We start from the raw sequence: 72,089 nt of genomic DNA on the forward strand, positions 1-72,089 counted from the left end.
TCCAAGGTCTGTTTGACTCAATGCCCAGGCGTATCCAGGTCGTTATTACGGCCAGAGATGGTTGTTCTGGGTACTGATTTCTCAGGATCTATGCACCCCAATTGCATGAAAATATAATCACATGTCAGTTCTAGTATAATATATTTGTCCAATGAATACTCGTTCATCATCTGCATTTATTCTTGGTGTGGCAATTTTAATGGCCAGTAGTGTACTTGGCAGTGACACACCATGCGAAAGCTATTTTCGTTCTTAGGCTTTACACAGTAGTGGAGTAGGATCTACAACAGCAATGTAGAACAAGTTCCAGGCTCTAATCTAAGTACGGCTGATATTGTGTTCTCGTTCCGTTGCAGCTGCTTTGGAACCCGATAACAATAAACTGGGTACGAGAGATCGCTGGGCGCGGAAGGGGGCACGGCAGCGAGCGCTGCAAACAGTACTTTGAGCAGCCAGCCGTCAGGCGCACGCGCGGGGCCATCGGCAGCGAGAAAATGTAGTGCCCGGCGCTAAGTGGCGGCGTTTACGGGCCGAAATTGCGCCGGCGCGTCGCCGCTGAAGGATGCTTTGTCTCACCGGCGGCGGCAATCAGCTTTGTGTGGCCAGCCGATCGTCCGGGGAGCCTCTAGAAGCCGTGCGGGCGGGCGGACAGGACCCTCCGCCTGCACGCGGAGCAAAGCCGCCTCTGCGACCCGGCACAAGAGTTCGCCTCTCTCTCTCTCTCTCTCTCTCTCTCTCTGACTCACACACACACACACACACACACACACACACACACACACACACATATATATGGTCGTTTTCGTCCATCTCGTACTCCTATCTCTCCGACGTCTTCTCTGTTCTGTAAGGCAGTGTCATGAAAGCGCAACTTTTGTCGTGGTCTCCCTTGAACTTCAAAACGTTCATCCTAATGTTAATGCGAACTAATTCAAAACCTTAGGGTTGTTAGGTGGTTCAGGGAGAGGTCCATGATGGAAATTCCTAGGAGTGTTTGGAAAAAATAAATGGATCAAAGTACGAACTGAAGAAGTTCGTAATTTACGTTGAGAATGAAAATTAAATGGAAGGGGAGGAGTACAGCTGAAGGTTTACCGTCCCGTCGATAAAGATGTCATTTGGGGTGTAACATGAACTCTGACTGGGATAAAATTCTCATGCATTCCCCTTAAATTGTCTAGGGACACATAAATGTCGATCACATGGGTGCAATCTGGATGGGTAGGCGCGGATTTGGCCTGGGGTCCTTCTGAATATAAGTGCAAAGCAACCACTGAGACTCCGTGTTCACTGAAAATGAAATAAAAGTGGGTGGAATATGGGGCCTGGCGAATGGACGTTAAATGGTCTAAGGATGTATAGGTTTGTTCGGAAATAAATGGTTCAAATGGCTCTGAGCACTATGCGATTTAATTTCTGAGGTCATCAGTCTCCTATAACTTAGAACTAATTAAACCTAACTAACCTAAGGACATCACACACATCCACACACGATGCAGGATTCGAACCTGCGATCGTGGCGGTCGCTCGGTTCTAGACTGCAGCGCCTAGAACCGCACGGCCACGCCGGCCGGCTGTTCGAAAATACCTCTGGCGTTTCAGAATATGACTGCGCAAATGCTACAAGACATTCAGGAAATAGACACATATCGCTGTATAGTGCATGTCTCAAAGTTTTTAACTCGCATTGTAATTGCTCAAGGTAAGAACTGTTTGCGGAAACGGAAATAAGTGCATGCACTGTATAGAATTCGGTGACACTGTAAGTTAGTAAGATCACAGGGTGTGCATGGAGTGTTCATAGCCCGTCATCTGTGGCGATGTTCTGGCCGGAACACTTTCCGTCGGCCGCAGGTTGGTTCATTAAACAAGTTTTTTCTCAAAAGAGACGTTTATAGACTGGCAGCCAGTTCTCCCACGAGTTACTCCTCTAAATGAGGGAGACTTTTGAAAAGGGACCTGATCATGCTCGAGGACGGAAAATTTCATAAACTAGAAGTAATCAGCGCAGTGAGTGATATGGTCTAATAAAGAAAAAAGGACAGGTGGAAGGAGTCAGACGCCTCGAGTAGCAAACAATAAAAAATATTGTTTTGCTATAAGGGAAAGAGGCCTGGCTTGTGGTGGGGGATGTGGTGATCGGCTATTGCCTCAGTTTTAAATGAGATAATTGGAGCCAATACGGACGTAAGCTTGCTAAAAACCGTGAGATAGGACCTCACTATTAGTTGTCTCTAGAGAGACGACAGAGGTGACCCCGAGCAACGGCTCAATTATGGCTGAGTAATATGTTGAATAGAATATCGATGGCACTCACGGTGGAGTAACTAGGCTTAGCTATATATTTGTAGGATGTTTTAGCCACAATAGATATCTAGTTACAGGAGTATCATGAACCTTCAGTGGGTGTTATCTGCTGCTGAAGTACTAAGTAAGCACCGTGTTAATTATTAACCAATGTGCCCATCGGGCTATAACTACCGTAGCAATAATGCCTCTGATCACGATGGGACTTAACTGCTGAGGTCATCAGTCCCCTAGAACTTAGAACTACTTAAACCTAACTAACCTAAGGACAGCACACACATCCATGCCCGAGGCAGGATTCGAACCTACGACCGTAGCAGTCGCGCGGTTCCAGACTGAAACGCCTAGAACTGCTCGTCCACACCGACCGGCCTACCGTAGCAATAAATAAACAGGAGTGCAGTTTCGGATTTTGAACTGGAACATTAAAGACATCCGAATTTCGACTCATTTCTTCTAGGTGATAAATCCTTGAGGCGACCCTTCGCGCAATACTTTATTTCTTTATATTATATTCCAGTATCACCAGGTTGCTTGTAACAGGGACATAGACAATTCTCACGCTGGCAGGTTGTGGGGCAGAATGGGTGGGAAGTAAAGGACCTCGGGGGAAAAGGACCAAAGAAATTCAAGTAACCCGGAACGACGCTGCAGCAGCACTCTTTGCAAGTATGTTCATTACGTTGCTTACTTGCAGATCGTATTATGTAGTTACAGGTCGTGTTCTGTATTTACATGCTCTCATATTTGTGCACCGTAGTGCAATCACGCCACGTTAAGAATCGAAACTTGCGAACACTCTCTGGGTACTGATATTTTGTCATTTTTCTGTATTTCTTCTAGTTATCGCGCATTCGTTGTGTGAAACACTGGAGATGCTTACGAATATCTATTTATTTCCTTGCGATATAAGAGATACAAAAGACAAGACCACGTTGCAATGGAAGTTGGGTGGATGACAGGAAACGTCTTGTAAAAACACTGATATATATATGGCTGGTGACCATAAAATGTGGCAAATTGTAGAGGACCACTTTATTCAACAGTGGATGCCAACTGGTTCGTCCTTTCTGGACCATAGAAATTCTCGATCCTCGGTGTAAATGGTTCTTATTTTAACGGTTTCGTAAAACGAATCTTTGCATATATCAAGGACTTTAGATAAGTTACAAAATTAGTTGCGAATGTTCAGATACCCTCAGATGAATTCGGCCTGTGTTCAGACACTTAAACTTGGATTAGAGCAACAGCTCGGTCCCTTCCCTTTTCATATAGCAGGATGGGCTACGGTGGCCGCGTCAATTGGAAACACTCTGGAAGATGGTGGATGTGCTGAAGGGCGCCCGGCTCGACACCCAATCGATCAAGCTGTCGAGGCCCATTCCATCGGCGACCGCCGAGGCAGCTTCAAATGAAAGCCCGCTCCTCTGACTGGGGCGAAAAGGCGGCGCTCTGTGGCTGGGGCAGAGAATGGCAGGGCCCCCACTGTGCGGCTCGGACGCACACGGTCTCAACCGTGGGAGGCGCTGCCTGCATCCGTTCTGGGCGCCGGAAAACGTGACCGAAATGGGAATTCGCTCGCTACTCATCACTGTGCCCCTTTGCTCTCGAATCAAATGTTTGATATGTGAAAACAATGAAAGGACGAGTGAGCTGTTGTGAGTCTTTCGCGACGTCGCCTTTGTATAAAATACTGGTATTGTTTATATTCTTACCGCGTCGAATATGACTTAAATATTGAGCTGTCGAAGAAGTCCACCATCCCAATCGCCAGGATCTACTGAACGCTGTGACTGATAGCACTAATTTCCTCTCACAGGTGATGCACTTGTATTTGCCGACGTACGTCACATGCTATGTACACTCTTTGACATAAAACTTGACCGGCGGCCGGCCGCTTCAGAGGCTAAGTCCGCGCCGATCGCGACATGGGACAAAAAAACTGGCCAACTCGCTAATTCTCTAAGTCCGGTTATCTGCACAATCTGGCAACACTGTAGACTGCGGCACTTCCTGGAGGAAAACTTGTCCCATGATAGAGAAACTCTAGGCTGATTACGCCTGTGGTCTAGCGGTAGCGTGCGTTGTTTCTATTCATAATGTCAGTGGATCGAGAGCAGCTGGCATAAAATATTTTTATAGCCTCTTCTGTCTGAATGCTGAAGACGTGAATGTAATGGTAGCGCAGATTCAATCTATTTCCCTTTGTGACACACCGATATCAAAATTTTATCCAGTAACGATTTTGCGGCAGATTTCCTGCAGACTGTCCTCCTCTGGACGCCGTATGCGGCAAAGCTCCGGGATCCATTTGCTGGCTACTGGCAGCGGCCGTGGCGACAGCAGCGGCGCTGCACTCCCCCGTTCTTTATCGAAAGCGCCTGCTACCGCTCATCGCTTTTGATGATTTAAAACGCTTTATTATTAAATGTTGCTCCACAGAAAATTTCTACAATTTCCATTCACGCTCAAAAGCAACGGAGACAGACGCCCTGATTAGTAGGCGGGTATTATATTACATTAATCGGCAAGAGCTGAGTATGGCCCGAAATTAATTTTATAGACTGGGACGAAATGAAACCACCTCACTACATTCGATAAATTTATAAATGCTTCATACCTCGTTTCTTTTCCTTTCAAACTCAATTATTTGTGCAACTTTTGGTCAATGTTTGGATGTTTTCGTCAAGCCAGAGTGAGCGTCTGTGGTGTAAAGTGTATTACAGTTCTTGTTTCATTCCTTATGGTAAGTCTATGCGATAAACTGTGTGAATACCTTGCAATGCATGCTCTGTAGCAGTGCAGGAACACTGCACATTTGGAGTTCATGAAGTATTTATTGTTGATCGGAAGTGATAGTTAAGGTCATCAGATTTAAACCAGAAAAATTTGTCGTTTTCAAGGTTTCAGAGAACGGAAAGGAATTGCTAACGCCGGTGTTAGAAAACGTCTACAGTTAAATGCTATTGCAAAAATTTAGAAGAAGGGAACTATATTAATGAACATGTGCACTTCATAAACAACCTTCTGACATGTTAGACCTATATGACGAACAAAGCTCAAATTTGTATCGTTTACAGTCAGTTTGAATCTTTTCAGGGTCTATTTTACAGTGAAGCACCTTGGAATTTGCAAAGCAGAAATCCATGATATTAACTTAATTTACTAAGTCGAAACCGGACGAAGATTGATGTTTAAAGGCATTCTTCAGATTTCGCATAAGAAATTTTTACTAGCAGTTTGCAACTCCATTAATTAAAATGGAAAATAAAAGGTTGTAGTCAGCGGCTTCTACCGTGATTCGAACTGCTATGTCTTATAGTACAAGCACTGCAACGCACAAGGGAACCTCTGAGCTAACGACACACTGGCTGCCAGAGGCGGAATATAGTCACTGCGATGTTGCCTGAGCCTCAAAACGCAACCTTAAACACACGAACAGAGGAGGTGGAGATTACTGTTTTAACGTCCCGTCGACAACGATGTCATTAGAGACGGAGCACATGCACATGCTCGGATTAGGGAAGGATGGAGAAAGAAATCGGCCGTGCCCTACCTAAGGAACCATCCCGGCATTTGCCTGAAGCGATTTAGGGAAATCATTGAAAACCTAAATCAGGATGGCCGGGAGCGGGATTGCACCGTCGTCCTCCCGAATGCACACACAAACAGGTGTTACTTATGTAAAGAACGCCGTTCTTGGAGTCCAGAAATTAAATATACTTTCTAATTGTGTCATCTTGCAGTGGATTATATCGTACGAGTCTTCGATGTGGAAAACGAATGTCAAGTGAATTTAGCGAGGTAACGCCGACCTACACCCGGAAGTAAATGCACTATGAGAATGTTGACAAATACTTGCTACGACGCTGCCATTTCTAGGTTCTCTGACGAGGCAGCTCTTCAGCGAAATGCTTGCCGTGATTCTCCGATACGGTTCTTCAGAGTGGAGACGCGCGCGCACGTTTGGATTTTATGCGGCGTTCTCCGCTGATGGTTTCTGACGTCGCCTTGTGGGCTATGTATACATATGAGACATTCAATTATCATTAATCCAGAATCATACAAGTTTCAGCTTCCGGCGTGGAAGAAGGCTGTTGACGCCGACATTATATCATTTCAACGTAGGGAAAGCAAAACGGATCATTCAATGTTTCTCATTCAACATAAAGCATGTGAGATAATTTTCCGTAACGTTCATAATCATCTAAAAATACAAACGAAGTAAAAATACACCGGAAACTTATTCGAATTGAATATAACGCTTTGCACCTCGATGTCGAATTTGTCCACTTGCAATCTTTTGCAGCATACACATAGAATGTCATGATTACCACGAGAATGAAGAAATATGTTGGTAAGGATGGAAGCAAGAAGAGACGCAGTCAACAAATATTCTATTCCTCATGGCATTCATTTCATTTGACACGTAAGAAGAGGTAAAGCGGGAATTTACTTTCGTTAACACGAAAGATATGCCGCACATATTGATAACGAGGAAGTCTGCGTCTTCATACGTTTCCTCCTTGAAATCTGTATGCTCTATTATATACTAAGTAGCCCGATCATTGTTTCAGTAATGTTACCCTCTTGTTTGACCCCGTAACGATGAACAGATTCCAAATGCATGTCTCCCTTCCTGGGTTGTTTTTTGTGTTTTATTGCTTGGAATTCCTGAAGCAGACCACTGTGCCTTCCCCCCTCGTGGGTTAGGTCTCAAAACTAAACCGCTTTGTATCCAATGGCATAATTTATTCAGACAGCATCAGCATAAGACTATCAAACAAGACCTTCCATTTACAGTTGCAGCACTCTAACCAGCACTGACCAAAGTGTAATCCACGGTCATGGTCCTAAATTATCAGCTGTCTGCTACTGTGGCAAAGTCCGTACTACACTTTCGATTCCGCAGCACCATTTTATCTGGTAACACTGTGTAGTTGCACAGTTGTGCTACCAGGTCTCTCCTCACACTGTCAACTTTATGTATCTCACTTCTCCTATAGCGTAGATCACGAGGAGCCGAAGTAAATGAGTGTATTCTGCATGACGTAACATTCAGTATTCCCTTCTTTCATAGCCACTCTTCATGTGCATCGATACCAAATAGGAATGCGAAAACTCTTGCGAGTGAGAGAATGACAATAACAATCGTAACAAGAACAAGCAAATAATGAATGATGTTTATTCCAACGCAGAATGAGAATGGCTTTAAATATAAAAATCTGTATCTATATCTATATCCATATCTATTGATCTTTGAGTTGGCACAATGCAAATATATTCTTAGCATTTAGTTACTGAATTTAGTTCTGGGTGTTTGCAGAGAAAAGGAAAAGTCGGTACTTCTCGCTAGTGTAATATAATATGAACCAGCAACTACCCTTTCCTTAAAACACGACTCAAGCAGGTCCTCAAGTAGGTAGCAAGGCACTGCTGCATTCTGTTCCCTGACATTGCTCTGATGACGGTTAATGCAGATAGTTCCGATTATGAAATACAAAACGTATTGCAGGTTAGTTCCTAGGATAGTAACATTAAATTTGCGTTGTAGACGGCACATGAACGTGACGACTATCCATATTACTCATCAATATAAAAAGACAATATTTTGGGAATTTAGCAGGATTACTCAAAATGAATTCTGAAATTGGGTGACTGACTGCACAGGTGCTAAACGTCGTCAAGAGTATACGATGTCCTAATCGCATTAGGAATATGAAGATCGTCTTCGACAGCTCGCAACTTTCACATTGCTATCTCCACCCTACTCCAGACAGCCCTCGGTGGAGTTGCACTACGTTGCCGATGTTATGGAAGGCCTTCAAACCGACAACAGACCACATATTGAAAAATACAAGCGAATTCTCTTGCAGCGTAAGCTTATTGTAACTAATCTAAAAATTATTGGAGAGGAACATTGTCCTATTCAAAAAAAGTAAAATGTTACACACTGTTGACGTCAAACGGACATTATTTATGTCCTGTCTTGTGTCCTACTCATCTATAATATCAAGTGTACTATGAAAATGATTATATATAATGGATGATAGGGTAATGCATTGATACCAGATGGTGGGGGCCGGCCGGTGTGGCCGTGCGGTTCTAGGCGCTTCAGTCTGGAACCGCGTGACCGCTACGGTCGCAGGTTCGAATCCTGCCTCGGGCATGGATGTGAGTGATGTCCTTAGGTTAGTTAGGTTTAAGTAGTTCTAAGTTCTAGGGGACTGATGACCTTAGAAATTAAGTCCCATAGTGCTCAGAGCCATTTGAACCATTTGAACTATTTAACACAAAATGACATTAAAAATTAAAGTTATTCACGAGCAGCTAGTTGAGAATATGTATGAACATTAAATGACACGACGAACTGAAATAATATGACGAAGAGTTCAGCGCTCACTGGGAATAGAGCCCCACACATATCGTTGTTGACTACACACAAAGAGACGTCAGCTACCGAATTTTTCTCCACCAGCTGCTCAGAATAGCATCTTGAACTTACAGTCATCTCGCAAAATAGTTCTGTGTCTCACTGGGAGTTAAAAACGTCAGATATCGTTAGTGTTGACAACGAATGAAAATACATTAAAAATCAAAATTATTATCCACCAGCAGATAGGTGTTCTCCTGATAGAGCTTGATAACACATAATTAAATCTTTAGTGCCGGGCCAGGATTCGATCCCATTCACGCGTAATATGTGAAGGTGTTGAGGAATCTGCAGTTTTGAACAAACAACAAATTGTAGCCGAACTGTATTGCCACGAAGGGATCAAATTCCGCGTTAAGGGCGGTCTGAGTTGCATTCCCAGTTTAGAACCAATTTTATCGACATACAGAAGCTCAAATAAAAGATGGAATAAGTGTCCTGTGACCATACATAGCGTTTGTGTCGTCACTTGAAATAAATAACTAGTATAAGAAAGGTCACTGGTGATAGAGTTTCTAGATGTCGCCACTCCAGACTTTATTGTGGTTCAACCCACCGTCTACGTGGTAAAGAAGGAATATCATCTTTAATGTGAATTTTCAGACCACGCAGCCATTATATCTCCTTCACTTGGTGTAGCCAGGAGAGAATGGAATCTGTCTCTCCCTATCTAAAATCATTGACGGAAGTGGGAATCGAACCCAGACAATAGGTACAACAACCTACCATCCGTCCAACAGACCACGAAATCCTCTTCTCTGCGAGTCATTTTTCTATCGTAACGCAGTTGCGCCACACTGGATGAGAATTCTGACACACTGACTCCCTGTAGTAATTTGCAGCATGTTCAGTAAATTCATTTACTTGGTTGACCGAATCACCATGAACTAGCTGCCTCGGCTACCCAGTGCATACATTCGACTATTTTGTAATCACAGAAATTAAATCACGTAACTGCCACCTACACACAACTGCCAACAGTGTAAGATGCAGAAGTTTAAATAGGAAGTGTTCCTTTCCACTTGAGCTATTCTATTGCGCTATCTGTTACTAGAAAACGTCGTTCAGTCCAAAAGAAAAGCTGTAACTGTTTGTCTCTCAGAAGTCAAGACCTGGCCATATGCTTAATCTCACAGTGCTGTGGAAACCAAAAGGTCAGGAGGAATAGTTGCCGAGCTCTGGAGCATGTAGCTACGTGTCAGCTTGTAGTATAGATAAGATGTCGCGAGTTCGAATACATTCAGTGCTACATTTTTTAAAACGCAATTCTGCTCTCTGCTGAAGGTATCAATCTAATGGAACTTTGAACATAATTCCCTTCACTTCTCAACCCAAAGTAGTCGCATGTGGAAAAAGGGCTAACTACTGTGACATTTTGTTCTATTCAGGTTTAATAGACAGCAGGCAGCAGATGCATCTCGAAGATGTGCAGGGAGAGCGCATCGTGCCATAATATGTCAGAAAAGTATTTTCTACATTAGCCGTCGTGTGGTAGTGATATTTTATTCTTCTTCAAACTTTGGTTGACAGCTTTAACTCAGAACAAGTTTTCTACATGCATGTAATCAATAAACTGCATGTGCATTGTCAAACTGTCATAGGTAACATCAGAGAATTCGCATATATCGTTGATGATTAATTTCTCTCTCATGTATACTATTGTTTTAACAAAACTAAAGGAAACCTTACTAAAATTGTGCACTGTATTATAAGAAATGAAATAAAACTAACCATGATAACCTTACGACGAAAGTATCTGTACTCAAGCATGCCTCTATCGACACGAATTAGTAAAATACTACTCACTTAGATTTTGATTGGGTCTGTGTTTAATTGGTATGCTGTGTCATACTCAAGAGGTATGCAAATGTGGCAATTCATAAATATAGTTACGTATTCCTAGAAACCCAAAATTCGCTTGGCAGCAGCGGAAAGAGGCCTTACCTGTTGTGCAGCATTGTAAGTTTTTCAACATTGCACTATGAGCTGAAAGCATTTTCTTGCGATTTCCTTATTGATGTTTGATCTGACTGCTTGTAGCTCTTTCACAGAAGGGATAAAAACGTTACAGTCAGTGAGACTGGAACTGCGAACCGTAACAGACGCTTTTTCACAGGTCAGCACGTTACCACAGAGCTGGCGAGGAGGTATGGGTCTCTGCTTCCTATTACGAGGGCAATAGGAACTCGAACTCGTAAACCGCTATTTGAAGGTCGAGATTAGTTGCGGTTTCCACCTGCAACGACTTTCCTGGGCTGAAAACCGTAAATTTTCAATCTTTTGTTACCCTTCAAGCGATAATAACTCAGATTATTCAATGGAAATGACAGGTAAAATCAAGTGAACTTTGAGGCTTAATTCCGTGCACACCAGGAAGTAACTCGTCGATCACAGAGTTGCCAAACATACGTTGCCTTGTTGCCAAATCTCAGTTACAGTACCAGCAGGAAGAAGACGAACCGATGTGATCCTACAGCGGTCTGGGAAGTGACCATAGCTGGTGTCTCCAAGTCGCGGCTGCTACGGCCTGGAATACGTAATGCGTCTGATTCGCTTTCTGTAACTAGGTTTAGGGACTGGAGCGTAGTTACTAATAATACTCAGAACTGACTGCAAACTGAGCATCATAAATCAGTAACTCTCATTGTTGTTTTTATATTTCTTTCGTAAGTTTACTCAAAACTAAGAAAGCCATTCACAGGCGTTTTCGTGCCTCGCCGATAGTCGAGCACAACATACAAATAAAAATAAAAAAGAATATGTGTGTGTGTGTGTGTGTGTGTGTGTGTGTGTGTGTGTGTGTTTGTGTGTGTGTGAGAGAGAGAGAGAGAGAGAGAGATAAATAAAAAGCAATGAGAGAGAGTGTAAAAAATTGTTGTAAAGAAATTGAATCATGGTATTTAAAGAAATCTTTCATTAAAATGACATGTTCCACATCATTACGAAATGTCGTATTCATGATCTATGGAACAAGAGTTAATCTAATGTAATCTAATCTAATCTAATCACATCATATTGATGATTAGCCATGAAGAGTCATGAATTACCGAAATTTTGGCCCATACCAGTAACCAAACATAAACTTGAAAATAAAAGACGACAATTTTTGTAATAAACCGTGACTCCTATCAAGACCCTTTCGTCCCTGTTATCTAACCACGAAAAATGTCTGATATACCTCCATCCTGAAGTAACAAAGTGTGCACGCATTTAAAGATGAAGTGCATGATGTGAAGTTCTGTGACGGAGATACGAACCCAACACGTAATCCAGTTGTTAACTAAGAAAAATCAAATGTTACGTATCGGTTTTTCTTACGAGCCGCTAGGTGTCTGAATCTAAAATAAGGATACAAACTTTTGTGCCTAAGGGACAATCGAACTGCACACCTACCGTGCATCCACGAATATAGCTTAAGTATCAGTTGCTTACTCATGAACAGTAAGATGTGCGCGTGTTTGACCAGAAATAACGACACCTGTTGCGATTGTTGGAAACACATGAACAGACATTGTAATTGCGCGTTAATTTTCACTAGCAGGTGGGTGTGCACTTGATAAAGCTAGAAATGAAATTATGAATATTTTTGTACTGGATCAGGTTTCAGACCCACATACTTACCTTTGGAGGAGACCTAGAGAAGATTGCAGTCTTGGGAAAAGGAACGGAATGACTGAACTATACTGTTCCGAGAGATTCAGATCCTCGAAAGAGGAGATACGAATTCGAATCACAGTCCAGCACCAAATTTTTAAACGTCTCTAGTTCAATCAAGTACAAGTGAAATAAGAGCCCTGTCCCTTTAAATGGCTATCGGTTCATCAAATAAAATAAAATTTTCTAACGTAAGTAAGCTTACTGGCGACTGTATTTCTGTTTACCATGACTTCCGCTGTGTCATTTCCCAACGTAAACCGGCTCTGCCCTGTTGGTAATGAAGGAACATGATGTTTAATGCGGATTCTGGATTATAACGTCTTTCTCTTGAGGTTACCACAGGTAAAATAAATCTGTTTGTGCCTCTTAAAAGTAAATGCCTGAACCCACGCATTGCACCTGTGATAGCTCGTTCCACCAGACCATTGTGCCCACATTACCCAGCCCCAAGAGTGTGCTGTAACGGATGATGTGCTTAGCTTACAAAATTAGACACGGTGGAAAAAATGCGAGTCTATTAAATGGTCAAGTAGAAGCAAGCTTCTGACGCAGAGATTATGCTATTCTTATGTCAGCAGGATGTAAAGACTCTTCTAGGCATCATAGGCTGGATGTGAAGCCATTTTGATTTTTCACAAATTCAGCAAATTTCTTAGTTCGAGAAAATCCACTGTGAAGTGTGAAGTTGCCGGATAATTGGATTATTACTGTTATTATTACTATCATTTTATTCATACCGCTGCTGTAACACAAGTGCTTGAACATCATTTAATGCCTTTTGGTCACTATAGATGTAGTTTCCCAAGAACAGGTTCTTTCCCTGTCTACGGAATCCTTTTCATGTTAATATCAAACACCAGAAATTACTCGCAGATTACTTTAAAACTAAAGTAATTGACGAAGACGTTACTTGGTAACAAAAACGCACTGCCTTTCTTCATTTACTTTCGCCTAGAAATGGCTATCGAGTACTGACAAACCAAAAGGCAAGAGATCTTACTGCCTTCCGATATACGTTGCTGTTAGTTCTTCCACATGATTTGGTCGACATGACCTGTTTCAAGTTGTGTATGACAGACAGTGTTTTAGAAAATCTATTGTTTCCCTTTGAAATAAACAGAAGTATTTTAATTCTAAGCTGTCCAAGTACAAAATTTTCGCAATATTAGTTCAAATTTAATATTCGCTTCTATAATGTAGGAAAGTATTTCACAGTCGCAAAACTCGCATCCGAAACGTTGACCTTACACTTAGTCGCTGCCCATAAATTCTAGCTCAGAGTGACACCAGTTTAAATAACCTAATGTAGCGAAGACTGTTTGCCAGTGCTCTTTCTCACCGGAAAATACGCAATTCACTCATTTGGCTCCGTAAGTAAACTGTAACAGTAATTTCTGTGTGAAATTTGTCAGTAAGCTTTTGCCTTCCAACCGGCAAAATACGGCAGAGTACGGCCGGTAAACAATTCACAAACCACGATTTAGTGCCAATAAGACGATTTCTTTAAACATTGTCGAAGCTGAGGGAATTTAGTTTCTGCTTAAAACGTCTTAAGTAGCAACGTTCACAGATATCTCAAATAGGAAAAAGCTGAATATCCAGGTACGAAGGTTGTAAAACAAACTTCCCACAGTTTGTGTCAGGTTGATCTTTTCGTCTGATAACACTGCTTAAGTATTTTGTCTAAGAGGTATCACAAGTAGTATCCCTGTAGCTGTGGGAATCATTGGTTGAAAACGAGTTTAACACCAATGGGTACAGTGCTGCTAAATTTTCACAATTAATATCAACCTAACTCTGAGTTCATCCACAAACTGAGGCGTATTTATAATATTGGAGCTAGACTGTGTATCCTTGTCTTTCTTGAGTGGTCATTGGAAGGCGTTTACACACACGTATACAATACTATGAATACTTCAAACGCTATGGTTAACGTTGCTCTCATAAACTACTTTTTTTTAAAATTCTTCTGGGTCTTCAGCGTGCAATATGTGTTGTAGATACAGTCTCAGACCAAAAAATTGACCGCCGAGTCGTTCACGTAAATTGGACAATACAATCGTGCTCCTCTCAGAATTCTATGTCTGGCAATATGCTCGATCTAGCAACATGTAGACTCCAGTCTTAGTACATTACTCTTGACTACGACCGTAGTCTTGAGGTAAAACGCGAGACCAGCTAATATGATATTGTAGATTCGCTTGAATTACACTCATAACTTCAGCACCGAGAGGAAAGGGGCGATAAAAATTTTGTCGATATGTGCTTTCGGTCGCCAGACGTCATATTAGCTGGTCTCGCGTTTTACCTGAAGACTACGGTCGTGTTCCAGCAGCGGTATGAATAAAATGATAGTAATAATAACAGTAATAATCCAATTATCCGGCAACTTCACACTTCACAGTGGATTTTCTCGAACTAAGAAATTTGCTGAATTTGTGAAAAATCAAAATGGCTTCACATCCAGCCTATGATGCCTAGAAGAGTCTTTACATCCTGCTGACATAAGAATAGCATAATCTCTGCGTCAGAAGCTTGCTTCTACTTGACCATTTAATAGACTCGCATTTTTTCCACCGTGTCTAATTTTGTAAGCTAAGCACATCATCCGTTACAGCACACTCTTGGGGCTGGGTAATGTGGGCACAATGGTCTGGTGGAACGAGCTATCACAGGTGCAATGCGTGGGTTCAGGCATTTACTTTTAAGAGGCACAAACAGATTTATTTTACCTGTGGTAACCTCAAGAGAAAGACGTTATAATCCAGAATCCGCATTAAACATCATGTTCCTTCATTACCAACAGGGCAGAGCCGGTTTACGTTGGGAAATGACACAGCGGAAGTCATGGTAAACAGAAATACAGTCGCCAGTAAGCTTACTTACGTTAGAAAATTTTATTTTATTTGATGAACCGATAGCCATTTAAAGGGACAGGGCTCTTATTTCACTTGTACTTGATTGAACTAGAGACGTTTAAAAATTTGGTGCTGGACTGTGATTCGAATTCGTATCTCCTCTTTCGAGGATCTGAATCTCTCGGAACAGTATAGTTCAGTCATTCCGTTCCTTTTCCCAAGACTGCAATCTTCTCTAGGTCTCCTCCAAAGGTAAGTATGTGGGTCTGAAACCTGATCCAGTACAAAAATATTCATAATTTCATTTCTAGCTTTATCAAGTGCACACCCACCTGCTAGTGAAAATTAACGCGCAATTACAATGTCTGTTCATGTGTTTCCAACAATCGCAACAGGTGTCGTTATTTCTGGTCAAACACGCGCACATCTTACTGTTCATGAGTAAGCAACTGATACTTAAGCTATATTCGTGGATGCACGGTAGGTGTGCAGTTCGATTGTCCCTTAGGCACAAAAGTTTGTATCCTTATTTTAGATTCAGACACCTAGCGGCTCGTAAGAAAAACCGATACGTAACATTTGATTTTTCTTAGTTAACAACTGGATTACGTGTTGGGTTCGTATCTCCGTCACAGAACTTCACATCATGCACTTCATCTTTAAATGCGTGCACACTTTGTTACTTCAGGATGGAGGTATATCAGACATTTTTCGTGGTTAGATAACAGGGACGAAAGGGTCTTGATAGGAGTCACGGTTTATTACAAAAATTGTCGTCTTTTATTTTCAAGTTTATGTTTGGTTACTGGTATGGGCCAAAATTTCGGTAATTCATGACTCTTCATGGCTAATCATCAATATGATGTGATTAGATTAGATTAGATTACATTAGATTAACTCTTGTTCCATAGATCATGAATACGACATTTCGTAATGATGTGGAACATGTCATTTTAATGAAAGATTTCTTTAAATACCATGATTCAATTTCTTTACAACAATTTTTTACACTCTCTCTCATTGCTTTTTATTTATCTCTCTCTCTCTCTCTCTCTCACACACACACAAACACACACACACACACACACACACACACACACACACACACACATATATTCTTTTTTATTTTTATTTGTATGTTGTGCTCGACTATCGGCGAGGCACGAAAACGCCTGTGAATGGCTTTCTTAGTTTTGAGTAAACTTACGAAAGAAATATAAAAACAACAATGAGAGTTACTGATTTATGATGCTCAGTTTGCAGTCAGTTCTGAGTATTATTAGTAACTACGCTCCAGTCCCTAAACCTAGTTACAGAAAGCGAATCAGACGCATTACGTATTCCAGGCCGTAGCAGCCGCGACTTGGAGACACCAGCTATGGTCACTTCCCAGACCGCTGTAGGATCACATCGGTTCGTCTTCTTCCTGCTGGTACTGTAACTGAGATTTGGCAACAAGGCAACGTATGTTTGGCAACTCTGTGATCGACGAGTTACTTCCTGGTGTGCACGGAATTAAGCCTCAAAGTTCACTTGATTTTACCTGTCATTTCCATTGAATAATCTGAGTTATTATCGCTTGAAGGGTAACAAAAGATTGAAAATTTACGGTTTTCAGCCCAGGAAAGTCGTTGCAGGTGGAAACCGCAACTAATCTCGACCTTCAAATAGCGGTTTACGAGTTCGAGTTCCTATTGCCCTCGTAATAGGAAGCAGAGACCCATACCTCCTCGCCAGCTCTGTGGTAACGTGCTGACCTGTGAAAAAGCGTCTGTTACGGTTCGCTGTTCCAGTCTCACTGACTGTAACGTTTTTATCCCTTCTGTGAAAGAGCTACAAGCAGTCAGATCAAACATCAATAAGGAAATCGCAAGAAAATGCTTTCAGCTCATAGTGCAATGTTGAAAAACTTACAATGCTGCACAACAGGTAAGGCCTCTTTCCGCTGCTGCCAAGCGAATTTTGGGTTTCTAGGAATACGTAACTATATTTATGAATTGCCACATTTGCATACCTCTTGAGTATGACACAGCATACCAATTAAACACAGACCCAATCAAAATCTAAGTGAGTAGTATTTTACTAATTCGTGTCGATAGAGGCATGCTTGTGTACAGACACTTTCGTCGTAAGGTTATCATGGTTAGTTTTATTTCATTTCTTATAATACAGTGCACAATTTTCGTAAGGTTTAATTTAGTGTTGTTAAAACAATAGTAAACATGAGAGAGAAATTAATCATCAACGATATATGCGAATGCTCTGATGTTACCTATGACAGTCTGACAATGCACATGCAGTTTATTGATTACATGCATGTAGAAAACTTGTTCTGAGTTAAAGCTGTCAACCAAAGTTTGAAGAAGAATAAAATATCACTACCACACGACGGCTAATGTAGAAAATACTTTTCTGACATATTATGGCACGATGCGCTCTCCCTGCACATCTTCGAGATGCATCTGCTGCCTGCTGTCTATTAAACCTGAATAGAACAAAATGTCACAGTAGTTAGCCCTTTTTCCACATGCGACTACTTTGGGTTGAGAAGTGAAGGGAATTATGTTCAAAGTTCCATTAGATTGATACCTTCAGCAGAGAGCAGAATTGCGTTTTAAAAAATGTAGCACTGAATGTATTCGAACTCGCGACATCTTATCTATACTACAAGCTGACACGTAGCTACATAAGCTCCAGAGCTCGGCAACTATTCCTCCTGACCTTTTGGTTTCCACAGCACTGCGAGATTATGCATATGGCCAGGTCTTGACTTCTGAGAGACAAACAGTTACAGCTTTTCTTTTGGACTGAACGACGTTTTCTAGTAACAGATAGCGCAATAGAATAGCTCAAGTGGAAAGGAACACTTCCTATTTAAACTTCTGCATCCTACACTGTTGGCAGTTGTGTGTAGGTGGCAGTTACGTGATTTAATTTCTGTGATTACAAAATAGTCGAATGTATGCACTGGGTAGCCGAGGCAGCTAGTTCATGGTGATTCGGTCAACCAAGTAAATGAATTTACTGAACATGCTGCAAATTACTACAGGGAGCCTGTGTGTCAGAATTCTCATCCAGTGTGGCGCAACTGCGTTACGATAGAAAAATGACTCGCAGAGAAGAGGATTTCGTGGTCTGTTGGACGGATGGTAGGTTGTTGTACCTATGGTCTGGGTTCGATTCCCACTTCCGTCAATGATTTTAGATAGGGAGAGACAGATTCCATTCTCTCCTGGCTACACCAAGTGAAGGAGATATAATGGCTGCGTGGTCTGAAAATTCACATTAAAGATGATATTCCTTCTTTACCACGTAGACGGTAGGTTGAACCACAATAAAGTCTGGAGTGGCGACATGTAGAAACTCTATCACCAGTAACCTTTCTTATACTAGTTATTTATTTCAAGTGACGACACAAACGCTATGTATGGTCACAGGACACTTATTCCATCTTTTATTTGAGCTTCTGTATGTCGATAAAATTGGTTCTAAACTGGGAATGCAACTCAGACCGCCCTTAACGCGGAATTTGATCCCTTCGTGGCAATACAGTTCGGCTACAATTTGTTGTTTGTTCAAAACTGCAGATTCCTCAACACCTTCACATATTACGCGTGAATGGGATCGAATCCTGGCCCGGCACTAAAGATTTAATTACGTATTATCAAGTTCTATCAGGAGAACACCTATCTGCTGGTGGATAATAATTTTGATTTTTAATGTATTTTCATTCGTTGTCAACACTAACGATATCTGACGTTTTTAACTCCCAGTGAGACACAGAACTATTTGCGAGATGACTGTAAGTTCAAGATGCTATTCTGAGCAGCTGGTGGAGAAAAATTCGGTAGCTGACGTCTCTTTGTGTGTAGTCAACAACGATATGTGTGGGGCTCTATTCCCAGTGAGCGCTGAACTCTTCGTCATATTATTTCAGTTCGTCGTGTCATTTAATGTTCATACATATTCTCAACTAGCTGCTCGTGAATAACTTTAATTTTTAATGTCATTTTGTGTTAAATAGTTCAAATGGTTCAAATGGCTCTGAGCACTATGGGACTTAACTTCTAAGGTCATCAGTCCCCTAGAACTTAGAACTACTTAAACCTAAGTAACCTAAGGACATCACTCACATCCATGCCCGAGGCAGGATTCGAACCTGCGACCGTAGCGGTCACGCGGTTCCAGACTGAAGCGCCTAGAACCGCACGGCCACACCGGCCGGCCCCCACCATCTGGTATCAATGCATTACCCTATCATCCATTATATATAATCATTTTCATAGTACACTTGATATTATAGATGAGTAGGACACAAGACAGGACATAGATAATGTCCGTTTTACGTCAACAGTGTGTAACATTTTACTTTTTTTGAATAGGACAATGTTCCTCTCCAGTAATTTTTAGATTAGTTACAATAAGCTTACGCTGCAAGAGAATTCGCTTGTATTTTTCAATATGTGGTCTGTTGTCGGTTTGAAGGCCTTCCATAACATCGGCAACGTAGTGCAACTCCACCGAGGGCTGTCTGGAGTAGGGTGGAGATAGCAATGTGAAAGTTGCGAGCTGTCGAAGACGATCTTCATATTCCTAATGCTATTAGGACATCGTATACTCTTGACGACGTTTAGCACCTGTGCAGTCAGTCACCCAATTTCAGAATTCATTTTGAGTAATCCTGCTAAATTCCCAAAATATTGTCTTTTTATATTGATGAGTAATATGGATAGTCGTCACGTTCATGTGCCGTCTACAACGCAAATTTAATGTTACTATCCTAGGAACTAACCTGCAATACGTTTTGTATTTCATAATCGGAACTATCTGCATTAACCGTCATCAGAGCATGGTCAGGGAACAGAATGCAGCAGTGCCTTGCTACCTACTTGAGGACCTGCTTGAGTCATGTTCTAAGGAAAGGGTAGTTGCTGGTTCACACTATATTACACTAGCGAGAAGTACCGACTTTTCCTTTTCTCTGCAAACATCCAGAACTAAATTCAGTAACTAAATGCTAAGAATATATTTGCATTGTGCCAACTCAAAGGTCAAAAGATATGGATATAGATATAGATACAGATTTTTATATTTAAAGCCATTCTCGTTCTGCGTTGGAATAAACATCATTCATTATTTGCTTGTTCTTGTTACGATTGTTATTGTCATTCTCTCACTCGCAAGAGTTTTCGCATTCCTATTTGGTATCGATGCACATGAAGAGTGGCTATGAAAGAAGGGAATACTGAATGTTACGTCATGCAGAATACACTCATTTACTTCGGCTCCTCGTGATCTACGCTACAGGAGAAGTGAGATACATAAAGTTGACAGTGTGAGGACAGACCTGGTAGCACAACTGTGCAACTACACAGTGTTACCAGATAAAATGGTGCTGCGGAATCGAAAGTGTAGCACGGACTTTGCCACAGTAGCAGACAGCTGATAATTTAGGACCATGACCGTGGATTACACTTTGGTCAGTGCTGGTTAGAGTGCTGCAACTGTAAATGGAAGGCCTTGTTTGATAGTCTTATGCTGATGCTGTCTGAATAAATTATGCCATTGGATACAAAGCAGTTTAGTTTTGAGACCTAACCCACGAGGGGGGAAGGCACAGTGGTCTGCTTCAGGAATTCCAAGCAATAAAACACAAAAAACAACCCAGGAAGGGAGACATGCATTTGGAATCTGTTCATCGTTACGGGGTCAAACAAGAGAGTAACATTACTGAAACAATGATCGGGCTACTTAGTATATAATAGAGCATACAGATTTCAAGGAGGAAACGTATGAAGACGCAGACTTCCTCGTTAATAATATGTGCGGCATATCTTTCGTGTTAACGAAAGTAAATTCCCGCTTTACCTCTTCTTACGTGTCAAATGAAATGAATGCCATGAGGAATAGAATATTTGTGGACTGCGTCTCTTCTTGCTTCCATCCTTACCAACATATTTCTTCATTCTCGCGGTAATCATGACATTCTATGTGTATGCTGCAAAAGATTGCAAGTGGACAAATTCGACATCGAGGTGCAAAGCGTTATATTCAATTCGAATAAGCTTCCGGTGTATTTTTAGTTCGTTTGTATTTTTAGATGATTATGAACGTTACGGAAAATTATCTCACATGCTTTATGTTGAATGAGAAACATTGAATGATCCGTTTTGCTTTCCCTACGTTGAAATGATATAATGTCGGCGTCAACAGCCTTCTTCCACGCCGGAAGCTGAAACTTGTATGATTCTGGATTAATGATAATTGAATGTCTCATATGTATACATAGCCCACAAGGCGACGTCAGAAACCATCAGCGGAGAACGCCGCATAAAATCCAAACGTGCGCGCGCGTCTCCACTCTGAAGAACCGTATCGGAGAATCACGGCAAGCATTTCGCTGAAGAGCTGCCTCGTCAGAGAACCTGGAAATGGCAGCGTCGTAGCAAGTATTTGTCAACATTCTCATAGTGCATTTACTTCCGGGTGTAGGTCGGCGTTACCTCGCTAAATTCACTTGACATTCGTTTTCCACATCGAAGACTCGTACGATATAATCCACTGCAAGATGACACAATTAGAAAGTATATTTAATTTCTGGACTCCAAGAACGGCGTTCTTTACATAAGTAACACCTGTTTGTGTGTGCATTCGGGAGGACGACGGTGCAATCCCGCGCCCGGCCATCCTGATTTAGGTTTTCAATGATTTCCCTAAATCGCTTCAGGCAAATGCCGGGATGGTTCCTTAGGAAGGGCACGGCCGATTTCCTTCCCCATCCTTCCCTAATCCGAGCATGTGCTCCGTCTCTAATGACATCGTTGTCGACGGGACGTTAAAACAGTAATCTCCACCTCCTCTGTTCGTGTGTTTAAGGTTGCGTTTTGAGGCTCAGGCAACATCGCAGTGACTATATTCCGCCTCTGGCAGCCAGTGTGTCGTTAGCTCAGAGGTTCCCTTGTGCGTTGCAGTGTTTGTACTATAAGACATAGCAGTTCGAATCACGGTAGAAGCCGCTGACTACAACCTTTTATTTTCCATTTTAATTAATGGAGTTGCAAACTGCTAGTAAAAATTTCTTATGCGAAATCTGAAGAATGCCTTTAAACATCAATCTTCGTCCGGTTTCGACTTAGTAAATTAAGTTAATATCATGGACTTCTGCTTTGCAAATTCCAAGGTGCTTCACTGTAAAATAGACCCTGAAAAGATTCAAACCGACTGTAAACGATATAAATTTGAGCTTTGTTCGTCATATAGGTCTAACATGTCAGAAGGTTGTTTATGAAGTGCACATGTTCATTAATATAGTTCCCTTCTTCTAAATTTTTGCAATAGCATTTAACTGTAGACGTTTTCTAACACCGGCGTTAGCAATTCCTTTCCGTTCTCTGAAACCTTGAAAACGACAAATTTTTCTGGTTTAAATCTGATGACCTTAACTATCACTTCCGATCAACAATAAATACTTCATGAACTCCAAATGTGCAATGTTCCTGCACTGCTACAGAGCATGCATTGCAAGGTATTCACACAGTTTATCGCATAGACTTACCATAAGGAATGAAACAAGAACTGTAATACACTTTACACCACAGACGCTCACTCCGGCTTGACGAAAACATCCAAACATTGACCAAAAGTTGCACAAATAATTGAGTTTGAAAGGAAAAGAAACGAGGTATGAAGCATTTATAAATTTATCGAATGTAGTGAGGTGGTTTCATTTCGTCCCAGTCTATAAAATTAATTTCGGGCCATACTCAGCTCTTGCCGATTAATGTAATATAATACCCGCCTACTAATCAGGGCGTCTGTCTCCTTTGCTTTTGAGCGTGAATGGAAATTGTAGAAATTTTCTGTGGAGCAACATTTAATAATAAAGCGTTTTAAATCATCAAAAGCGATGAGCGGTAGCAGGCGCTTTCGATAAAGAACGGGGGAGTGCAGCGCCGCTGCTGTCGCCACGGCCGCTGGCAGTAGCCAGTAAATGGATCCCGGAGCTTTGCCGCATACGGCGTCCAGAGGAGGACAGTCTGCAGGAAATCTGCCGCAAAATCGTTACTGGATAAAATTTTGATATCGGTGTGTCACAAAGCGAAATAGATTGAATCTGCGCTACCATTACATTCACGTCTTCAGCATTCAGACAGAAGAGGCTATAAAAATATTTTATGCCAGCTGCTCTCGATCCACTGACATTATGAACAGAAACAACGCACGCTACCGCTAGACCACAGGCGTAATCAGCCTAGAGTTTCTCTATCATGGGACAAGTTTTCCTCCAGGAAGTGCCGCAGTCTACAGTGTTGCCAGATTGTGCAGATAACCGGACTTAGAGAATTAGCGAGTTGGCCAGTTTTTTTGTCCCATGTCGCGATCGGCGCGGACTTAGCCTCTGAAGCGGCCGGCCGCCGGTCAAGTTTTATGTCAAAGAGTGTACATTCGTTTGGCTTGTTCCTCGAGTAAGAGTGTCATGTAGACGTTAATGTGGAAACGTTCGCACTTCCTGACTGTAACACAACGGAGACAGTTTAGTACCATCGCAGAATATAGTGTTTGCTTCATTACTTTTGTGTGCATGCTTCTTTTTACGACAATTTCGCACTCCCTTGAACAAATATATTCCTGCTCATGACCCATTCTCATTCGTCGCCGACGAAAGCAGTAAAACAGGAAAAATCTTGGTTAGTTTTCTCGCAGCCTTTTTCTGTGTGAATGTGGAGGGTAAGCTCAGGAACTACTGCAGGGATTTTGATATGTTTTTCAATAACAGATAGTCCGATTCACGAGGAAGGTTTGTGTTTGCAATTAATTAGCACTACGCAGAATCGTAGGTATTTAGCGTTGGACATGCGAAGTTAGGGCGTGTCGCTAGCTTTCTATAAAATTTTGCTCGTCGTAATAGTGATTTGAGAAAAACAGAGATTGTATTTTTTCTACATTATTTCAAATATAATTTAAAACTTAATTATAATTAGGTTACAAGTTTACCCATAAAGTAGAAACGAAGAGGAGATACAAGTTCGGGAAATGATAAAGGTTTGAGATTATGATAGATGAGGAAGAATTTTTGTATTATGTTGTAAAGGATACTGCTGCACAAAACAAAGACTTTTTTCGACACACAAATACAATAGCGACAAAGAACACGTTGCTTAAGAATTTTTCTTACACGTAGCAACTCTTAGCCGCAATAAGTGCTTTCGCTATGTCTTTGGCAGTATCTTCGTCAATGGACATAACAGGACACACACTGCTTTCACTCGTCTGTCAAGACTCAACCTCAGAAGACAGACTCCACCGTACATTTCTACTTGTGAAAATAATGTTTTCTCCTCTGGCACCACTTTGTTACCAGGTCTGAAGTCATTCAACTGGAACGATCCATTATGAGTATCATGGTATGCCGCTCCTGTAATATAGCGTTTTTAAGTGGCCCTATAACACCTCGTTTGCTCTCGGGTCTTCCATTAATTAATTCTTTGCTCTGCTGCAGAAACTGTGATACTATTTCTTTATGCAGACCTTTCTGTTGTGGCTCCTATGTGTCATCATCAGTCTGTAGCTACAGTTCCGGCCTGTGATAAAGCTTCTCTTGATTTGTTGGTCGGAGACAGCCTGTTACTATACGGCACGTTTGATCAACATCAAATGTTACATCAACTGGCAACATGGAACGGAATACAATGAAAAGTTAATCAACTCGAGTGTCACAGGAAACGGTGTTAAACCGGCCACACCTTTCACTAAGGACACATCTAATAATGCTAATAGTGATTACGTTTGCATCTGGAAGCGAAGTATTGTCAGGCTTGTTACTGTACGGGAAAGAGCGCACGGGGGTGACACTTGGTGGCGAAACAAGACGAGTCGCTTACATTTTTGTAGGAAACCTGGCGAGTTTTGCCCCTCTCTATCGAAGATTTGTTTGTAATCTTTCTAAGGCCAGGCATGATTTTTCCTGTTGCAAACACCAAATTTATTTCGTTTATTCGTTCAGTAATGGTTGAACTTCCCTACAAAGAGTAGAACACTGTCCCACAGCTGGCACTTTGGTGATCACTTTATAGCATGTATAGTTCTAACCCCCTATATGAAACCATTTTATGAGCGTATGTGAGGTTTCCGTTTTTGGAACTCCAGTAAGTATAGTTGTGTACGCTTTATACAATCGCTGTGAAGCCTAAAAATCTGACTTTATGGATGTCATTGCTGCATAACTGCGGTAACTTTATACATAATATTTATATCTGAACTTCTATTACAGAACAGTTATAAAATCGTTTCATTGTATAACATCAGTACGTAAATGAACGAAACCAAAGTCTACCCACGTAGCTGTGAAAAGTTCTTGTATTATGACTGATCAAATCGCTCAATATAACGTGTACTTATCCGCTGCTATAATTTTAGAGTAACGCAACATTTTTTAATTCCAGTATTCTGAATAGGATAGTACGCAAGCCTCAATAACTGTAAGTTCATAGACGTACAGGATAAACATATGTAGCTGAAGGTAATGATGAATCTGTGCAAAAAGAGTAAACGCTCACTGTTCCCTAAACGGACTACACAATGTCTAAACCTCGTCCCAAGAATTATATGGCTTACTTGTGCAACAGCAAAAAAGTAGCTCTGCTTTGAAGTAGATGCCTACCATGAGTATAATCATCTGCAACAAGATTAGCTGGAAGGAATCACGCTGCTTTTGGTAGTGCAAAAAGAAAACTTGCTGCATCTAATGCGGGTAAGTAAACCGCCATTAACGCGGTCACTAATAAGCGGATCACACAGGTTGTGTCCGGATTATCGTCCTTAAAACCGTTCTAGTAGGCGGTTGGGAAATGAATGTCCCGTAAGGAATAACTTGAAAACTAGTGTGGTTTAGTTGTTATTAACCATAATACTGATAATGCTTGAACTGAAAATTCTCACTAAACACAACATTCCATTTCCTTCAATATTAGCAAACGCGAATGCACAGCTAGATATTACCTTATTTGTGTGTTCCATGTTGCAGCAAGTGTGTTCTGAAATCAGGCCTCCACAGCATGAAGCTACGAGACACGTCCAATTCCGTCAACGCTCGACAAAGAAACTGGACAGACTACGCGACAAAAGCATAAACCTCGGTATCCAAAGAATCTCATTTATACGAGTACATGTAATTAGGAAACACTCTCTCTGTCGCAGATCTTACAAATAAAACTTGTACCTCCCAAAATTTAGAAACCTTACAAACTGGCGCTGCTGGGACGTGAGACGGCTGCATCTATTCTCACCGTTTGTCCTAGTTGTCTGCATGAAGGAGAGACATAAGAACAATTTTTTTAAACAGCTCATGTCGGATGTTTGAGACAAAACTTCTGGATGTACTACCTACGAACTGCTGTTCCACAGATTTCCATACTAAATTCGTGACAAAAAGCACGATAGACTAATTACAGAGTTGATAATCAGTGAGCATTGAATGGCGTACAGCGGAATTCAAAAATTGTTCAAATGGCTCTGAGCACTATGGGACTGAACATCTGAGGTCATCAGTCCCCTAGAACTTAAAACTACTTAAACCTAACCAAACTAAGGACATCACACACATCCATGCCCGAGGCAGGATTCGAACCTGCGACCGTAGTGATCACGTGGTTCCAGACTGTAGCGCCTAGAACCGCTCGGCCACTTCGGACGGCCAGCGGAATTCCCAAGGGCCAATACGATTAAATCTATTTCAGGTAATTTGTTTCCCTCTGTGGCACACAAAATGTATATTTTTTTAGGAGGTAAACGTAGGAAACATTACGATTTCTTTGAAGCTATAGGCATAGTTTAGTTAGTGTTCAGAGGGTAACAGCAACAAGTATTTATATGTACAGGATAAGTATTTAACTATTGCCGCTAAAAATAACTCCGAAAGTATGATAGGAGCTGAAAAGTCTCTGGGACGAAAGTTGCATGGGACAACGGCCACCGTAATATGACGACGGTTTTTTTGTTGCTAGGTGAGTCGCTTCAGAGACACGAAGGACAACTTTGTTGTTGTTGTTTCTTTTTTTTTTTCTTAAACGGGATGCTATAGTTTGGTACTTATTTTCTGATAGCGGCTATGGAGACAAATCCAATGACGTGTAACGGTAAGGTCTTTGAAGGTCAAAGAAGGCCACAAAGGTGGCATAAATTTCCATTTACAGAAGGTGTTCGAAGTGATGGCCATCGGTACCAATGCAGCGCTGCAATCTTCTTATCATGGATTGATGATGATGATGTTTGGTTTGTGGGGCGCTCAACTGCGCGGTTATCAGCATCTGTACAATATCTCAGCCTTTGCTCAGCCCAATTTCGCCACTTTCCTGGATCATGTTGAAATGATGAGGACAACACAAACACCCAGTAATCGCGAGACAGGTGAAAATCCCTGACGCTGCCGGGAATCGAACCCAGGACCCTGTGCTCGGCAAGCGAGAACGCATACGCGAGACCACGAGCTGCGGACATTATCATGGATTGAGTGGTATTTCTTATCGCATCAGCACATTCTCTGACAGTTCTCTCTCGCATATCCTGAGGTGTAGTTGGAACATCTTTATAAACAATGTCCTTTACGAATCCCCACAAGAAAAAATCCAGAGGCGTCAAGTCTGCCGAACGAGCCGGCCACGACACATCTCCCCCACGACAAATCCAACGATTTGAGAATTATCTCTGCAATTCATTTCTAGCGATCAGCGAAAAATGTGCCGCACACCCATCGTTTTGATACCACATTCTGTTCTTCCTAAAGATATTTCTTCCATTAACAGACTTAATGTTACTTGTAGGATAGTACTGTACTTCCTACCACTAAGGTTTCCTTCGATGAAATAGGGACCTATAATTCTGCCTTCTAGAATCCCACACCATACATTTACCGACCACGGTTTTTGCTGTGCAACTTTCCGCAGCCAACATGGATTTTCAGTTACCCAAAAACGCATGTTATTCAAATTAACATTTAAATGGTTCGTGAATGTAGCCTCGTCAATAAATAAAATGGAATTAATAAATGTACCATCCCTCTGAATCCGAAGATAAGCCTATCGGCAGAATTCAGTGCGACGCATACAATCCGTACCAGTTAATTCTTGGTGGAGACTGATATGGTAAGGATGACATTTATAGCGATGCAAAGCACGAATAACACTACTCTGGCTCATGACAGATTCCCTTGCGATTTGACGCGAACTAACACAAGGATCTCGAACCACAGTGGAAAGAGTACTAGTTCCCGTTTCCTCGTTACTACCTTTCCTTTGCCGGAAATGTTTCCGATGCGTTAAAGATCCAGTTGTTCTCAATTTATCACACACATATTTAAATGTACGACGTGAGGATATATTTCAGGGTATAGGTCTCTAGCTCTCACTGTATTTCGTCGGCATTCTCCGTAAATGAGAAGCAAGTCGACTTGTTCTTCGAAGGAATACATCATTCACATTCGCTTGATTCGACGATACTAGTATTACCGTTCCTATTAGTGTTTCATTGCGAAACCGTCGAATGGTGTTTACATGTCAAAAAATGGTTCAAATGGCTCTGAGCACTATGCGACTTAACTTCTGAGGTCATCAGTCGCCTAGAACTTAGAACTAATTAAACCTAACTAACCCAAGGACATCACACACATCCATGCCCGAGGCAGGTTTGAACCTGCAACCGTAGTGGTCGCTCGGTTCCAGACTGTAGCGCCTAGAACCGCACGGCCACTCCGACCGGCGTTTACACGTCAATGGCACGTTAGATGAGTACGCAGTATTCGGCGAGTATTTACTATACGCACGATATACGAGAGAGAATTATCAGAGCATGTGCTTTGATAAGTGCCGAAGTTGTAAGGAATACCACCCAATCCATGATAAGAAGATTGCAGCACTGCATTGATACCGATGGTCATCACTTCGCACACCTTCTGTAAATGGACGTTCATGCCACCTTTGCGGCCTTCGTTGACCTTCAAAGACCTTGCTGTTACACATCAATGGATTCGTCTCGATAGCCGCTATCAGAAAATAAGTACCAAACTATAGCATCCCGACGTGCATTGAGGGAAGATGGATAGTCGTTTGAAATCACGCCTCAAACTTTTATGTCTTCCAGCTCCATAACTAAAACTGATTTAAACTGATTTCTGCACAGTTAGCTTAATAAATCGAACTGCCTAATATAATAGGTAATGTTGTATTTAAGAACTTCAGACTGTAACCTTTCACTGCTCATACAACACAAGTTTCAATATTTCGCAAATACCGCACACCGTTGCAATATGGGGGAGCAGCTTTTCCTGAAACAGTCATTATTAGCTGTTACGTACGAAAAACTTGTTGCTGCCACTCTCTGTAAGTTATCTAAATAAACTATTTTCATAACTGCAGAGGACGAGTTATTTTTCTTACGTTTACCTAGCAAAATAAATATTTCTTTCACTCATTATTTTGTATGTTACAGTGAAAAGCTTTTCCTGTAACACAAATTTGAAACTGAAACGAAAACCGTTGACGAACATAGTCGGATGACTGGCCGAAGAGGATTATTACATGCATTCCAGTGAGAAATTTTTGCACGCAGTGACTCATTTTTGGAAGTGTGCTTTTTACGATAAAATTTTCATATAATTCTCGTTCAGGTTTTTAAAGATAATCAACTCACCTTATTATCTAGGTTAGCCGAAAATGCTTGTGAATTGTCCTCTGCCTTTGATAGAGAACAGTTCTTCAGTATTTCAGGGTAGGATTTTCCTCTAATCGTCTTCCTCTAACTGCATCAAATAATTAAAATTCTTTATTTTTCGGCAAAACATTCGCAGTGAACATCTACAGTCTTCGTTTGAACTCTTAACTTTTGGTCGTTCATTTAGTACGAGTTTCAATATTTTGCGAAGAATGCTACAGGGCTGCGGGACGGGGGAAGTTTTTTTCTGAACAGCTTTTATTAACTGTTGTTTCCTATACAAAAGTGCGTTTCTGCTTTACGGTGAGACACGGTCACTATTTTGTGCAATATTTCATAAAAAGTACTCTTCCAACGGATACACAATTCTACCGTACAAACTGAATTTGGGACTTTTAATTTTCGGTTAGTGGGGTATCAAGGTATTCATGATTTTATTCATAGCTGTTGTTTTTTCAGTAACTGTGGCATATACGTATTTCAAAATAACATTCTGTGGCAGCTGTGTAAATGAAACTTGTTTTTGGGTTTAATCGTTTTCGGTAGATTAATCTTTCATCTTAGAAAGTCCACAAAATGTACTAAAATATAAATCACTCCAATATGACCATACATGTATATAAATGACAAGAAGAGTTTTACAAAGTTACTCCATATTAGCTTGTAACACGGATAGCAGGCATCAGTATCTTTGTCAATGAAGCACAACACCGTGATACATCGCAAAATGAACGTAGCGTATGCGATAATTATAAGTAGAGACTGATAACGTAAAATGAATTATTCATACATACACACGATGATTAAAAAAGAGAGAACAAAATTGAATTGTTTATTACAGACCAACTACAAAAGATAGGAACAAATTGCGTATTTTATTGGATAGATGAAGTTTCAAGGTTTTGACACAGCTGCGCGGTTGTTTGTAGCAACACGGTTAACCGCACCACAAGATAAATCTTTTTGTGTATGGAATTTGCGCGAAGTCTGTCCATTGTTCGATTGCAACGTCCATTCAGCTGTCGACTTGGCGAGAATTCGCCTCTGCACAAGCTGAATTATGAGTGCCATAAAAATATCGTTGGATGTTGGTTGAATATGCAAAGCGAAGGTGACTGATCGGCCACACATGTCTGATGGAAACGTCGAGCGTATCCGAGATGCGTTCATATAGAGCCCTCGGAAGTCCACGAGACGGGCAGACCAGGAACGCTACCTTCCTCGAATGGTTCAAATGGCTCTAAGCACTATGAGACATAACATCTGAGGTCATCAGTCCCCTAGAACTACTTAAACCTAACTAACCTAAGGACACCACACACATCCGTGCCCGAGGCAGGATTCGAACATGCGACCGTAGCAGCAGCGCGTTCCCGTACTGAAGCGCCTAGAACCACTCGGCCACCGCGGCCGGCTTACCTTCCTCAAACAACGATATGGCGTGTTCTGAAACGACGCCTGCTTATAAAGCCTTACAAGATGCAGTTACTGCAGCAATTTCTTTCCGGGTACCGTAACAGAAGGTAAGAATTCCGCATTTCAGTTCTCCAGGATATGGCATAGGACACTTTTTACTAACGAGTCATCTTTTCAGAATGCTCTGAGCACTATGCGATTTGACTTCTGAGGTCATCAGTCGCCTAGAACTAAGAACTAATTAAACCTAACTAACCTAAGAACATCACACACATCCATGCCCAAGGCAGGATTCGAACCTGCGACCGTAGCGGTAGCTCGGTTCCAGACTGTAGTGCCCAGAACCGCACGGCCACATCTTTTCAGACGAATCGATGTTTCATATATCGGGTAAAGTAAACCACTTTAATGTAAAAATTTGGGGATCACAAAATCCACATGTTACTGTCGAAGATGAAAGAAATTCACCGGGACTTAATGAATTTTAGTATTTTCTGTTTACATAGTTCATGGACTTTTTTCTTTCAGATGAAACAGTGGCAGGAATGTCATGCCTAGACATGCTGCAATATTGGTTGTTTCCTCAACCTCATGAAGATTCAGATGATTTCATTCTTATGCATGCCGGCGCCCCCTATCACTTTGCCTGCCGAGGTGGCCGTGCGCTTCTAGACGCTACAGTCTGGAGCCGAGCGACCGCTACGGTCGCAGGTTCGAATCCTGCCTCGGGCATGGATGTGTGTGATGTCCTTAGGTTAGTTAGGTTTAAGTAGTTCTAAGTTCTAGGCGACTGATGACCTTCGAAGTTAAGTCGCATAGTGCTCAGAGCCATTTGAGCCTATCACTTTGATCATGAGACGCGGCGTTACCTTAACAGTATCATCCCCGACGTTGGATTGAAAGAGGAGGACAACAAGATCTTGTTCATTGTTCTTGGCCACCCATGCGACCAGACCCCACACCTTGCGATTTTTTTTTTTTTTTGTGGAAATACATAAAAGACAAAGTCTTTGCCTCACCTATGGCCTCTACTCTTCATGATCTGGCAAGTAGATTGGTTGAAACTCCCGATTCAATAAACGGGAACATGTTGATGCGCGTGTGTAATGAAATGGTCTACCATTTCGATGTTTCTCGAGCAACGCATGGAGTTCATGTTGAGCGTGTTGTATACTGTATGTGGGAAAATAAAATTTTGAACTTTCCTCTATCTAGTGACATCCACAATGTGTTTCCATCTTTTACAATCTGTCTGTAATAAACAATTAAAATCTGTTATTTCTTTTTTAATCATTCCCTGTACAGCTACGTTGATGCGCTAGCAGAAAGATATATAAAAGCATATAAAACGTGTAACCAAAAGTCGAAGTTACTCATTAGACAAAAAGGCTCAGACACTAGTCAATTGTATGTTGAATTTGTATTGAATTTCGGGTTAAAATTCTTAAAAAAGGTTGTTGATCTTCTTTCTGTTTCCCTTTTGTATGCCATATTTTTTCTGTTTATATGCTTTTATAGACGTACCTTTCCTCCAGTGCTAAACCTTGACTTCCTAGTAGGTATGGCTAACTGCCACTTACTTATCAATATGTGGTTATAATTATCGCGTACATTGTGCCCATATTGCAGTATGTTATGCTTCATTGACGAAGGTACTGAGGGCTGTTTATCAGTGTTAGCACCCAATATTGAATAAGTTGTATGCTTGTTGTACTTTACATAAATGTATGGGTATGTTCTTATGCTTTATGTTTTCCAGAGTTTTGTAAACTTCCGAAGACGACAGCTTGATCTGGTGAAGTCAGTTATATACAAAAAAGTATACCAAATGCGAAGCTGACAACAGAACTTAATTTGATTAAAATTAAAAGAAATCGTTATTTGAAACGCAGGGCATTAGTTACTCTACAATAATTTTATGAATAGGGTTTGGCATCAAAAGCGAGATTCTCCTCTCCATCCTGCCACCTCTTAGAAACTGATGGCTACACCTCCCCTCCTCTCTATCCCACCGTACTCCCATAACTTAATTTATCGTAGCTTCATTGTAGATAACATAAACTACAAATTATCAATTTTGTGATGCTTGGTTTACAGAGAAATTAACCCCACGGTTTTATCGTGCATACAAACCGAGGAAACTTTTACAAATAACCTCCAAAACTTAATACTAAAACCGTGGTGAAGGTTTACGAACTGTGAGTATATAGCGAAACGTTCCCAACCACTTGACCATTCGTGTTGGGCTGCCGAACTTCGCGGCGCAAAAATATGTGGGCTCAGACAGTGAATAGAAAGGGACTCGGTGCGTTGCTGGAGTGTGGGGAAACACCATTGGAAAGCACTCGAAAGGGCTACGATGTGTGAGGAACTGAGTGCTCATATCCTTTCCGTTTGGCGAGGGGGCGGCCCACTCCCGAACTGCCCCTGCTGGTTGCAGTTGCTCCACTAAAGGGGCGAAGCAGCCACTCAGCCCGCTCGCTCCGTATTCTGCGCTCGTAGGACGATCCGCCAATTCAGCCGTGCCCTGGAAATTAGGCTCCCTAGATAGGCGGCTGCAAGATGAAAAGACCATCTGGAAGTCTATCAACCGCTTGTCGGGAACTACTGCACGTGTAAGAGTGAAGAAGGTGGTAGAGGGCAGTTGAATTTTGCACTTTCAGTGCTACGTTAGTTACTGGAGTCAATCTATAGACATGAGTCCCACAGATGTATGAAATGCTCACTTTTCGTCAGTGGTAAAAGCTAGTGATGGAAAAGAATAAAGCGATATGATACTGACGAAAGCAAACTACAGACTCATATATCGAACTTGTTCCAGAGCTTGGTGCGATTTACAGAACACACATTGTAACGCTACTTTCCGCTACCACAGGAAACGTTCAGTTAATGAAAGGACTAGGTCACAATACACAAACGTGATTAACTTTATTACAATATAACTCTCTGAAAAAGTTTCATTCCTTGATGCTTATTAAAAGAAAACACAGAGCATAAAATTTTAAGACAAAGTTTCTCATAAAATTTAATTAAACAAGAAAACTCTAAAAGAAATTCAAACTGACAAGTAAATGACTTTAGAGTTAACTTCTGCAATAGTTCAACACAGGAGCATTAAACAACATGAAACAAACTCGTGGTTTTTAATTTGAGCCACCACTCACGTAACTACAAATGCATCAAGATATAATGGTTATAATTGGAGGCTGATACTTAAAGCAGGTTTACACAGATTTCCTTTCCCTACACATGAACTATCGCTCTTGGTACGGGCCCTTTTACTCTCCAACAATCATCAGGCCCAGCTCGTACCTTCTCCTCGGGCAGGTCGAGAGAACACAAAGTAACAAGGCAAGCTTCTAAAACACACAAATAGATGGTGTTAATTCAACAAGCCTCAAAACATATTCTTACGTGCTTCAGGGAATACAATATCGTAACTGATACGTCGATGTGCACACATCACACATCAATGTCTCCACTCATTCCGTTGTTTTCGTGACCAATGAGCATGACCCGATGGGTAAATCAGATCGGGTGCTCTCACTTTTGTTAATTCAGAGATACAAATCTGATAACCTGAAACGAGGTTGGGAACATTCTGATTACTGCCATATCCCTATGCAGGTACTTTATAAACTTTTTACAATGTTTACGTCTACTAATAAACTGACATTGAAAGGCAAACACAACTCTTCTACTTTTGTGTTCTTTTTGTTCTCAAATCCTTAGTCTCAAATTTTTAAGACACTAACGGAAAAAACACCAAGAAAGTGTTGTGGGACATGAACGAAAGTGAAAAGTGACGCCTGTTTCAGTTTCACGCCATTCGCATAAGGCGACAAAAGCGCCATTAACAGCATCCCACTGAGTTTGAATGAGGTCGTGTAATACGGTTACGAGAAGTTGGATGCTCCTTCTGTGATATTATGGAAAGACATGGGAGTAATGTACCCTCTCTACATGACAGGTCATGAGAATGTACGGTCGCAAATGGACCGAGCTCTGAACGGCCATGTGACTCTACGGAGAGAGAAGCCCATCATGTTTGCCATATGGTTCTGGCCCTTAGTACTGCATCTGCAGCGGCTGTGTGAGCAGCACTGGGCACAGCGGTGACACAGTGAAGTGCTGCAAAGAAGTTACTACAAGGACAGCTCCGAGCCACACGCCATCTACCATGCTTTCCACTGACTGCAAACCACCACCATTTGCGACTTGAATGGTGTCAAGCAAGAGCTCACAGGAGGGCAGTGTGAAGGTCTGTTGAAATATGGCTCTGCCTCGGTGCCAGTGATGAGAGTGTGTTGGTAATAAGCAGTCGAATTGAGAGCCTCCAACCAATCTGTCTTCATGCTAGACACAGCAAACCTACACCTGGAGTTATCGTCTGGGGTGCGATTTCGTATGACTGGAGAGCTCTCGTAGTTATCCCAAGCACCTTGAATGAAAAATTGTACCTCAAACTGGTTATACGATCCATTGTGCTGCCATTCATGAACAGTTCGCAAGGGGGTGTTTTCCAATAGGATAACGATCACTGAAATATCACTGTTGTAATTCAATATACCCTATAGAGTGTGGACCTGTTGCCTTAGCCTGCTCGATCACCAAATGTGTCTCCATTCGAGCTGGTATAGGACATCACTGGACGACAACTTCAGCGTTATCCACAATGCAATCACTTTACTGATAGACCAAGTGAAACAGATATGTAACTACATCCCACAAACAGACATCCAGCCCCTGTAAAACCCAATTCATGCATGTTTGCATGCTTGCATTCAACATTCTGGTGGTTGCACTGTTATTAATGTACCAGCATTTCACAATTTGATCTTGCAATGTTAATCTCTTAACTAAGTTACCTACGACAAACGTGTTCCCGAAATTTCATTGCTATACACCGATTATAATTATTCTTACGTGTTAAATTTTTTTTCCGTCAGTGTACTTACTTGTGAAACTGATTTTTTCGTGTGTGCATATGATGTCATCTTACTGCTACGGATTGTTAGTGAATAAATTTGATTTGCACAGAGTTCTATTTTGATCTTTTTCTTTATCTTGAAACAGTTTTCTTTGAAGAAGTATTTTGCTGCACGTAAGTATAGTCTGCTCTGTTACCTTTAGGAAAATGCTGAGCTCAGGTTGATTTCGTCAGTGTCTGAGGAAGTTGATTCGTATGCAAGTCATTAAATGGAATAATAGACCTGCAAATAATCCTTTTGATTACTCACCAATTGTATCCAACTTTATTTCGGCACCAACTGTAATTATACAACATTACCATTTATTTCGCCACATTATTTCACTATGTTTGTTGAAATTAAAAGTTATTTGACAGTGTTCTTATATCCTCAGATTTCTTTTTAAAATAATTGATTATCGTAGTACTTCTGCAGCACTCCCATAACATTCGCTGTAGTTACTTCCACGTATTCTATTCTCGACACACTCAGGTTCCTTGTTCTTGTTGTTACGCTAATGAAGCTGCCGTGATGTTCCCTCCTGTAGATTTGGCACCCATAAGTCGCTCACTTTGCTTTCCGCCAATTGCACATTTCGTGAAATTTTCCGATGGGCACTATTTTCTTTCAAATAATTTTGTTTTCTTACAGCACTTTCACTTTCCAATTTCTACATAAAAGGGGACAGAGCTCAGTACGAATTTTAAACATTAATTTATGTACACAAAAGTTTTGTTTATTAAATAATGAATATGTTAATTAAAATCGAAGGTTTCCAAAGACATGCTGTTTTAACACTGTGTCTTGGGAAGCAAAGGAAAGAAGACGAGTGGTTGACGCTCCAGTGACGGTGAGGTCAATCCATCCGACGTATAAGCTCGGTGTGGGCAAAGATGGGAAAAGAAACCTGTTATGCCTTTACTAAATGACCAATCCCGGTACTCATCTTCAGCAAACTGCGGAAAGCGCGAAGGAGGGAGAAACGTGATGTAAAGGCAAACTGTATATGCGCGGACGAGCCGCACTTTAAACGGTAGTTGGATAAAGAGCACATCTGCATCTGCGTCTACATCAAGAATCTGAAACAACTGTGAAATGCATGGCAGAGGATGCTTCACGCTGAACTATTTCTTAGCACTTTTCTCCTACTTCATTCCTCTATAGAGTGCGAGAAGAATAATTGCTTCAACATCTCTTTGCGCCTTTCATTTGGTCCAATCTTCTCTTCGGGATTTATTTGGCACCGGTACGTAGGGCGTTGTAGTATATTCCCAGAATTATCACTTTAATTAGGTCTTAAAAGCTACTATCACTGGATAGTTTGCTTCTCTCTTCAAGAGTTTGCCAGTTCAGTTTCTTCGACGTCTCCATTACGCTCCATAAAGAGTCAAACAAAACTACGACCATTCGTGCTTCTTTTCTCTTATATGTTCAGTGTCCCCCGTTAGATCTATCTGGTACTTGTCCCATACACTTGAACATATTATGAGATGGAACACAAGAGTGTTTTCTAAGCAACCTGTTTGTGTCCATATCCAGGAGCCGACATGACGGAAACCGTAATTATAGGTTGCTGGGTTATTTTTTCAGAGAACTCTAATTTATCAACTAGAGTGCCGTGTTTCTCAGTGTGATGGTGAAGGGGTATCAGCAGTAGCGTTATCGAATTAGGTTATGTTTCAAAAGCGATGTAAGAGGCTAAAAGCCGGAACTCGGAGTATAATGAACATACTGAAGCTACATATTAATTTCTTACTATCACGTGTGCTATACTCAATACAAAGTCAAAATTTCTAATATCGTCTTCAGACAGACAAAAAAGTTTCTCCTTGATGCAACCGTCTCTAATGACTTCGTTGTCGACTGTGATTTCCCTTCGTTCCTTGGGATAAGTTGACTGTCTATATGATGTAATATAGGAACATAAATTACCGCAACACTAAATTTCTCGGTTATACATTCAGCGCGATACTAATTCAGCACGTTCTATGTTAGCTGACAATGATTTTACATAACAAGTATTTTATAGAACAAATGTAGTATCGTAGGTAATTGATTTGTATCATTGTAAGTCACATATGATACGAATTTCAATCATTTTCCAACGAATCAGCCAATGGGTACAATTTTATGTACATGGTAATTCATATGCTGATTAGATGGAAAAAAATCAAGAGACCAATCTGATAATTATTAACTGAAAATATTCTGTATGTATGACCCCTAAAATTTTGGAGGATATTTTTATTTGCCTCTGGGCTGCTGTCGATAGTCTGGTACGAAATTGTCCGACGGGCTTATTCATTGCGACTGAATGAACTCCAAATGATCGAAACAATAATTTGACCTCGAAACGTAGATACGTGATGCGGTTGCAATATTTTTTGGATGCTATTGTTCGGAACGTTTTAAATTCCGAGTCGTTCCTGATAGCCACAATATACTCCACCGCTGTAGGTTATGTTTATTGAACTCAACGCTACAAAAGAAATGACAAAAATATCACGTCTGCACCAACAAATTGTCCGAAAAACTAAGATTAGTGCACTGTTAAAGGCCAAGCGAGAACCGAGAGTATGAGTCACAGAATGCTCGTGTGCGATTGACAGGTACTATTCATTGCAAGTAGTGTTAGTGGTGGTGTTCACATAACAACATTAGATAAATCTTATTATTTGGTATGAAACGAAAAGCTTCAGAGAAATTCGACTGTAAAATCATATAGCAAGTCTATAAAGGGAAGCACTGTATGGGCGTACCAAGACGTGTACCAAGAAAAATGGAGTCTCGCCGAAATCAGCAAATTCGAGGTGCTTACAGCCAGCAGGTCAATTCGCAAAGTAACCGCAGTTGTTTCTACAACCTACGGACTACGCAAAGAGCAGTCAGGATATACCAGTGTTTTTTATCCCTCAAGGTCTTTCGTCCTTAGTGTGGATACTGCAATGGATCTTTCAATTGTTTACTGAGGCACAATATTGTCAGTTTGGGTTTGAGTAATATCATGTACAGTCCTGACATTCAATCTCAGTTCGAATATACAAGGTAGTTTTATACCGAATAACAACTTGAGCAATAAGAACTCTTCGTTTTGAATAAGAGATGTGTTTGTCACACACCTAATTAACTGTAAAATCTAGTAAAATATAAACGATATGAAAATTTGAAGATAATAGTCATTATAATAATGGTAGTGAAATTTATTTCAAAAGTAATCACCGAAAAAGAAAAGAAAAGAAAATAAAAGGAAAGAAAATAGCAGAAGATGCATGATAAGTTGCCGTCACCGTGCTGTGGTCTTGGATATAAAACGAATTTACTTGTAGTGGAAAAGTTAAGAAAGAACACGTCAATCGCATACGGGACATAATTTACTTCGAAATGGGCCCTGCCATTATATAGCTGATTTACATCCGATTAAAATACTATATCTGAACACAGAATAAATCGGTATACATCAGGGACTGCCAAGAATACTTTTCGTGTGGAGTACTGTCGGTCACGTGTAGAGTTCCGTCATTTGGCAGTACATTTCACCAACTAATCACGCCACACTGAAAAAAATGGAATGAGTACATAGCATTATTGGATATTCAACATCGGATACTCGGCCTCCGGGTGCATGTCTTTTTAGCTTACATGGTACACTGTCTGAACGTGAAGAACAGCAAGAGGACGAAACTGTGAATGCACCGGATTTAGATGGCAATGCAATCACCCAAGGAACACTGAACGTCTTGCGTACTACTCGGTTTCACATATTATAACAACATACATCGCTAACAAAACATTTTCCGTATTACTTATTTTTTGCGCGCCGATACAAACTGTTGATATAAGGTGGAGACAAAACATTTCGTAGGTTTTCGTCAGTCGGATTTCCGCGTAACCGTAACTGTTATTTTCATAATCGATAAAGCATTTCACGCACATACGTTTATCGGAACATTGAATCACTTTTGCAGTTCATTACGGAGGTGCAGACTCCTCCCAAAGAAAACAACGTAGAACTTCTGCACAGTCTTATCGTAAAAATATTTACGTTTTGAACCTAAATAGCATTACAGATCGATTGGTCCCATCTGCACATACATCGTATACAGGGTGCTTTCAACTGAAGCGACAAATGTTTTCGAAAACAGCTGAAAAACAGATGTACGATTGGCAGTATCCTCAAAAGTTTAGAAGACAATTCCTGTAATTCTTTTAGCTTTTTCCTTCAGAAACTCTACAACCGAGAGTCATAAATCGAAAAATCGTTTCAGGCATGCCTCTTGACTTCAACGACGTTCTTTGGAGCAACACATAACGTCTGTGTATTCTTGGTTGAGTTCAATCAAACCTGATGCTAATGCCGATTGATAACACGTTTCTGCTGCAAAAAATTAACTGTTCCTGCCACCAGTCCCATCAAGCCTTCCATGTCTAATAATTTATCACAAAGTGCTTCTTGATGTACGGAACAAGGAATCCCGTGCAAGTCTTCCGTGGATCGTTGTGAGTTTTTGCTCTTCCGTTGTTAACTAAATCTTTATATTCTTTCTGACTGGTGCTGTAATCAGTTGGGTAGAAAATACGTGGTACCCTTAGTTATTGCATCTACATAACTTGTATTGAGAATTCTCATCCTTCCTTTCCGTGATGGTATTAATTTAGAAGTTAGGATAATAGATCGCTAGATTACCTCTTTTTTGTGCAAACAACCACTGGAGGAAAGTGGGGACACATTTAATGCAGTATGCTTCAGGAACGGCCATGACGACGGAGCACAGTGTTGATCTGAAACTATTGAATATTCACAACGCTTTGGCTCTTTATTTCATGACTTCTGTTATTCCACTTTTGTCATGCACGTCGCCATTAAATATTATTTAAAACAAAACTTCATTCAGACCCATGTGCAACAAGTGCGAATGTATTCTGCTTGTCTTAATTTTGCTGATCGGTTACCTGGAGAGGCGCAGAGTGGCAGAGAAAACTGTTCCGCCCAACACTTGATCAGCGGCGGGAGAAGAGTTTTGCGGCGCACCATCATCCTCCCTGTATCACGGCGGTCTTAGAACGTGCAGATAACATTTCTTCTGTTGAGCGGTCGTATCGCCACAATGTGGCTTTGTTAACACCACTCAGTCGGTGTTTATACCATCTTCCATTTGCCAAAGCTGAACGTGCTCGACACTACAATGCAAAGCTCCTGCCTTCGAAGTTTCTAGCGAGCGGGTAGGGTAATGTACCAGAGCGTCCAGCTCTGCTCTTCCCTCTAGCAGAAGACGGATTTAAATGGAACGCCATGCTGAAATAAACGTGAGAGGGTACTTAACCTTGGTTTATTAGCCACGACGAACCCAATATCACAATTCCTACGAAAGCAATACTATCGGCTACCCATGCTTTACAATAGCCATTACCCGACACTAGTGTCGATGGCCACTAAAACCTTACCTTACACATGGAAGCTGGCGACAGCTTGCCACAAACAATCGCCCCATGTGATGTCAGGCCACCGTCTCCTAAACTGTGGACTTCCTATTTCTGCTGCGGTGGAAACCGCCTTTCTCCTAAGTTTGAGGGACTTCTTAATCTTCTGAAATACTAATTTATCTGGAAGAACGCTTTCTAGATAAGCCGATTAGGGATAGATCAGTCCCCATTCTCTGAGAGAAGACAATAGATTTCTACACACAAACCCAGTCGCCATCACTTGCTGATTTCACCCCTTTTACTTCCTACCGTTTCTAACCTTAACTGGTGACACGCCGAACTATGGCACTGATCTGGCGTACGTCCCATGGTCCTGTCATGACACTGGAGATTTCTTACTGCCACTGATAAAACCTCTCAACAGTGAGTTCAGGACAGCGCCATGCATTTGCTAACATGATGATTCTCAAACGAAATGTTACACTATGTATGTGACACAATACTTCGACATTTGTGTATTAATAGTCGCATGGTCGCATGTTTTCCGAAGGAGTGCAACAACACGTTATGGAAACTGAAATCAAACGAAACCCACATACCACTGCCACAGTATGTAACAAGTAAGACACTGTAAAAGTTGGAGATTGTCGCACTGTACTACTAATCCTACGATCACCCAGGCGGAGGAAATAAGTATCTGCTATTATTAAATGACCTCTTCACCGCAATTAGCAAAATGACATCTCGTAAAATGATATTGCGACGACCAAACAATGCGGGCGGGTCTGCTAAGGTCAAAAAGTTCCATACGTGAGATAAGTGCTTTCAAACAAAACAATAACGCGATTATTAAGACGAGGAGTTCAGATGGTTCAAATGGCTTTCAGCACTATGGGACTTAATATCTGAGGTCATCAGTCCCCTAGAACTTAGAACTACTTAAATCTAACTAACCTAAGGACATCACACACATCCATGCCCGAGGCAGGATTCGAATCTGCGGCCGTAGACGAGGAGTGGCACGCTTTTTTCAGCGGTATGGCACAGGACTTACCCCTAACTCATTATGGACGATACAGAGGCAAAATTTATAGTTTTGGTAAGAGAGTTTTTATTTCATATTTTAGACAATTTCAGTGATATATATTGCTTCCTATGGTATTCCTCTGTCTGGTAAGCAGGAAACGATAATCCGGTAATCTGACACTAATGCCGCTCTTTTATTGTTGAAATATATTCGATGAACATTTGAGGTATGAAATTGGATTCCATTCTACCTAGCTTCTCATGAGAAAATCTTAGTTACGGCACCTCGTAAAACCCGCATGCGGCAGACCAGCGTGCTATTATATATATATATATATATATATATATATATATATAGGAACAAAGATGATGTGACTTACCAAACGAAAGTGCTGGCTGGCAGGTCGATAGACACACAAACAAACACAAACATACGCACAAAATTCAAGCTTTCGCAACAAACGGTTGCTTCATCAGGAAAGAGGGAAGGAGAGGGAAAGACGAAAGGAAGTGGGATTTAAGGGAGAGGGTAAGGAGTCACTCCAATCCTGGGAGCGGAAGGACTTACCTTAGGGGGAAAAAGGACAGGTATACACTCGCGCGCACACACACACACACACACACACACACACACACACACACACACACACACACACACATCCATCCATACATACACAGACACAAGCAGACATTTGTAAAGGCAAAGAGTTTGGGCAGAGATGTCAGTCGAGGCGGAAGTACAGAGGCAAAGATGTTGTTGAAAGACAGGTGAGGTATGAGCGGCGGCAAATTGAAATTAGTGGAGATTAAGGCCTGGCGGATAACGAGAAGAGAGGATATACTGAAGGGCAAGCTCCCATCTCCGGAGTTCTGACAGGTTGGCGTTAGTGGGAAGTATCCAGATAACCCGGACGGTGTAACGCTGTGCCAAGATGTGCTGGCCGTGCACCAAGGAATGTTTAGCCACAGGGTGATCCTCATTACCAACAAACACTGTCTGCCTGTGTCCATTCATGCCAATGGACAGTTTGTTGCTGGTCATTCCCACATAGAAAGCTTCACAGTGAAGGCAGGTCACATTCTAAACCACTACACAGACAGAAGTGTAACTTCTGTATGAGTTTGATGAGAGCCAGAGGATGTCAAGAATACTTACTAGTTGCAAGTACATCCAGAACTAATTATCTGAAATTTCAAAAGCATTTTCCTACGGTCGCCACTCCCCCCATGACTTCAAATACTAGGCGGATCTAGTTACTAAAGACTTGAAGTAGCAGTTGGACATTCATTTCTCGATAATCAGTCGCTATGAGCTAAGAACGCTTCAAGTAGCAGCTGACTACTTCAAAATGGGAGTCTTATTATCGTTGGGTGTTAATAAATAATAAATACTTTTCTGTATTTTAAACCTCGGAGGGCAGGAATTTCAGTATTTTAAACATAGCTGCACAACAGCAACGGTTCCACTGAGTCGGTTGTGAGCTCTGCAACATCCATGTACTAATTTACGTGACAAACCGTATTTTTAGGGCTATATTTTAATTTTGACAAATGGATCTATGCAGACATTTGTAAAAACGGCGACGATACATCAGTCCATACTAATGTAAAATTGCCACCTTCTGAAGAAGACAAATTTAAATTTGTTGAAACTTAGGTAAAGAATTCTTTATCCATTGCAACTGGTCGGCTGTTTATAATTTTATTTTAAATACTGTTCTTCTATAACTCTGAATTCAATTCTGGATGAAATTTCGTCCCTATCCCACTTACCTCCAGTTTCCATGAATCTAAAATGAGTTGTCACCCATCCTCCGTCCCACACCGCCCAATTAAGATCTGGTGCACTGTCCAGAGACAGGAAGTAATATGACCAGCGGATTCCATAATTTCAGCACTAAGCTTATCGTAACAGGTACAAGGGTCACACAGTGCGTGAAGTCCGCCGGAAAAACGAAAGGTATTACTATTTCTCAGGACTGATCGTTAGCCTGACGTACCGCTCATACAACATGCCTTAGGTTTGTGTGGTCAGTCGCCTGTTCACAACGGTCTTCCAGCGCTGAAAGGTTGTTGCTAACTGAATCGCATACAAACTGCTGGGTGGGAGGTTCCACAGGAAGTATTCACAGCCTCTTCGATTCCAGCGGCTGTGATTGCGACACGTTGGGGATACGTAATAAATCAGATTCAGTTCTGCATTATCAGATAGTTTTCTTTTTCCTTGTATATAATTTGCCGTAAATAGCTCATTTCTTTCCCACGTGTACATCTTTATGTTTTAATGCTCACATACGACAGTGTATTTGCAACACAAATGAGATGCACCTACCACCATGGTAATTCAAATACGTCTGTGCCACAATGAACATTACATAGAAATTACTTGTTTCTAAATTTGCTGTTATCGTGGACAACCTAACCTTTCTCACAACATTACATCAAATTACCGTAGTTAGAAGTGCTTGTAGTAAACATCGGTATCAAAGTGACGGTCCATCCGGTGCTCTACGGAAAAAAATATTTCACCTGCAGTGTCTGTCAAGTGCAATAGTAGCTGTGATACTTAACGGCTACCATATCGCTTCATTTACACAGGGTTAAGACTGTAGCTATTAGCCAGCTCACGCTTGTAGCCTCGTACGGAAAAAATTGCAGCTATGAGTCGTATTTCACCGGGAACAGTTAGCACTTAACTACATACCATACTCTTCACCAACTACAGACTGATACATAACCAGTCCGTACTTAGTGAAGAGACTACTAGGATGAGCTGGCTAATGATTTCAGTCACGCACTCATGAGACATACACCTTACTCTGTGTAAAAGAATTTCTATTTTCTATTTATCTTTCGGTAATCTCAAGACAGTGGACCGAATTCTCGTAGCGAAGCATACAGTGAATGAAAATTTCAGCAATTTTTTATTTTCACTGAATCAACTGTCTCAATTGCATGTACTATAAATACTGACTGGTACCGATCATATAATGGTCATTTTTGGGTATGAATCAAAGATTTTGACTAATCGCTGTTCAGAGTTTAAGATAATCACTGAAATATCGAAGCTAGTCAAAATATAAAGTATTTGGTGTTTCAAAAAGGTAGATAAAATTTAACAGGACATTGGCTTCCGAATGAAAGAAGATAATTTGTGAGCCGGTATGGCTCACTATTTAGTTTTTTGTCTTGTTTTTTAAATCACCCGTCTTCTCAGTACTCGCCGCGGTGTCAATATCGAGATCGGATTGGAGTCTCTGGTCGCCGAATATCTTTGGCGAGTTGGCTTCCCCCGCGTCGTGAGGCGACAGAACGAGGAATAAGGGGGTTGCTGAGAGTTAGCTGTGGACTGTGCGTGTGTCGGAGGGCAAGGCCGCCTGGTCGGTGGACCCCGCGAAGCTGTCGGTTGGGGACGGAACGTCGTGGGCTCGAAGATCCCAGTGTTAAGGGCCGGTGTTGACCCGATGGCGGTCATCGTGTGTGCGTTCAATGGCCGAGGAGTGATTTATTGGTTCTGTCCTTGGATTCCGAAGAAGAATTACGGCAAGATTGGCGTATGAGTTGAGGATTCTACGAAGGTCCACGTTGGTGGCGCGTATATCAGACTTGTGAGTGGTGTAAGCTTTGCTTAGGTACTGCAGTCTCCAGTTAGAGCGCTGCTTGGGAGGAGAGCGTTCATATCGGCATTGCCATTTATTTAGCTGCTTTAAAGTAAATGACTGTTTTTGATCGAAGGTGGATCCTACGGACCGAATCACTGCTTGTCTTATCAAGAAACCTAGGTCGACCCCCCAGCGTGTTAAACTCTCTTATCTACATTTATAACGAGTAATTTGACGCTCTGGTAGTGTCCACGAGTGAACTTTGAAGGTACTGTTAAGTGTTTTTCGTAATGGAAAGATCGACTGTGGAGCTTTCCAGTCGGACGCTTATGAATCATGTTAATTGCAGTTCACTTCTTATAGTATTTTATGGTTCTACTAGTCGTGGCGAAATGGCCGACAGTATTTTAATAATTTAGCTTGGGGCGTCATTCTGAGGTTTGGTGTGGCCCTCCTAACAGTTTGAAGTCCCAAATATTTTATTACTGCGTTTAAGTAGTGTGTAAGTCTAGCGACCGATGACCTAAGCAGTTCGGTCCCTTAGGAATTCATTCACGTTTGGACTTTTTTTTTGTGCGTTGCCGTATAGTCGAAGTGTTCAGTATTACCGCATCTACTCCCTCGCCCGTTTTAAGATTTTCGAGCCTCATCTATATCGACGTATAATCTCAAGATACAATTTGTGTAGGTAAGTTGCTTCCTGTCAACGTTTTGTACATCGTGGAAAATCTCATGTTATCCTGAAGGACAGCACGGTGCACAACAGCGCATGACCACGGCGATATGTATTGTATATTATTTTTTAACGGATGTAATCACTGAGCTTAAGAGTTGATTTGTGTGTTTTTTGATTTATTTTGAAAGAAAAAGATTTACATACCTAGTTAATTATAAGATCTATTCTCAATTATTTGTCATAATTCGTCGGGTGTCGTATGCATCACATGTAGGGAGTTTTATGGTGTAAAGTGTTTAAAAGGAAGAAAAATATGTTGTGATACGGTGCGCATCGTAGAGGCTACAGGGTTTTAGTGTACATTGATAGTTATCATATTTTATTGCAGTTCAAGTTTTAATTTTAATTAAAATTTTGTGGTCAATATTTTATTGCCTTTAGAGATCACAGGTGATATCCAGGAAAATTTTGGTATTGCCATGTGACGCAGAAACTTTTATTTAACTTTCCGTTATGCAATTTATATATGTTTTGAATTTTAAGCGTTGTAATTTAATTCTAACAGCTGTTATTTGGTCAGTTATTATTGTTGGTTAAATAACGCTTCAGGAACTTTCATTAAGAAACAACACTGAGGATCTTGCTGTTCATTAACACGAATGTTAACTTACTATTTTAAAATCAAGTTAATAAAGTGGTAAATTGTAAAATTTCAAACATAAAAAAATTACTAGAGAAACGGTGCATACCCGTACTCCCCACAACTTCCACGTATTCGCGGTATTGGCCTTCGGGTGTTGTCTGATTTTCCCGGTATCTATCCCAGCTAACACCTGAGGAGCATTGTCACTCTGGATGAAGTTTTAATTACGCAACGTAACTAAGACTTTACTTGGTGCCGGCTGTAAGTTGCTACTTTATGTTGTTTCCGATTGAGATCTGAGAGGATCTGCTATCTCACTCCTTCGCTCACCCATTATGCAATGTGCGCTGGGTCTAGTTCGCGTTAACAACTGGGGGTTTACAATTCAGCAGATGCAGTTCAGTTACAACTTCGTATCGTGCAATTCTTCGAGAATAAGGCACTGTGCCTCCTATAGTTCGAAACATTCGACGATGGTACCAAATGTGTGAAGACGTAAGGAAAATGGACGGGTCGCCCCGTACGCCCATTCAAGGCGTAGGTGTCATCCGGCAGCGCTTTGCACCTAGTCACAGAAGTCTGTTCGATATGATAGCCAAGAAATAGCCAATCCTCTAATGTCTGTGACGTGTTTTGCGGCGACAGTGTTTCAAACCATACAGGACTCATTTGCTGAAAGACCTTCATGATGTTGGTAAACAACAATATGTAAAGATTTATTGACTTATTCTGGGCATGGAGATGGAAGTTAATAGTTTACTTTCACGTTTAATGTTCCATTCAAGTGAAAAAGTGAACCACCACAACAAAAAACATTGTTGCACAATTGCAATCCAAAGCTTTGTGTGTTTTCTCACCGTATAACGAGAAAGTATTTATACCTCGTTATTTTAAGTGGAAAAGACAGTTTCCAGAATCACTTATCTAGATACGTTAGAGGTCGGTTTCTTGCACAGTTGCGATAAGATGCCTAAAGTTTTTGGAAGAGGACAAAGCACCATCGCATTGGCTCCTGGACATAAGAGCATTTAGTAACAACGAACTGTCTTTGTTGGAGCAGTCGCAAACGCTTACGTATATAGTATTGCACCACTGACCTCAAAGGCTACTTCGACACGTGGTGTGCGATTTTTTGTGGGGTTTGAGATGTCTGTATTTTCCCACCTCCGCGCTGCTAATGTTTTGACATTTGAGTGAAATGCACAGTCGATGTGCTGTTGTTTTCACGACAATTCTACCAACAGTGAGAGTTGTTTAGTTCTCGGGGTGTTGTAAAATTCCTGGATTCGTCTCGTCGCTGTGCAGCCTATGAAAAGGATTGCGGAAGACTCCCACATAAATTCCAAAGTACAGTGCAGTTTTAACACCAATATATTTCCAGGACTCTGGTGTCCGAGCGCGGTGAACTGTACCGGTTACATCACATGTACACAAAGTTGACATCAAACGACACAGAGTTCACAACAATCAACAAACGACTGAGCCTACAATACATTTGCTCGCAACCCTAGCCAAAACACGAGTGCCGAAAGGCACCTGCGTGACCTCTATTTATACTTCTGTTAACAATTACCTACAATGAAAATTACAATTTTATGTAAAATCACAATTAAAAGTTAAACCGAATATGAGATACACATTGCTAAAAATTTACAATCTCAGAGCTGAACAAGGTGAACCTATTTTCAACTTAGTTACGAGTTATTATAACATTTTCTGACTAATTATGTTACAGGTAACATGTATCGGAGATTCAATTAACATGCTTTATTTATATGTTCTATTTAATTTGCTGTAGTAATTTTATAATGATAGGTTTACTGGTACATCCTGACCATGTGCTACATTTCTTTCGATTAGTTACAGTATTAACTTCACATTTATATTGTGTTTTTCACATAAGAACAATGTTAATCAGCAAAGCTTCATTTTCGAATTATATGTATACTGAAATAGTGGTTATTTTTGTATGTAATTTGGAAACAGGTCACTTTACAATCGGGCAATTAGGACTGGTGTTTATCTTTAATGCTCTCCGAGGGGTTCTGATAGGGCAATGAGATGCAGTAATACACTCCTGGAAATGGAAAGAAGAACACATTGACACCGGTGTGTCAGACCCACCATACTTGCTCCGGACACTGCGAGAGGGCTGTACAAGCAATGATCACACGCACGGCACAGAGGACACACCAGGAACCGCGGTGTTGGCCGTCGAATGGCGCTAGCTGCGCAGCATTTGTGCACCGCCGCCGTCAGTGTCAGCCAGTTTGCCGTGGCATACGGAGCTCCATCGCAGTCTTTAACACTGGTAGCATGCCGCGACAGCGTGGACGTGAACCGTATGTGCAGTTGACGGACTTTGAGCGAGGGCGTATAGTGGGCATGCGGGAGGCCGGGTGGACGTACCGCCGAATTGCTCAACACGTGGGGCGTGAGGTCTCCACAGTACATCGATGTTGTCGCCAGTGGTCGGCGGAAGGTGCACGTGCCCGTCGACCTGAGACCGGACCGCAGCGACGCACGGATGCACGCCAAGACCGTAGGATCCTACGCAGTGCCGTAGGGGACCGCACCGCCACTTCCCAGCAAATTAGGAACACTGTTGCTCCTGGGGTATCGGCGAGGACCATTGGCAACCGTCTCCATGAAGCTGGGCTACGGTCCCGCACACCGTTAGGCCGTCTTCCGCTCACGCCCCAACATCGTGCAGCCCGCCTCCAGTGGTGTCGCGACAGGCGTGAATGGAGGGACGAATGGAGACGTGTCGTCTTCAGCGATGAGAGTCGCTTCTGCCTTGGTGCCAATGATGGTCGTATGCGTGTTTGGCGCCGTGCAGGTGAGCGCCACAATCAGGACTGCATACGACCGAGGCACACAGGGCCAACACCCGGCATCATGGTGTGGGGAGCGATCTCCTACACTGGCCGTACACCACTGGTGATCGTCGAGGGGACACTGAATAGTGCACGGTACATCCAAACCGTCATCGAACCCATCGTTCTACCATTCCTAGACCGGGAAGGGAACTTGCTGTTCCAACAGGACAATGCACGTCCGCATGTATCCCGTGCCACCCAACGTGCTCTAGAAGGTGTAAGTCAACTACCCTGGCCAGCAAGATCTCCGGATCTGTCCCCCATTGAGCATGTTTGGGAGTGGATGAAGCGTCGTCTCACGCGGTCTGCACGTCCAGCACGAACGCTGGTCCAACTGAGGCGCCAGGTGGAAATGGCATGGCAAGCCGTTCCACAGGACTACATCCAGCATCTCTACGATCGTCTCCATGGGAGAATAGCAGCCTGCATTGCTGCGAAAGGTGGATATACACTGTACTAGTCCCGACATTGTGCATGCTCTGTTGCCTGTGTATATGTGCCTGTGGTTCTGTCAGTGTGATCATGTGATGTATCGGACCCCAGGAATGTGTCAATAAAGTTTCCCCTTCCTGGGACAATGAATTCACGATGTTCTTATTTCAATTTCCAGGAGTGTATTTCAGGTTTTATGAAAGGAAAGTAAGTTTTATGAAAGTAACTATGTAACTCCCCTTCCAGCAGAGTTGAATTACGACGTCACGTAACAACGGCATCGTCAAATAGGGGACTAGTATCTCTCTGGTCTGGACCTTTGTCGTGTTTCTGGCGGAGGGTACATTGCGCATTTGTGAAGGGCTAATGAAACATTCGATACTAAAAGTAATTGTAAACAGCGCCACGTGGTTGTATGTGCACGCATGTTAAGATATCCTTATAAAGTCGAATAATTCTTTTGAAAATACAGCTTTGTAGTCCAGTTCGTCAGTTAAAATTCACAACAACTTCCTGTCTGCATTCATTTAGAAGTCACAGTGTTAAGAAACATAATAAATATTTTCCATATATTCTGTGTTTGCTAATGCGACTGAAAATAAATATCTCTTAACTACGGACATGTTCGGTTGATTTACCATGGGAGTAAAGTTAATTCCGACCGTAGTCTCCCATTAGGCGAGTGAGGCACGGTGGCAAGAGGGAAACGTCAGCTGTATATGCGGCGGTTGTGTTCCCACAGTGACGCAGTGCGGGTAGGACAGTCCGGGTTCCTCTGACCGTAACATTCGCGGCGGGCACCGAATGACATTGTACTTATGTTTCGCTCGCTGGTTTGGCTTCGGCAACTATGACACTTAACAGCCATCTAATGAATACGTAATGAATTACAGAACATAAATCAGAAAGGAGAGAATTCTGGTACTACAATGAAAACTGTAATCAGGGCAGTACTATGATAAAGCTGGTATTGTAAGAGAAGGATGAGGCAAAGAGCACTAGTAGAAAGCTTACTATCACCTCGTAGTGCTTGCAGTATATATTTAACGGTGGTGGGACCTGATAAACAGAAGTTAACTTTGGAAGTCATGTGTTCGTTATTGTGTGAATGTCGAAGTTAAATCTGAGAGACAATAAGAAAGCATATACTACGTGATCGAAAGTATCCGGACACTTGGCTGAAAATGACTTAAAAGTTCGGGGCGCCTTCCATCTGTAATGTGGGAATTCAGTATGGTGTTGGCGCACCTTTAGCCTTGATGACAGCTTCCACTCTCGCAGGTATACGTTCAGTCACGTGCTGTAAGGTTTCTTGGGGAATGGCAGCCCATTTTTCACGCAGTGCTGCACTGCGTAGTGCTATCGATTTCGGTCGGTGAGGCCTGGCACGACGTCGGCATTCCAAAACATCCAAGGATTCAGGTCAGGTCTCTGTGCAGGCTAGTCCATTACAGGGATGTTATTGTCATGTAACCACTCCGCCATAGGCCGTGCGTTATGAACGGGTGCACCATAGTCTTGAAAGATGCAATCGCCACCCCCGGATTCCTCTTCAGCAGTGAGAAGCAATAAGGTGTTTAAACATCAATGCAGGCCAGTGCTGTGGTAGTGCCACGTGAAACAACAAGGGTTGCAAGTCACCGCCATGAAAAACACCACCACACCATAACACTACTGCCTTTGAATTTCACTGCTGGCATTAAACACGCTGGCAGATGATGCTCACCGGGCGTTCGCCATACCCACACCCTGCCATCGGATCGCCACATTGTGTACCTTGATTCGTCACTTCACACAACGTTTTTCCACTGTTCAATCGTCCAATGTTTACGCAAGGCGTCGTTTGGCATTTACCGGCGTGATGTGTGGCTAATGAGCAGCCGCTTGACTATGATATCCAAGTTTTCTCATCTCCCTCCTGACTGTCATAGTAGTTCCTGTGGATCCTGATGCAGTTTGGAATTCCTTTATGATGGTCTGGATAGATGTCTGTCTATTATACATTAGGATCCTCCTCAACTGTCGGCGGTCTCCGTCAGTCAACAGAGAAGGTAGGCCTATACGCTTTTGTTCTGTACGTGTCCCTTCACGCTTCCATTTCACTATCACATCGCGAACAGTGGACCTAGGGAGGATTAGAAGTGTAGAAATCTCGAGTACAGACGTATGACACACGTGACACACAATCACCTGACCACGTTCGAAGTTCATAAGTTCAGCGGAGCGCTCCATTCTGCTCTCTCACAATGTCTAATGACTACTGAGGTAGCTTATACGGAGTACCTGGCAGTTGGTAGCAGCACAATGCACCTAATACGAAAAACCTATGATTTTAGGGGTGTCCGGATACTTTTGATCACATAGTGTATGTATTCGTAAAAATATCATTTATCATCTAAGATGTCTAGTATGTCAACAGTCCCAGAACTATTAATGCGATGCCGATCGCAATACCGTGAATTTGGTAGAACCATATTCTAGATCTGCAATGCCCATAATTTCACTTCTACTGTAATAAACAGGATTCAGCGCTGGTGCGAAGTCTCTGTGAACTTTTCACAGCTAGTTTTCAATCACGACGCGGTGGCATTGTCGAATAAAAATATTTTGCTAATACACGAAATGTGTCTTTATCTATTGCTGAGAACCATTCGGCACTCATCACTTAAGACAGCTGCCAATAATCAACTAACCATTGCATCCAAGTGAACATTGTCCCCATTCCATTTTCATGAACAATAAAAAGGGAGGAAATGATACTTAATGGAAGTTGCATTAAAAGCGGTGCAAGAAACGCGGTTATCAATCGTTATGCAGGTCAACGCTATTTTTCACTGTCTGACGTATTTCATTCTGTCTACACTAGTTTCTACATTCCTCAGAAAGTATTACAGATTCTCGCTGCACCCATACCCTCACCCATCCACAGGCATTTCGTGGACATGAACTGTGGTCAGCTGGAATTCGCTGGTTCAAATGTAATAAGCTCTTTTGTGGTCCTCAAAAAGTTCAGTGAAACCGTTACAGTCTCCGTCACTAGGACAGACTTGGAAGATGATACCTAGGCAGTAACGACAGACATCTTCATACATACTATGCAAACCACTCTGAAATGTATGGCAGAAGATAATCTCAAATGTTCCACGCATTAGCATCAGAACCTATTGCAAATGCAATATGGGGCAAATGTGATTTAATTATTAATACTACAGGTCTCAGGAGCATACAAAACGTTTTAGTTTACAGCGGAGGTTGAAACACATTCCAGTTGTTATTTGGATTTAAAGCTTAAATAAATGATGTACATCAATCCGAAATCTGGAAGACGGTCTATTTTTCTCGTTTTAGTTTAGAACAGTATGTGGAAATCTTCCAGAATGTCACATCGAACGTACGAATCGACGTTACAGTGAAAACTAAAAGTATGTGTAGAAACAATGAGTCACTGTGATTGTTTGTCAAAAACAGTGATAATATTGTTTCATCATTAGTTTAGCAATGAATAAGACGGAATTGCATTCGTTGTTCGTATTGAATGGTAGTACGCACTACTGAATGAAAACTGTAGTACTATGATTATTCTAGTTTGAAGCAGGAAGTTGGTATAATCCCTTATAGATTAAAGGACTTGTGTCACATTTTGATGACCGCAATTTCACAATGTTGAGAAACTATTAAAGAGCACTTTTCCATTTTGACTGAAATGCACCTCAAATTGATGAAGGAGAGATCCTTTCAATTACAAAAGACGTAAAATCGTTAGTATGTTGAAACTTCCTGGCAGATTAAAACTGTGTGCCGGACCGATACGTAAACTGGGCACCTTTGCCTTTCGCGGGCAAGTTCTATACCATCTTTTTTTATTTAATTTTTTTTATTTTTTTATTTTTTTTGCTCGTCATAGTTCGTTGTATGTGTTCGTGGCAGACGTCTCCTGACGCCCGTTGAAGTTCTTAGTTGATCCAATCACTCAGTTTTTTTATCACAGAGCGCAGCTAACCCTATCCATCTGAGCTACCCAAGCACGACTCGCGCCCCGTCTTAAAAGCTTTACTTCTGTCAGTAGCTCGGCTCCTACCTTCCAAACTTCCACAGGAGAGCTTCCGTGAAGTTTGGAAGGTAGGAGACGAGATACTGGCAGAAGTACAGCAGTGAGGACGGGGCGTGAGTCGTGCTTGGGTAGCTCGGATAATATAGCACTTGCCCGCGAAAGGCAAAGGTACCGAGTTCGAGTCTCGAAGTTTTAATCTGCCTGGAAGTTTCATATCAGCGCATACTCCGCTGCAGAGTGAAAACCTCATTCTCGTTAGTATGTTACCGAATCTCAACATCGCAGTTTCCTCAAAAGAGCAATGGTTCTTACAGTCTCGCAGAGTAAAACTATTGTTAAAACTACACGCATAGGTGACTCGTATCTTCTTGTTATTACAAGCGGTCGGTGATACCCAGATCTCGTCACAAATAGCAACGACGGTTCACCACTGTGGTAACTGAATCACATTACCTGTCCCGACAGGTCGAATTACCGCTGCCCCACTCCTGCAGCTGAAGCTTGCCGCGCAGCACTCACCTGTAAACAAAGAACACACTTATCAAGCAATTTTCGCAGATACTGTGAGCTGTGGGGCTAGAAGTTACAAAAATTAAGAAATAAAGATAAAATAAAATAACATCCAGATGTACTGAATCACATAGTAAATTTTAGCTGTGAAAGTTAATGATCTACATAACATCAGATGGTCACGTGAAAAAAAATCTTGAAAGTGACTGTGACGAATTTGTTCGACGTATTTTTGAGCTAAGTTGCTCTTGTAACCTTCAACACATGACCAACACGAAGAAATTCACTCAATATACACACATCAATAAAAGTTTTGCTTCACCTTCGTTCCGAGGGTTCCGAAATCTGTACAGAAAATTTGAGTAAAGAACAGGACAAATATCATTTCCTCCCTTTTTATTGGTCATGAAAACTACACATTGCGTGCTGTTCCACTATACAGCGAGACCTACAGAGGTGGTGCTCCAGACTGCTGTACACACTGGTATCTCTAATATTCAGTAGCACGTTCTCTTCCATTATTGCATGCCTGTATTCCTCGTGGCATACTATCCACAAGTTCTTCAAGGCACTGTTGGTCCAGATTGTCCCACTCCGGAACGGCGATTCAGCGTAGATCCATCAGAGTAGTTGGTGGGTCACGTCTTCCCTAAACAGCCCTTTTCAGTCTATTCCAGGCATGTTCGATAGGTTTCATGGCTGGAGAACATGCTGGCATCTCTAGTTGAGCGATGTCGTTGTCCTAAAGGATAAGACGTGCACGATGGGGGCTCGAATTGTCGTCCATGAAGCCGATATGGTTGCACTATTGGTCGGAGGATGGCTTTCACGTATCGTACAGCCGTTACGGTGCCTTCCATGACCACCAGAAACGTACGTCGCCCCAACTAATGCCACCCCAAACCATCAGGGAACCTTCCCCTTGCGGTACTCGCTGGACAGTGTGTCTAAGGTGTTCAGCCTGACAGGTTTGCCTCCAAACACGTCTCCAGCGATTGTCTGGTTGAAGGCATATACGACACTCATCGGTGATGCGAACGTGATGCCAATCCTGAGCGGTCCATTTGGCATGTTGTTGGGCCGATCTGTACCGCGCTACATGGTGTCGTGGTTGCAAAGATGGGCCTCGACATGGACGTCCGGAATGAAGTAGCACATCATGCAGCCTATTGCGCACAGTTTGAGTCGTAACACGACGTCCTGTGGCTGCAAGAAAAGCATTATTCAACATGGTGGGGTTGCTATCAGGTTTCCTCCAAGCCATAATATGTAGGTAGCGGCCATCCACTGCAATAGTAGCCCTTGGGCGGCCTGAGCGAGGCATGTCATTGACAGTTCCCGTCCCTCTCTATCTTCTCCATGTCCCAACAACTTCGCTTTGGTTCTCTCTGAGACTCCTGGACACTTCCCTTGTTGACAGTCCTTCCTGGCACAAAGTAACAATGCGGACGTGACTAAACCGCGGTATTGAGCGTCTAGGCATGGTCGAACTAAAGACAACATGAGCCGTGTACCTCCTTCCTGGTGGAATGACTGGAAGTGTCCGGCTGTCGGACCACCTAGGTCTAATAGGCGCTGCTCATGCATGGTTGCTTACATCTTTGGGTGGGTTTAGTGTCATCTCTGAACAGTCAAAGGGACTGTGTCTGTGATAGAATAACCACAATTGAAGTCTGTCTTCAGGAGTTCTGGGAACCGGGGTGATGCGAAACTTTTTCTGATGTTTGTAGAATCAATGTATTTACTGCCCCTCAGTTGGAGTTGCCTGTTGTAGAGAGCAGTTTTCAGATTGCAGCCATAATTTTTTCGATCATTTGCCGAATGATATATATACAAGAACACTTCAAATTCATTGTATTACATTTCATGTGTAGAAGACAGAGATGTTTGCTTTCGTCAGAAAATTTAAGCGCGCGTCACACATACTACTGCCGGGTAGCAGTGTTCACATTCTCGTCGAAAGATCACGATATCTGAACACTGCCACCTAGCTGGAGATACAAGAGCGTTTCATCAAATTTATATTTCACTAGTGAAGTCGGACATGTACCATTTCCTTTTTTAAAAATTAAGCCTTTATGCTCTTTAGCAATCTGTAAATGTGTGAGAGGGCAGCCTGTTTCATGACTTCTTCTCACATTTTTATCTTATTTCCATACTTCATTTGCATATGAGGTTTTTCTTACTTCATTTCCTTTCAGATTCAGTTTTTATTTACCGACATGTCGCTTGCGTTGCGCACTGATTACATGAGTGATTCGGGGATATCTTGTAGCAATATAGGTAACTAATCTCTCTGCTCTTCATTGAATATTCCACACTTTTTTGGAGCCTCGGGGCAACCACTAAAATGACTAATATCTTAAAGAGTGTATGTGGGAACACAGGAAGAATGTAGACCTAGGAACCATCGGTATAACAGCAGTAAATTATCGTATTTGGGTTGGCAAATTACCAGAGCTCCAAGTGCTGGTAGAACACACGCATGCTCAAATCGTTATAGGCACCGAAATCTGGCTAAAGCAGGATATAAGCTCAACCGAAAGTTTGCGAAGGACCTCACGGTGTTCAGAAAGGATAGCCTAAATACAGTTCGCGGTGGCGTTTTTGTTGCTGATAGAAGTAGTTTATCTTGTAGTGAATTTGAAGTAGGCAGTTCCTGCGAGTTAGTACGGGTAGAGCATATTCCTGGCAAGTCTTTTATAATTCATTTCCTCCCGCGAATTCCCAACTGAGATGATACGACTGATGAAAGACTTGAGTCTAATTTCAAGCACTCCCAAATCCACCAAAATATATATCTATTTAAAAAATCAGATAAAAATTTTCTTAACGCCTTCTTGAGAGACAATTTCGAATCCTTCCAACTTAACAGTGTCGATGTAGACCAGGTTGGTTTGAGTTCACAGGGATAGTATCGAGAGCAGTTGAGAATCTTATACCAAATGAATTAAAAAATCACGCCAGAGCACTGTTGCACAAATAATAAAAGGAGCATGCCAAGTTTAAACGAGCGCAAACCCCCCAAGACTCGTGATCACTTATAGAAGCTCGAGATTTAGCACGGACTTCAGTGCGAGATACTTATAATTGTTTCCACAACGAAACTTTGTCTCGAAACTTGGCTGAAAATCCAGAGATATTGGGGTCGTGCCACGTATATAAGGTAAGCTAGTGGAGGACACAATAAGGGTCTTCTATGCGTGATAGGAATGGAAATACTATCAACGCTGGTGCAGCATTATTAAACACAGACTTCCGAAATTCCTTCGCCGAGAAGGCGAAATAAATAATCCAGAATTTGGATCAAGAACAGCTGCCAGAATGAGTAATTCAGAAGTAAATGTCCTCCGAGGAGAAAAGTAACTTAAATCAATTAATAAAAACAAGTCTTCCGGTCCAGATTTTATACCGGTTCCTATCAGAGTATGCTGATGCAATAGCTACATACTTAACAGCCATATACAACCACTCGCTCGACGGAATATCCCTACCGAAAGACTGAGAAGTTGCACAGGTCAAACGAATATTCAAGAAAGGCAGTAGGCGTAATCCACCAACTTACGGGCCCATATCAGTATCGCCGATCTGCGGTAGGGTTTTGGAACATATATTGTATTCGAACAATATGAATTACCTCAAAGAGAACGGTCTACTGACACACATTTAACACAGAATTCCTGTGAAACACAATTAGCTCTTTATTTACACAAAGTTTTGAGTGCTACCGACAAGGGATTTCAAAATGTTTCCGATTTACCGATTTCCAGAAGGCTGTTGACACCGTACCTCGTAAGCGGCTTGTAATGAAATTGCGTGCTTATGGAATACCGTCTCAGTTTTGCGACTGCACTCGTGATTTCTGTCATGGAGGTCACAGTTCGTATTAACTGGCGGAAGGTCATCGAGTAAAACGGAAGTGGTTTCTGACGATCCCCAAGGAAGTGTTATAGCCCCTATGCTGTTTCTTATGTACACTATATGATTAAAACTATCCGTATACACCCAAAAACACACGTTTTTCATATTAGGTGCATTGTGCTGCCACCTATTGTCAGGTACTCCATATCAGCAACCTCAGTAGTCATTAGACATCCTGAGAGAGCACAATGGGGCGCTCCGCGGAAGTCACGAACGTCGAACGTGGTCAGGTCATTAGGTGTCACTTGGATCATACGTCTGTACGCGATATTTCCATTCTCCTAAACATCTCTAGATCCACTGTTTCCGATGCGATAGTGAAGTGGAAGCGTGAAGGGACATGTACAGCACAAAAGCGTACAAGCCGACATCGTCTGTTGACTGATAGAGACCACTGACAGTTGAAGAGGGTTGTAATGTGTAACAGACAGACACCTATCTAGACCATCACCTAGGAATTCCAACTGCATCAGGATCCACTGCAAGTACTATAACAGTTGGGCGGGAGATGAGAAAACTTGGATTTCATGGTCGAGCGGCTGCTCATAAGCCACACATCACGCCGTAAATGCCAAACAACGCCTAGCTTAGTGTAACGCGAATAAACACTGGACGATTGAACAGTGGAAATACGCTCTATGGAGCGACGAGTGATATGTAGAACAATTCGGGGATGGCGATTGCATCTTTCAACGCGATCGAGCACCTACTCATAAGGCACGACCTGTGACTTAGTGCCTGGCCTCATCGAGCGACACCGATACATTTCTCATTGCAGCACTCCGTGAAGAATGGGCTACCATGCCCCAAGAAACCTTCCAGCACCTGACTGAACGTATGCTTGCGAGAGTGGAAGCTGTCATCAAGGCTAATGGTGGGTCAACACCATACTGAATTCCAGCATTACCGATGGAGTGTATACTGGATGGTCTATTGATTGTGATCGGGCCACATATCTCACGAAATAAGCGTCAAACGAAAAAACTACGAAGAACGAAACTTGAAGGGGGAATCCAGATGGCGCTATGAATGCTTTAGTTGGACCACTTTTTTCGCTTTGTGATAGATGGCGCTGTAACAGTCACAAACATATGGCTCACAATTTTAGACGAACAGCTGGTAACAGGCAGGTATTTTTAAGTTAAAATACAGAACGTAGGTACGTTTGAACATTTTATTTCGGTTGTTGCAATGTGATACATGTACCTTTGTGAACTTATCATTTGTGAGAACGCATGCTGTTACAGAGTGATTACCTGTAAATACCACATTCATGCAATAAATGCTCAAAATGATGTCCGTCAACCAAAATGCATTCGGCAATACGTGTAACGACATTCCTCTCAACAGCGAGTAGTTCACCTTCCGTAATGTTCGCACATGGATTAACAATGCGCTGGCGCATGTTGTCAGGCGTTGTCGGTGGATCACGATAGCAAATATCCTTCAACTTTTCCCTCAGAAAGAAATCCGCTTCAACCGCACCCGAGCTATATGCCGGACATCCATCATGTTGGAAGTACATCGCCGTTCTGTCATGCAGTGAGACATCTTGTTGTAACATCGGTAGAACATTACGTAGGAAACCAACATACATTGCACCATTTAGATTGCCATCGATAAAATGGGGGCCAATTATCCTTCCTTCCATAATGCCGCGCACCATACGTTAACCCGCCAAGATCGCTGATGTTCCACTTGTCGCAGCCATCGTGGAATTTCCGTTGCCCATAGTGCATATTATGCCGGTTTACGTTACCGCTGTTGGGGAATGACGCTTCGTCGCTAAATAGAACGAGTGCAAAAAATCTGTCATCATCCCGTAATTTCTCTTGTGCCCAGTGGCAGAACTGTACACGACGTTAAAAGTCGTTGCCATGCAATTCCTGGTGCATAGAAATATGGTACGGGTGCAATCGATGTTGATGTAGCATTCTCAACACCGACGTTTTTGAGATTCCCGATTCTCGCTCAGTTTGTCTGCTACTGATGTGCGGATTAGCCGCGACAGCAGCTATAACACCGACTTGGGCATCATCATTTGATTCAGGCCATGGCTGACTTTTCACATGTGGCTGAACACTTCCTGTTTCCGTAAATAACGTAACTATCTGATAGACGGCCCGGACACTTGGATGATGTCTGCCAGGATACCGAGCAGCATACATAGCGCACGCCCGTTGGCATTTTGATCACAATAGCCGTACATCAACACGATATCGACCTTTCCCGCAGTTCGTAAATGGTCCATTTTAACACAGGTAATGTATCACGAAGCAAATACCGTCCGCACTGGCGGAATTTTACGTGATACCACGTACTATACTTATTGCAGCGCCATTATCACAAAGCGAAAAAAGTGGTCCAACTAAAACATTCATATTTCTTTACGTACTACACGAATATGTATAAATAAATGGGGGTTCCTATTTTCAAAAAACGCAGTTGGTATCCGTTGGACTTATGGCAGCGGCAGCTAGCGAGCCAACAATAGCACCATCTGGTTTCTCTTTTCAAGGAAGACGAGTTTCGTTCCTTGTAGTTTTTGCGTTTGATGCTTATTTCGTGAGATATTTGGCCCGGTCACTTTCAATGGACCACCCTGTATACACGATTTGGGAGACAGCCTGAGCAGCCGTCCTAATTTGTTTACAGATGATGCTGTTCTTTATTGTCTACTAAAGTCACGAGGAGATCAAAACAGATTGGAAAACGATATTAGATAAGATATCTGAATGGTGCAAAAATTGGCAATTAACCCTAAATAATGAAAAGTGTGCGGTCATCTACATGAGTGCTAAAAGGAATCCGTTAAACTTAGATTACTCCGAGTGGCCGAGCTGTTCTAGGCACTACAGTCTGGAACCGCGCGACCGCTACGGTCACACGCCTAGGGCGTGGATGTGTGTGATGGCCTTAAGTTAGTTAGATTTAAGTAGTTCTAAGTTCTAGGGGCTGATGACCTCAGCAGTTAAGTGTTAAGTCCCATAGTGCTCAGAGCCATTTGAACCATTTGAACCATTTGAACTTAGATTACACGATCAACAAAGAAATCTAAAGGACGTAAATTGAATTAAATACCTAATTTGATGTAGATACTTATAGTAACTATTTTTCTATAATGTATATGGCTTTGAGGTTACGGGAAGTCCCTTCACTTGGGACGGGCTACTGTGAATCGATTTTCGGGATTTCTGGGAACTAGTCGTTATTCAATACGCAGTTTTCATGGTAGCAGACCAGAAACACAGCCGACCGAGCCTTTCAGCGCATATTCTGCTGGTATCCTAGGTAGTGGGACGTAAGGATGGTCGAAGGGAGGTCGAGCGCCTTCAATAGTTGAATGGAAGGTTGGTTGTGGTATGGATCTCCTCCTGTGAGTAAACTTTCAGTGGTGTCTTCAGCTGACCACCTGCTGATATCCCGTGGTAGTTGGTCTTCAGACTCCGTTCACAAGCTACATACATGGCCCCATGCGCATCTTTAATATTTCCTGTCCCTGCCTTTCCGTGGGAACACAGTGAGAAGCTCAGACAAAAATTTCCAGAATATCTTACAAGAAAGTTCAGCCGTCCGAATGTTGCTACACTTTGTTCTCGTTTTCGAAGTCACGAAGCTCATTGGCCGATATATTATTGACATGTTAGTGGGAGCTAGTAAACGAGCTTCCAGATTACTCCTTGGAGGAGTAGTTAGGTCTTTTCTGTGTCTGGCTAGTAAGATTTTCCTGAAAGCCTTTGCAAGGTCTGAAGAAAAATGATCGAAAATTCGAGAGGGACTCTGGGTCCGGGAGCGACTTATGGACCCGCGATCTTCCATATTTTCTTGACATCAGTCTTCCGGGCATTCTTCGAAGTTCAAGGATGAACTTCGGAAGTGGCGGCAGAGTGAGGGCACAGAAATTCATTTCAGATTTAGGGTGTCAGCTGTTGCATCAATCGCTGTACGCGCTTCACGCACTTACATTCACATTTTCTACAGTTTAATTTTCTGTTTCAAGGGGATCTTTTTCTGTTTTTAGGTAACCACTCAAGTTTCGATTCGTTGTTTGCGTTAATTCACAGGAGTTCATGTGTCTTTTGCTGATCTTTCTAGTCCTTTCATTATTTCTTAATCTGTTGTGCGCTTTATTTTGATTCCAACAGTTTTTAACCTTAACTTATAATTTTTTGTATCACAGTCTGAAGTCACAGTCTGTGTCCTTTCTGTGTCTGGGGAAAACTTCAAACTTAATTGCCCAGCATTATGCTGGTGACTACACAAATAAGTATCTATTTTTGAAAATTCCTTTATTCTGTTGAAGTAAAGTCTTAAAACGTTTGTTAATCTCACCTTAAGTGTATTTTGATTAATTCCCATAGCTTCTGAACAGATATCATGTTTACCAGATCACACTATTTGATTCTGTAACTAACAACGTAATATATCCAACTGAGGGCTCAGATCCTCCAACCACAAGCAATAGGCGAGACCCCTGATAAGTTCAGGAACTTATTTTCTCGCGTTTCCAATGTGCACGGCAGTGATTTTTCTTGTAGTCTGTTTACTTCATAGTAGGTAATCTAACCTGTTATATGATATGAAGTGGTAGAGCTGATAGTGACTGTAAGATGCATAACCAAGGAACACCTTTTGAGGTGGAGGTTAAGTTCATAGCACATCCGGCTCCTCGGAAATGGCCAACATATAGACATGCAAACAAGTAATGTGAGGATATCTTGTAAATCATCACGTGTTGCTACAATTCGATAATAGCTTTTGAAAATGTCAGTTTACACTTTTTAAGGGATTCTGATTGACAAAAATGAGAATTAAACATTACTTTTCCGTTAAGATCAAATTTCAGCAGCGACTTTCTCGACTGAAATACATTGGGATGACGAAACTCTGATCAATGACGGTTTGAAGAACAATGTTCTAGTAAAAAAAGTAATGTATAGACTAGTCTTTGTGCCCTGCCTGACAGTGATGGATAAAGAACCAAAACGATCCATGTAGCGATTCATGCTTCTGAACATATCCAAACACAACAGTAAAGACGATTAATATTTCTAAAATATAACAGTTTAATAATGTACTAGAAAGGGAAGACAGGGATGAATTATACTTGATATGATGTTATTAAGACATTCAGTGTATTTACTAAGAAACATGCGTTAATATTGGAAAAGCGCTTTCTTAAAAATACGGAGAATTTGCATTAAAAACAAGTAAAAGATGAAGAACTAAGACGATTAACCCATCTTGTACGGGGTACTAATGAATTAACATTACATAGAGAGCAAATAAAGATCGTTCACTACTAGAATTATACGAAAAATACCATAATTTGTCAAGAAAAGTTATTTAAAGGTGGATCAGCACCCATATAATTAGCGATATTAATAATGTTGAAAACAGAATTTAAAACTTTAAAGAAAATTTGGAAATTGTACAAAACTTTTAATTCAATGGAGAAAATGTTTTCAACAACCACTGTAATCAGTTAAGCGGCGAAAACAGATTTAAAAGTAAACTTGATGAAGCAAGATAGTTTCTTGGAAATGTCATTCACAAAAACTTAACCAAGCTGAAGTAACACCAGCATCATACACACAAATTAATATACTGTACGGATTTTCCTATACAGAAGCTCAGGTGGTGTTATTTGGATTTATAACATTCTAATCCGCAACCTGCCACCGGCGTCTGAGCTTTACGTGACTTTTGTATACTTTTGTGAGTAGTAATATACATAGCTACTGTCGATGTTGAATGCAGTTATCTCATTATTTAAGGAGTCACAGGTTCAGAAATAAGTACACTATACCGCAGGAAGTAGTAAACAATTACTGGTGGAATTCGCAGTGTGTGTCTACATTCACGTTAAATTTATATTTCAGTTCTGTATCAAGAAGCGATAAAGATCTGTAGAGCTTTTATGAAATTTAAACCATATTATTCTGAAAATGATCATCAATCCTTTTCGCATTAATCATAATTTCTACAATGAGAAGAACTGTGGACAAATCGAGCATAAGCGTACGTTGGAGACGAGCAATCTAGGCTTAAAGATCTGTATTTTGCTGATGACATTATTCACCCAGCTGCAAAGCCACACTGTTCACAATTAATAACTAACGAGCCAGATGAAATTCCCAGTTCTGCAGGTTATAAATAAATAGTGATAAGACAAAACAATGTCGATAGGAAAGTGGAAATGTATCTACTTCAATTATTGTGCAACAGAAGGAGCTACAAAACGTTGACCGACTTCCATACCTTGACTGCCTTATCTGTAATAACATGGACTTCGATATAGACATTGACAGCAGAATTAGGGAACATTCTGTATTCTTCCAGTGAATGCGGTGCATATGACAATTAGACTCCAGAAAGCTTCGGCTATACTCCACTCATGCTCTGATGGACATATACACATGTGAGACATAGAAAAAGCCACTAAAATGGTTCACATGCTCAATGTTATTCATCAACGATGCTCGAGACGAACTTTTGAGATCAGTTACCACTACCACCTTTAAAAATATGAATTTCTGAGAAGAGATGGCCTACGCAGCCTCTATGGAATCAGAGGATTGAAGCTAGCGTGGTACGTTCTAAGCATGAAAGATGGAAGAATTCTCAAAGCAGCGCTGTTCTGGAAATTAACAGATTGATACAGAAGTAGAGGAAGACCTTGTAACGCCTGGAAACGAAATCTTGCAAAGAATCTTCAGTGCACGAGCATAAACTGGGATAAAGCTGAAAACCTGGCAGCTCATCTTTTTCTCTGGAGCAGACTTGCTACCTGATATGCCGCTTAGCATAGGAGGAACTAAGTGTAAGTCTATTCTGTGTGTGATTAGCATTCTGCCGTCCACGCAAACAAATTACGCATACCCTGGAAACTGAGTCCTTTCACGCAACTTCACTCTTAACCCGGGCCGGTTTAAGATCCAAGCGATATGAGCTGCTACTCGAGGCGCCAAGCTACGAGAGGTGCCAGAGTGCCGCTGAACGACGGGTCGTTTGTGTAAAAAATATTTTCGAACTGTCACTCTTCGTAATCATACAAATTACGTGTGGAGCATGTAATTAAGAAAGGAACTCTGTACACTGCTGAATACTGTACAATAGAATTACTTACTTTGCTCCAATGGAGAAATGGAACAATACTTTAATCTTAGGATCACAGTTGTTACCTACAAAAGGATTTGGTGTGATCATCGAGTGCGTCTCTTCATTCTATCAAGATAACGCAGGTATCTATCGCTGGTGAACCAACTGCTCGTTTAGAGCCGCTTTTCGGAGAAGCGAGCAGGGAAGTGGTGCGTGATTTATCCGCTACACCGGAGCAGTTGCACGTAGCAACCACCTGTGGAGCAACAGATGGGCGTATCTTCGCTGACAGTACCGGACTGCTACCACCACACGAGTGGCTGCGAAGCTCGCCTGATCTCTCGTGGCAGCAAAACTTGTTAGAGAGGTGATTGCTTCTTTCCGATTTTCTGTGTCTAGGATGCGTCTAGTATACTTCATAGTTCTTTAACAGAGCCGTTCAGGATAAAAGGGTTGTTACTTTGTCATAATGGACTTCGATATAGAAATTGACAGCAGATTTAGGGAACATTCTGGATTGTAATGTGCTGCGAATACATAGAAAGAAAGATCCTTTATCATTTAGCTGCAAAATAACAGGTCAGCAACTGGAAGCAGTTAATTCCATAAATTATCTGGGAGTAGGCATTAGGAAATGGAATGATCATATAAAGTTAAGCGTCGGTAAAGCAGATGCCAGACTGAGATTCATTGGAAGAATCCTAAGCAAATGCAATCCGAAAACAAAGGAAGTAGGTTACAGTACGCTTGTTCGCCCACTGCTCGAATACTGCTCAGCAGTGTGGGATCCGTACGAAATAGGGTTGATAGAAGAGATAGAGAAGATCCAACGGAGAGCAGTGCGCTTCGTTACAGGTTCATTTAGTAATCGCGAAAGCGTTACGGAGATGACAAACTCCAGTGCAAGACTTTGCAGGAGAGACGCTCAGTAGCTCGGTACGGGCTTTTGTTGAAGTTTCGAGAACATACTTTCACCGAGGAGTCAAGCAGTATATTGCTCCCTCCTACGCGTATCTCGCGAAGAGACCATGAGGATAAAATCAGAGAGATTAGAGCCCACACAGAGGCATACCGACAATCCTTCTTTCCACGAACGATACGAGACTGGAACGGAAGGGAGAACCGACAGAGGTTCTTAAAGTACCTTCCGGCACACACCGTCAGGTGGCTTGCGGAGTATGGATGTAGATGTGGATGTAGATTAACTTTATAATGAAAATAAAGGAGAACTTATTACGGTGAAGCAGCTCATTGTAACGATTGGAGCTATGGTGGAAACAGTACACGCTGGTCACTACGAGAAGTGAAATGTCCACTTACCATCAGGAATCCTCAAGTGAATACGATCAATGTACCTTATCAAGCATAACGTTGAGATCCATGCCTGCAACGATTCATTTACGTTCGGAACCTGGGGCCGATACAGAAGTGTAAATAGTCGACAAAATCTCAGATTTACAAAATCGTGTAAAAGCAAGCCGAAAGTGTGGCGGGGAACGATTAAATAATATCATAGCGGAAATGAAAGCAGAACAGATATGAAACGTTTTAATAGCACTGAAAAATAATATCATTGTGGGACTGAAAACGGAGAGAGATGAAACACTTTAATAGCAGCGACGGGGACTGACGCTAATGGTATGACAGGTGATGTATTTATGAATAGTGGTGATAACAAACAAATCCTCCCAAATCCTCCAAACACCCCCCAAAAAATAATAAGAAATATGAAAAGAGATGGTAGGGGTCGATCACATGAGGAGCGCTTGCCAACCAGACCACGTTGTGATGTTCTTCAAGTAACGCTTTTATTGTCTTACATTTCATATCACTACATACAAATGTTCATTGTAGTTCACTTTTCCTTTCCTTCAAACTGAGAGAGAGCAATGACTACTAAGACAGTTGCATTTTTTGTGTAAGTAAAGCAACGATCAACGATAGGACACGAAAACAGCTCTCTTCTTCCATTCTAAGCAAATTCTGTAAATCTTTGTGAGGGGACGGAGGATTTCACTTCTAAAAAGCAGTTACTATGAGAGAAATTTATTGCCTACTCGTGTAATTAGAAAACTATTTTTATCCAACTGCCGTGTAGTATGTTATTCCCTTATTTTCTTATTGCATAATAAAACTACTTCCTAAAAATATTAAGCTGCTTTCATAGGTTTGATCCCAAAACGCCGATAATAGACAATATACATATATACATTAACTGTTGTTGTACTGTTGGCATTAAGCCTATGAAAGCATCTTACAATATTAGGAAATAGTTTTATTACGCCCGAAGAAAATAATAATGTGTCAGCCCTCCAATCATCAACTGCCAACTGACACGAGAACCATTCAAATACGACATCCAAAGATCTTTGGATGTCGTATTTCAATGGTTCTCGTGTCAGTTGGCAGTTGATGGTTGATGGTTGGAGGGCTGACACATTATCTGCGTATCCAGTAATGTTGGCAACTGGTGTGTTATGCATGGGGATCACATCAACCTGTACCGCATCAGAAACAGCCTGAAGATGACGCAATGAAGCTCTGAAACTGGTAGCGAAAAACTAAAATAAACCATAAGGACGGCTGTAGGTGTTTTTATTTTGTCACTTTCATATCTAGGTAAATCATCGCTGAGAGTGTAGTTAACTGTTTCGGCTATTTATTTTTAAATAATTTCCTATGGTTACTGTAATAATATGCTTTTTCTTACAATCAAGAAATATATTTACGTTGTGTAGGTCCACTGCCATCTTTCAATGTTTTTGTTTATTCGTGGATCTCCTTTAAAACAACATTGGATGTGTCAGGGCATTACAGCTTCAGAAACGAACAGATAATTCATGACGTAAATGGGCATCTGTATCCCTACAGGCCTAATGTTCGATGCAGTTGCGCATTCTCTTCCACAAAAATCAAGTCACGGCCGAATCCTTCTCTGAAAAGACGCATGCTGGGAATGATTGTCACTATAACATTAACAAGTGAGTGTATTGTAGCCAAAGATTTAGAGATCGGTAGACCCACGCGACATATAGGCCTGCACTCCATAATACGTGATTTCCCAAAACGACCATGCTCGACAAAGCTGGACGTACAGAGAAAGGTGGGAAAGTCAATGCACCCAGGAATATTGCCGATCATTATTGTTTAGGTAGTCCAGGTGTTACAGTGGGTAGGTGAGCGGACGGAGCCATAATGTTGCATGGACATACTGACTTCTACACTACTGGCCATTAAAATTGCTACACCACGAAGATGACGTACTACAGACACGAAATTTAACCGACAGCAAGTAGATGCTGTCATATGCAAATGATTAGCTTTTCAGAGCATACACACAGGGTTGGCGCCGGTGGCAACACCTACAAAGTGCTCACATGAGGAAAGTTTCCAACCGATTTCTCACACACAAACAGCAGTTTACCGGCGTTGCCTGGTGAAACGTTGTTGTGATGCCTCGTGTAAGGAGGAGGAATGCGTACTATCACGTTTCCGACTTCGATAAAGGTCGGATTGTAGCCTATCTCGATTGCGGTTTATCGCATCGCGACACTGCTGCTCGCGTTGCTCGAGATCCAATGAATGTTAGCAGAATATGGAATCGGTGGGTTCAGGAGGGTAATACGGAATGCCTTGCTGGATCCCAACGGCCTCGTATCACTAACAGTTGAGATGACAGGCATCTTATCCGCATGGCTGTAGCGGATCGTGCAGCCACGTCTCGATCCCTGAGTCAACAGATGGGGACGTTTGCAAACAACAACCATCTGCACGAACAGTTCGACGACGTTTGCAGCAGCATGGACTATCAGCTCGGAGACCATGGCTGCGGTTGCCCTTGACGCTGCATCACAGACAGGAGCGCCTGCGATGATGTACTCAACGACGAACCTGGGTGCAGGAATGGCAAAACGTCATTTTTTTCGGATGAATCCAGGTTCTGTTTACAGTGTCATAATGGTTGCATCCGTGTTTGGCAACATCGCGGTGAACGCACATTTGAAGCGTGTATTCGTCGTCGCCATACTGGCGTATCACCCGGCGTGATGGTATGGGGTGCCATTGGTTACAAGTCTCGGTCAAAAAATGGTTCAAATATGCTCTGAGCACTATGGGACTTAACTACTGTGGTCATCAGTCCCCTAGAACTTAGAACTACTTAAACCTAACTAACCTAAGGACATCACACACATCCATGCCCGAGGCAGGATTCGAACCTGCGACCGTAGCAGGTCTCGGTCACCTCTTGTTCGCATTGACGACACTTTGAACAGTGGACGTTACATTTAAGATGTGTTACGAGCCCTGGCTATACCCTTCATTCGATCCCTTCGAAGCCCTACATTTCAGCAGGATAATGCACGACCGCATGTTGCAGGTCCTATACGGGTCTTTCTGGATACAGAAAATGTTCGACTGCTGCCCTGGCCAGCACATTCTCCCGATATCTCACCAATTGAAAACGTCTGGTCAATGGTGGACGATCAACTGGCTCGTCACAATACGCCAGTCACTACTCTTGATGACCTGTGGTATCGTGTTGAAGCTGCAATGGCAGCGGTACCTGTACACGTCATCCAAGCTCTGTTTGACTCAATGCCCAGTCGTATCAAGGCCGTTATTACGGCCGAGGTGGTTGTTCTGGGTACTGCTTTCTCAGGCTCTAAGCACCCAAATTACGTGAAAATGTAATCACATATCGGTTCTAGTATAATATACTTCTCCAATGAGTAATCGTTTATCATCTGCATTTCTTCTTGATTTAGCAGTTTTAATGGCCAGTAGTGTATAAATTTGAACACACCTGTCAACGTTATTGTAACACACTACTTTTCATCGTGGATGTCTTTTCAGGGATGCAGTCAAACCTAACTTCATTTTTATGGATGACAACGCGTGACCGCATCGAACATTGCAGGTACAGGAGCTCTTGAAACGAGATGGTATTTGGCGAATGGGCTGGAATTCCATTCCTCTTACTCAAATCCCACATGTTGGAAGCGTTCGCTAGACGTATTGCTGTACGTCAATATGCATCATGACCATTCAGTAGTTGTCACCTGAGCTCTTGGAGGAATGGAACACCCTACCGCAAGAACTGTTTACCGAGCTTGTAGCCAGTATGTGACCGCGCTGAGGCGCATGCTTTGTCGTCCTTGGTGATCCCATTAATAACCGGTAATCGCACACCCTATTAGGAACTGCTTTCTACCTTTTGCGATGTCCATCGGACCCTCATAAATCGCAGTGACTTCTCTTTGAATGAAAGTGTTGTTTCTGTTCTTCTGATTGAGTACTTTTTTCAGTTACCTTCTATACTGTACTGTAATATAGCAGTTCTTTCTAAGTGTGAATCCAATTTAATTCTTTTAGCTACTTTCTGTGTTATACTGTAGCACGCCTTCCTGTGTATGATCTAGTTTCGTCAGGCTACGTGATTTGGCAGTGACACATCATGTAACATTTGCTTTCGTCTTTAACTA

This window comes from Schistocerca americana, chromosome 4 (assembly GCF_021461395.2).
Source record: "Schistocerca americana isolate TAMUIC-IGC-003095 chromosome 4, iqSchAmer2.1, whole genome shotgun sequence".
Classification (NCBI taxonomy): Eukaryota; Metazoa; Arthropoda; class Insecta; order Orthoptera; family Acrididae; genus Schistocerca; species Schistocerca americana.